Below are 72,089 nucleotides of genomic sequence, written 5' to 3'. Positions count from 1 at the left end.
TTAGAAACGATAAAAAGCATGTAACTACTTCCTAATTACCAGCCTTTGAAGCATTTATAACTAAATTAAAATAATTAATGAAGTGTGTTTGCTTTGATTAGGTCCCTGGTTTATAAGATTTTAGGCAGGAGTAAACTTTATAGTATTGATAACAGTGAATTTTATTTTAAATTGAGATCTTTTTTGATGTTTGATACATAAATAGGGCTTCAAGTTTGTCTCATATTTAGTGACTTTTAGGAAAATGAATAAGAAATCATATGATCTTTAAAGCAGTTCCAGACACAATGAGCTTACAATCTAAACAGACAAAATGAAGGAGAAAGAAAATTGAAAATACTATTGTTTCCATTCCATTGGCTGCAATCCAGCAAAGAATGGTAGAGCTCTCTGAACTGCAAATGGAGATAATATAAAACTCCTCCTTTGCTTACTCTCCAAGCCACTTGGTCTTTCTATTGATTTCATGCAGCCAGGAATTCACCCATACAATGTTTGGGGGGGGGGGGGGGGAGGTTTCTTTAAAAAAAAACCATGTGAGTCAGAATGTGAATGATTCCCATGGCTTCTTTGAGGGTATATCCACACTGTAATTCCAGTATCCCGAAATAGCTATTATGCATCTTTTAAATAAGCCTATTATTTCAAAATAGATTTAGAAATATACCTCCCTCCATGAGGATTAAGGGACGGTTCAGAATCGTGCTTTATTTTGAAATTAAATTTCAAAACAAGCTATTTTAAAATACACTCAAAATAAGCTATGCAATTTGCATAGCTCAAATTGTGTATCTTATTTTGAGCTATGGATGCAGTATAGACGCACCTTGAGAAATGTCATCTGTAGTGATGATAAAGTGATCCTATGAATTAGAGAAAGATCCAGTGCATGCCCCAAGATTCAGACAGCCCTAGATCCTTAATGACTTCAGGATCTGAGTCTGTATTTTACTCTGAAGCTCATCTTTACAATGAATGAGATGTTGCCTCTCAGTGGACCTTACCTTACCGGGTCATATAAAATAATAATGATTAAAATTACGTGATAATGAATTACAATAGACACCACTTACATGTTAATTATTTCATACCTCTGAGTAATTACACTGGTTTATGTACTATATTGTAACTTCAGCTCCAGGTGGAAATTACATTCCACTTTCTAGATGCATCTTTGTTTGCAGAAATGCACATGTACTGTATGTAGTCAGTTGATACTGCATTGATTCCAGTATTAGAATTTCCTTACTCCCTTTTGTCATATAAAAACCTGGCTATCATGAAAAACCTACTAGGTAATCTGCAAGTATTAGATTAATAAAGTCTTGGTCCAGGAACTTTTATTTCAAATTAGTGTCAGTATCAAGGATCCGTAATTCTTCTTTTAAATTAGAATTCCCTTACAGAATTTACTGCAATAAAACTACAGTAGCTTTTCGGCATATGTTTATAGGATAAAGTCATAATGCAAAATCTTTTTTTCTGTGAGACAATAATCTAATTTCAACAGACCTCATCCTGATCGACCTTCTTACCTGTTCTCCGCCCACCTCTTCTAGCAACATGCAGTATTCCTAGTTCATTTGTGACTATATATATTTCCATTGATTAGTTACATGCTTGCTGATGTGAATTTACAAAAATTCAAAATGCTTTAGGGTGATATCAGAAGAGGTTAAACTAATTCCATTGACTAAGATCTTGACACTCAAAAGTAGCAGAAAATATGATGGGAGAAACTTCTCCATCCATTGTTTTGTGTAAGAAACTCATTTAGCTACCTTATAATTCTGTTCTGAGTTCTACTGATTTTTGTTTTATGGGGCAGGGTGACATGTTTATGCGATTCAGTGAAAGGGACAGTTTAATACTGATGGCTGATCCCTCTCTTGCACAGAACGGAATAGCTGATGTCATTCTGAGAACGTGAAAAACCATTCTGTAGGGATGTATCAGAACAAAACATTTCAATAGCTACCAATAACTATCAATATAAATACATTCAATAACTATCCTTCACTAAATAATAGAGAAAAACAAGATATCAAATTTTAACACTTCCTAATTCACAAGGTTCCTTGGAACCTCGTCTCAGAGTTGAGAAAAAAAATGGTCCAGGGGCTAGAGTATTAGTCTACAATGCTAATAGCCACGCTAAGGTCTCTATTTTATTCCAAATTTCCTGGGTGACATTGGACAAGTCACTCAGGGCTGCATTTTCAAAGGTATTTGGGCACTGACAGATACAGCTAGGCAGCTAGTGGGGCTTGAGGAAGTGTCGGAGCTGGTTAGGTGCTACTGAAAATCCTACTGGGTGCTGAGGTGCATCTTCAGGCAGATGAATAAATTTGAAAATGTAGCTTGTAGACAGTGTCTACATAGCCTGCAGCAATGACCCTCCTAGCCTGCGTCAAAAGACTAGGAGTTGTGAGGCTTAGGCTAGTCCTTTAAAAATAAGGGTGTAAACATCACTTCTAAGTTGTGACTTGGACTGCAGTTAGGGGGTTGGAGTCCATCCCTCTTTCTACCTCCACTGGCTGTCAGGAAGGTAAATGCATTAAAGATTATGAGGTGGTCTCAGGCACTATGGAAATGAGATGCATAAAACTACATAAAAGAGATATCATGTTATGTATCATCTGTGGGAAATTCCTTAAAGCAGGGTTCCTGCCTGTACATCAGTCACAACAAAATTGACCTGTTAAATTGCTCTGGGGCTGGACTTGTCTCTGTCTACACAACACATATAATTGTACTGCCTCCTTTCAGACTTCCTGTTTCTTGATAATCATGTTTCATCCTTTCCCTCTCAGCATGGCTCTGATCTGGTTGTGTTTCTTATCTCTTTGCAACTGCAGATTGGTTCTGCTTCTCTTAAGATCGATCTAGTTTAGATTGACTTCTCTCAGGGCAACTTTCATCTGCTGTAATTCATCACAGAACTGCTCTAGCTCCATTACCATTGCTACCGTTCTGACATGCTGGACCAATGTTAACCTAGCTTATGACAGATGTCAGTGTTCTGAAGGACTCTATTGACTTGCAGCTCATTGCTTGTTGCAGTGACTTGTCTAAGTAACCACAAATTGTCCATAGAAACAAATTACAAAGCACATAAAAAGGAAACATGTCACAAATATTTTAATGAGAATTAACAATATTGCCATCTAAGAAACCAGCAACTGCTTCCTCTTTTTGTGAGGGATATGGAGGGCAGGAGCAAAACCAAGGAATCTGAACCTTCTCACTACTCCCTCATACATACCGGGGGCACAGTAGCTGTGGAAGATATTTCAGCCTGTGTTTCTTATGGAGCTTCTCACTATCCCACTGTGACCTGAAATGAGGATTTCATTCCTCCCATACCCTAGTACCCATCCCATTTGTTCAGACTTGATGCAGTGACCAAGGTTTGGCTCTCTGTTGGGCTAGTACATTAGCTAATTTTGGTGTGGAAATCTGCAAAGATACTAAAATGCAAAATTTAAGATTGCATAAGGGTGTCGTTTTATCTGGATTGCTGTCTGGCTTTAACTATTCTTAGAATTAGCACCATAAGTTTCCATAAATAAGTACATGTAAGTGGTTTATGCAATAATCAAGGGCTAAATCTCTGAGTTCACTTTTTAAATCTTTGTATTGTGATATATAAGAGGAACTTTTCTTTCTCTTCTTCTGCATGAACAATATTACATCTTGCAACAGATCTTAACCTGCTTCTTTGTATTCTCTTGATTTATACACATGGCAAGGTTCCATTTTTGCTGAGACCTTTAAGTTTTATTAATTGCTCTAGCTCTCTCTTTTGGGATCAGGTTTTCCATCAGTCTAAACCTATCAGGCTATTTAGTCTATTAAAGACATTTATACAAAATAGAATTTTCAGTGAATGTTTGCTTGTCATATTAACTTTTTGATAAAATGAACTGTATCTATATGAGAAATAAACCTCAGTGAACAGTATAGGTCAAACAATATCAAAGTATTGGCTAGTTTTGATCTCACCACAAAAATAAAGGGAAGTACTTCTTCACACAATGCATAATTTATCTGTGGAACTCCTTGCCAGAGGATGTTAGTTCAAGTCTATAACAGCGTTAAAAAAAGAACTAGATAAATTCATAGAGGATAGGTCCATTAATGGCTATTAGCTAGGATGGGCAGAATGGTGTCCCTAGCTTCTGTTTCTCAGAAGCTGGGAATACATGACAAGGGATGGATCACTTGATTACTTGTTCTATTCATTCCTTCTCAGGCAGAGAAGCGGGATTCCAAGATAAACCCCTTAGTTCAAATTAACTGTTAAACCTCATTCCACGAGGAGTAACAGTTAATTCGAACTAAGGGGTTTATCTTGGAATCCCGTTTCTCTGCCGCGTGTAGACAGGGGCAGTTACTTCGGGCTAGTCAGTTTCCAAAATGGCGACCGGCTGGGAATATGCTAATCAAGCGCTGGATATTTAAATCCCACACTTCATTAGCAATTTCAGTTGCCCTCATTAGCCTCCCTAGTTCGAACTAAGGGCTAGTGTAGATGTACCCTCTGAAAGAGACCGCAGAGTTGTGCGGTTTTATTTCCATAACATATTTGGCAGAAAAAACACTCTGGGTATGTCTACACTAGCCCCCTAGTTTGAACTAGGGAGGCTAATGTAGGCATTTGAAATTGCAAATCAAGCCTGGGATTTAAATATCCCGCACTTGATTTTCATCTTCCCGGCCAGCTGCCATTTTTTGAAATTTACAAGTCCGGACTAACTGCCCGCATCTACACATGGCAGGGACCAGTATTTCGAATTAAAGCCCCTAAATCGAACTACCTGTTAAACCTCCTTGCAGGAGGAATAACAGCTAGTTCAATTTAGGGCTTTAATTAGAAATACCAGGTCCCTACCACGTGTAGAAGTGGGCTGTTAGTCCGGACTTGTAAATTCAAAAGTGGCGACCGGCCGGGAAGATGCAAATCAAGTGCGGGATATTTAAATCCCGGGCTTGATTTGCAACTTTGAATGCCTACATTAGCCTCCCTAGTTCGAACTAGGGGGCTAGTATAGACATACCCTCTGAGGTTAGCTGAGATCGGTAACAAATAGAAACTTTAGAAGAAACAGAGCAAAAGCATACTTACATACAGTTTTTTCCTCTCTGGTGCTCTAATGAAGAGGACATTTAGGTCCATTATTTTAGTTACTAAGATGAAATAGTTTAAGGGTTGAAGTCAGGTCATACTTATTTCATGTGAAAAGCATAAGAGTGTTTATGAAACCTTTAGCAGTTCTGAACACAGCTGATCTTTTACCAGGTCAAATAATTAAGGATCATTGTGAACAGGCTCCTCAACATCATTAAAGAGACAATTTACATTATAAAGTCTGTGTGCCAAGTGAAAGGGTTGCAAGAGGAAAGAGAGTATGGCCATCATTCTGTTTCATATCCCTACTGAAATGGCTTGAAAAAAGAAGATCTGAATGTTAAGCAAAATAATTGATTACAAAATTGCTTTGCAAAGTTTGTAAAGTAATATCTGCAAAAACTTCCCACTTACTGGAAGAGCAATCCTTCTATAAAAGTATCACTGATTCGTCTGATATCTTCTGCTAGTGCTAGTAGGGCTGCAGTTTGGCGTCTACTATAATAGGTGTCTAATGAATGCTTGGGAATCTCAGTCATTAAAAATACTGCGGTCAGGTAATACTTACCCACCTGCTCCCACTAATACATGGGCTATGATTTGGCCCATAGGTTGCAGGTGCTAAAAATTATATGTGTTGTCCCAGAAAGAGAGAGGACCCATTAATTCCCAGAATGATTTGTGGAAGGTTATTCTTCAAACATACCTTCTGCCCTATCTTAGGCCCCCATTGCAGTGGTCCACTGCAGGAGTTCATAATTTATAGGGTGGGTGCAGGACTGACCAGCTATGCTTCCTCCTTCCCCCTGTTTCCTCTGCCCTACCCCTGTCCCTGAATGCCATTTGTGCTAAGTGCTGTTCTGGAAGTTGGGCAGGGTTGGCTGCTCTTACCTGTTCCTAGTTGGCTACAATTCCAGGAGCAGTTCAGGCAGCCAGAAAGTGCTATAGTTTTCAGTTTTCTCAGTCCATACATCAGGAACTGTGAGGAATGGGTGGAAGAAAGCCAGAGGAATTCCCTCATTGCTGGATATGCCAGCTAATGGCCCATTTTCACTAGTGCAGTGGTGCAAAGATACTGTATAATCACAGCTAAGAATTGAGCTCTCTTTGCTTACCATTCTTGGAACATGTATAGTCATACTCTGCCAGCACACTGCATAAACAATCATGAAAAACACTTACAACATTAATATACAATATAGCCACCGAAACAAATGTTTACTCAAGTCATGCAATGCTACCAAAGGGGTGGGTGAATTTACTCTGCCCCACTATCCAGCAACAAGTTCCATGACAGACATCTCTTTATTTTTCTTTGTTGCTACACACAGTTTGAAATAAAAATAATCTAGACGTAGCAATACAAGTTTTCTCCTTTACTACACAATGATGGTGCAATAATTAATCAAGTTACACTACAGTTGCTATGCTACATTATAGCCTTTTTTGGGAGGTGGAGGGAGGATATGAATGTGTCACCTGAAAATTAAGAAATTAAAAGTTAGAATATACACAGAAAACAGAAAAAAAATCAGTGGCTAGTTTTAGGGTTTGGAATTTTTGTTTTGTTTTGATTTGTTCTGTTTTTTACATTACAAGAATTTGTACACTATATAATGGAAAGATCTGATCAAACCCTCAGTTTTCAGAATCATAAGAAGAAACAGGATCACGTGTAATTCTAAACCAGAGAGCTTCCTGTGGGATGAATCATTATTTTTTCTTCTGGTGGGTAAGAAAAGGGGGGAAAAAATCCAGTGATATTAAAAACAAAAGACAGTGTCTGGAAAAAAATGCCGGCCATTAGGGGAGGTATGCATGATTTTATAGAGGTTACTTGATGAGAAACAGAGAAAGTTTGTATAAAGTAGAGAGAGAAATTTGAGTTAGGAGCGCTGTAAACTAAATAAAGAAGCTATGTAAAATCTAAAGCAGAATGAGAGGCAGAAGGACCTGCAATGGTTTCCTGGAGCTCTTTCTCACTTTCACATGGCTTAATATCCTGCAGAATGTTATCCGAGTATATCCACATGAGAGCAAAAGAAATAATAATCAATGGGGGGAAATGGCAAGATAAAATGCATAAGACAGAAAATTGCTCTGGAAAGTCCACCAGAATGTAACGTGTTTAACATCAAATGATATTTTCTATGTATAGTTTAATTCAGTTTTCTTCTATATCTCAGGCAGTTGGGATGAAAATTTTTGAAGCTCGCACATACATTTTAAAAATCAACCAAATATTTGTTTGATATTGGTAAAATTAACCCAAGTTCAGAGGGTCATCAACAAGGATCTTTGTATCATTTGTGTCCATATCTGCCATTAATTTGGAGATAGTATGGGGCTTCTATTCTAGGATAAAATTTCACCATCGATGGGCATATACCGGGGAAAGGTCAGCAAAACTCCTGCCCAGGATTTCGAAAGTCCAAGCAACCTGATGGTTCCTGAGATCTGAATTACCTACAACTATATTTGGTCTCACACTTTCTATTACACATTGATTCCAGGTAATTGCAAGGTGTTATAGTAGTTGAACATGTGGCCTATAGCATTTAAAGTTCCTTCACAACATTACTTTATGCTTTTTTCAACCATGTTCCTAATGTGGTTGCAACTGATAGCAGCATTTGGACATCTAATCAATCTTCAAATTAAGATACAATTACTGCCTTGATGTATCAACACTGAGTGGCATAAGAGGCATCACATATGAATAATGCTTCCAGCTCCCATCCAGAACACACCATACGATCCATCATCTATAGCCAAGCTCTTCGATACAACCGCATCTGCTCTAATACCACTGATAGAGACCAGAAACTTCAGGATCTCTATCAAGCATTTATAAACCTCAACTACCCATCCAGAGAAATAAAAAAGCAAATTGAAAGAGCCAGAGGAATACCTAGAAACCATCTACTTCAAGACAGACCCAAGAAAACCAACAATAGAACACAACTTGTCATCACCTACAGCCCCCAACTTAAACCTGTCCAACACATTATCAATAAACTACAGCTAATACTGGAACAGGATACTAAACTCCAAGAGGCTCTGGGAGACAGACCCATAGTCTCCTATAGACAATCACCTAACCTCAAGATGATTCTTACCAACAACCACAGGACATACCACACTAATACCAACCCTGGTACCTTCCCTTGCAACAAACCTCATTGCCAGCTTTGTCCACATATTCACTCTGCTGATACCATTATTGGACCTAACCAAGTGAGTTATAAGATCAAGAACACATATTCCTGAGCATCCAGAAATATAATTTATGCTATCATGTGCCGAAAGTGTCCGTCTGCTATGTACATTGGACAAACGTCTCAGACACTCCGCCAAAGAATCAATGCCCACAAAACAGATATTAGACAGGATCACAAAGAAAAAACAGTTTCTTGCCATTTCAACCAGAAAGGGCATTGTCTCAACGACTTGATTACCTGCATCCTACTTCAAAGGCCTTTTAAGACTGCACTCGAAAGAGAATCCTCTGAACTGTCATTCATGCTTAAATTCAACACTTTACGCCTGAGTTTGAATAAAGAATCTAATTACCTTACCCATTACAAAGATAGCTTCCCCAATTATCACCTCTAATATCATTAGCTCACAGACATTTACCTTCCCCCCCCCATCCCTCTTCTGTTCTGAAATTTGATTTGTCCTTTTCATATGTGTTCATTTTTTTTAATTGTATCCTTTGGTATATATGGTTGTAACAATTTTCTTCCACTATTTGATCTGAGGAAGTGGGTCTGGCCCATGAAAGCTCATCACCTAATAAACCATCTTGTTAGTCTTTAAAGTGCTACATAGTCCTGTTTTTTGAATAAAAGAGGTGGTATCTTCAAATTAGGGACAGGCTGTAACTTTAATAAAATGATGAAACAGTCTCTTGAAACATGTAAAATTCATTATAAGTTCTTCTTACCTGATTGCAGCTTCACGGGTTTTTGTCACATACCCACCCATAAGCAAATGTATTCTGCATTTAGATAGTTGAAGATGCTCATCTAGGCTCAACAGATCAAAGTATCCCCAAGTGTACTGGCTGCCATTGTGGAGTGGAATTCTGTGGCTTTCTTGCTATTTGCATAGCACATTATCCGTTTGTCACAGTGGATCACCTTAGGTGAGCTGGACTAATGGGATGAAATCACTCCAATGCTACATCAGCATTTCAGAAACGCAGGACTCACTCTCTCACTGTATCAATAGTCTAGAGTGAAGAAGTCTCTTGCAAATTTATTTTATCATTTTGATGGAGGAAAATCTCCCCTTTTCACACTCCATATTTAGGCTTGGCAGAATTTGATTTTTTTTATATGTTTTGACTGATAATGTTTTTTATGTTTAAACATTTTTAAACTATCAACTTATATTTTCTCAGCTGTGGGAAATTATGGGATGAATATATAGTAGGGGAAGTCATACTTACTGACTGTGGACACTGAGGGTACGTCTACACTACAACACTATTTCAAAATAACTAGCACTATTCCAAAATAACTTAGTCCGTGTCTACACAGCAGGCAGTTATTTCAAAGTAGTGTCAAAATACTTTCAAGCTGGAGGACTTCTTAGGGCACGTCTACACAGCAGGGCTTAACTCGAAATAAGCTACACAAATTAAGTTACGTCAATTGAGTAGCTTATTTCAAAATTGCTTATTTGGAAATTGGAAGCATCTATACAGCACTTATTTAGAAATAGAGCACACTTCCTCTGATTTCCCATACTCTTCATACAATGAGGGTTACAGGAGTTGGAGTAAAAAGTCCTCCAGCTTGACAGTATTTTGACATTATTTCAAAATAACTGCCTGTTGTGTAGATGCGGGCTACATTATTTCAAAATAACGCTCGTTATTTTGAAATAACGTTGCTGTGTAGATGTACCCATCCTCCGTCAATAGCATAGCTTATTTCAAATTAAGCTCTGCAGCGTAGAGGCACTCTGAGATGCAAAATAAATAAATAAATATAAATAAAAATAAAAAATTGCTGCCACTAAAACACACATTGTCAAGATCACATGTCAAATGTGAAAAGTAAATATCCTTAAATCAGACTGTGAGTTCTCAAGCAGCACTGTTTCTTACTTTGCCTATTTCTAAATTTCTATTATCAAGGTAAATATTTTTCATTGATTTGTGTGTGTACAGTGAAACTAACATTTACCAATAAAAATGTAATTTTTCTCAGCCTACATATATTAAGTATATCTATAAAAACTTTTATACATTTCCAATTTGTACCTGAATTCTGAGAATGGGTGATCTTTTAAACACTGCTGGGGATTCTGGCTTATTCTGTATCTACATTTGAGAGCTGTAGTCCCATACTCTTCTAATGCCATTTCATGAGACACATAGCACAATGAAAGAGCTGTTCCAACTGTATTCTGAAACTGACAACCAGTGTTGGAAAAGGGAGGTTGAAAGAGAGTTAACTCATTTCCTTACAGCTAGATAATCCTTGGTATATCACCTATGCTTTATTCTATAGGCTCCAGATCCAATTTACAACACATACACTCACAAATGTACAGAACTTACAGAATTTCTCTGTATTTTCAATTAGCTCCTTGAAAGCAAGGTGCAAAACTCTAATTTTTTACTCTATGTTTAAGCTTCCTTCTGTTTATTCATATGTTAGTGAAGTTCTCCTTTGATTTGCAAAACCAGCTAAAGTCCTCTCCATTTAAAACCTGAAGGAGCACCCTTTCTGCAGCACCTTATACACCCTTACCCACTGCCGAAGGTGTCTCACCCCAGGTGGAAGTGGGCCATGGATCTACATTTATATGTGTAATCAATTGGAATTAGATGCAATTAATGATAATTTAAATTAATGGGACTTTAGGGTCCAACTGCAACAGAGAACTCTGAAAATCTCATCCATAATACCAATATATAAAAAACAGAAAGTAGAAAGATCCTTTCAGGTGCCAACCCAAAAATGTAACTGCTAATCCCAGTAAAATAATGGAACAAATGTCAAGGGAAATAAAAATCATGAAAAATTGAAAGGACATTAGAAACTCAATTAATATTAAATATACACCTTGCTAGATGTATGATTTTATTTTTGGAACAGAATCACAAAATGAGTGGACCAGTGGAATGGGGAGATATACTGTATATGTAGTTTAGCAAAGCATTTAATAGAGACTAAAAAATATTAAATGAAAATGTCATTTACATTGGTTAGGAGGAGAAAACTGTCATGAGGGCAGAAAAGTGGCTAATGGGCCATAAATAAAGAGCAATGTTAAATGGCAGTGTTTTGAGTTAGGGAAGGTCTAGTGGGGAACCACAGGGAATGGTGTTAGCCTGAGGTTATTTAACATCTTTGTCAATGACTGAGAACAAGCCACTCATGAAATTCACATATGAAAATTTAATTGTGAATAGTGTGAATACCTGTGAGTACAGAAAAACAGTACAAAAGGACCTAGCAAAAATAGAAGCATTGGTAGAAGGAGGCGGGGCGGGAGGGGACCACGTGAAATTAAATCGGGCAAAATACATGCTGATATATTTGGAGAGAATAATTCAAAGCATGTGTAATGGATGAAGGAAATAAATCTGGGAAGAAATGATGTTGAAATAAACCTATAGGGGTGCCCTGTGGATAGTAGAATATTCATGAATTTGCAATGTGAGACCAAAAATTAAAAAGAACAAAAGACCAGTGTGAGTTTGTGCTGCATGCACATAGGTATCATGTAGTAAAGAAAGGAGGTATCTACCTCTTTACAGTTGTTGTGTCATTCAACTTGGAATATTACACACCATTTTAGACAGATGTTGAGAAACTGGAGGGAATTTTACAGAATAGCAGCACAAATTATCAGTGGGTTGAGGATAGAATTACTTGTCAGGATTAATACATTTAAAGGACCATTGATATTTTGAATTCTCATCAGTTAAAAAAAAAAACAGAATTAAAAGTAGCTTCAGGTAGTACAATGCCTGTGCATTAGTCCTCTTTTCCAAAGAGAATGTTTTTCTCTAACATCTTACAGTCATAGTAACCAGAATTTATTTGGAGCAGTAGTAACAATAGAAAAAAAACTGACCGGTATTTTTTAACATTTGATGCTGTGTCTTTGTATATGTATAACTTGGCTAAGTCATACTTAAGACTGGAGATGAAGCTACAAAAATATGAACTGTAATCCTACCAAGTGTGGGGGGAGGAATTTTTTAATGACAAAAAGGCATAATCAAAAATAATGGCACTATGATCCATTAAGGTATGTTTCAGTCAGACAAGGGAAATGGTGGAAGCCCTACTACCCGGGATTCTAAATCTATACTTAAGGAAATACTAAAATATATACTTGTATTGGCAGGGAGGAGAACAGAATGATTTAGTCTTTTCTACTTATAACTGTTATGTTTTTTTAATCTCTGGTACTGTATGTACATCTGTAGTTTGAAACAGATCTTCACAGAACCCTAAAGCTCTCTGTTTCTCTGTGTGTCTGTCTCTCTCCCTCTACCTCTCTCTCTCTCTCTGACACACACACACTGTATATATGTACATATTCATTATATATAACAAAGATAAGATTTTCTACTCCATCTAGAGACTTTAGATATGTCTCTCCCAATAACAGTAGTGAATGTTATGTTCCAAATCCTCTAGGTTACTTCGAAAATCTCACACCATATGTACAGTCCCATAACAAAATACATAGCTAAATTTGAGTTAAGTTGCTAAACTGTATAAACTGTGAACAGTGAGGAAATAACTTGTGATTATTCAGTATCTCAGTTCCCCTGTTCAATTTCAACAGACTCTTCATTCCCCACGTACACAGAGAGCACCCCTATTCTGAACCCAGAATGACCACCTTTGAATAAAGTGCTACATAGTCCTGTGTTTTGTTTCAGCTACAACAGACTAACACGGCTACATTTCTATCACTTTTGAATAGTATTTGAGGATGTTCATCGCATGCAAATGTGTTTTATTATTCATATGTCCAGAGTGGCATTCATAAATTACTTTTTACATAGGTCTGTATGTATTTTTTTTGTATTCATGTCTGTAAGGGAGATGTGCATTTATGTTTTGAATGCTGACTTTGGGATATAGTTCTCTGAAATGTTTAGTATGAAATTCTGGGAATGAGTGTTGTTAATGGTTGTTTCAAATTTGGAATTGATTTTCATGTAGAATTCACTGAATTAAAATGTGCTGATATGTTTGCTTTCATGTGCTCTGGGATAATCAGAGTTAAGGGTGCTTAGCAAAGGGCTCCATGGCACTGCTTTCTCACTACATTGAAAGTCAAGGCAACACATTAAGTTATGTCTACAGTTCAAAAAGAAGGTGTTCTTAACTCTGATTAGCTAATGTGGTTACAATAACAGTGCAGACAGAGAAACTCAGCTCTTAATTTAGGTTAGCAGCTAGAGTTCAAGCCTACGGAGGACCCTGTAGTATAACTTGAGCAATTATCCCAAGTCAAAAGACAAGTTGTTGTACCTTCATTGCTATTTGAACCCGGATAAGTTAATCTGAATTAAGAATACACCTTTTTTGCAGTATAGACATACATTAAGGAAACCAGTCAAGTCCCCAGTGCCTTGGTGGAGGCACTATTCTCCCACCATACTCTTTCTTCCCAGGCCTCTTCTATCCCTGCTAAGCACTTAAAACTACTAACTCTCTTTCCCCCTTCCCTCCCTCACAGCCTACTTATTCTCCCTGCCCCTTTATATACCTGCTTTCCCACACGCATCCTCGTTCATGGACTCCTAGGGTCCATCTCTTCCCTGGCCTTCCAGCTTGCCTTCTTGGCTCACCAGCATCTCTGCTGAGCAGAGATGATGAGACAGGCTGGCACTGGAAAAAGTATTGGACAGTTCTGAACAGCTACATTGGCCAGTCTGATGAAATTGGTTAAGTTTTCCTTAAGAAGGGAAATCACTCTTTTTGTGTTCAATTGGTAGAGTTTAAAAGTGACCCATATCTCAGATGGTATGAGGGTATTTTTGTCAGATTTGCAGTTTGTGGGGACTGTGATTGGCTAGCTTAGAGAAACACAAAACAAAACATAATCAAATAAAAAGGTAGAGAGAAGTACAGGGGAAAAGCTAAAAAAGAGACAATTGCTAAATATTATCTCTTCAGACGTTACTAAAAAGAATCAAAATTGTATTGTCCTCTGCCAAATTTGGAAACTAAATTCTATTATTAAACTGTAAAATGGTGGGTTTTACTCTTGCTTTAGGAGCAAAACTCCATGAATCCTTCACTACAGAGTCTCTGCCTCTGCTTCTATAATATGTAGTATTCCAAGAACTTAAAAGAGAACATTATTTAGCATATTATTTAGTCTCTCTTATCATACAGATGCCACAAAGAATCATATTGCAAAAAACATCCACTTATGATGGAGAGTGTGTGTATGTATGTGAGTATTGGATAAAGATATTCATATATTATTGCCCAGGTTGTGATATACTTTGTTGTGTCTATAGAAGACTTTCTATAAATAATGCCTTCTTTAACATTCATTGGCTACTTCTCTGATGTGACACCTTTACATGTTTTTACAAAATTTAAACCATAAATGTGGTTTCTCTAACTATTTATCTAGTAGTCTTACAAAATATTTCCTATGGGCAGCTTGCTTTAAACATAGATCAGGTAAAAAGAGTTGGCTGTCCAGAGTCAAAGAACAAACTTTAAAGGGCTTTCTAAAAGTAATGCTAGAAAGGTATTCATTTGACCTTTGGTGACAAAGCTTATGCCTTGCAAATTGATTAATACAGATACAATATCAAATCATTTTTCATACAATTTTTTAATGTTTGTTAAATGCTGGAGCAGTATGTAAACAGAGTATTTGGCATTTTTATTAGGCTGCGGAACTCAGTCATTTCCTTTGCAACAGCATCTCATAAACTATTTTGACAGTCTAATAAACTATAAAAAGCTGTGGTAAAAACTGGCTCTGAATGTTATAACCGTACAAAATGGAAAGAGCAAGAGAAAACATCTATCACTGAGATTATTATCACTGTTGCTATGGCAACCTGGTTGCAATGGCAATATCTCCATGGTTCTGCTGTTTGTTATCATCTTTCTTGATTTTACATCATTGAAATTGTAGTAATTACACTCTGCCTGATGAAAAATGCATGCTGTCATGGCAACTAAGTCAAATATTCTTAATCATTTCACCTCTTCAATCTAAAATGTAATTGTTTGTCAGTAAAATAGGTTATACAGAAGGCTTCTATGGACTTATGATTGCCTTAAGTGTTTTGCAAAAATTGTGCTTTTAGGCTCAAGCCCCTAAGCTAAACTGATAGTCCACAATGGTAAACAATGACTCATTAGAGTAAGTAATCAGTACTTATTAATTGCAGAATAACTATTCTAGTGTGATAGAATTATGAAATATAAAACATATTACTTGAAATCAAATGTACAATATTGCTATAATCTTGAGGTAAATTGTGATTCAAAATTGTGTTTTCACTTTATTATAGCACATTCAATATGTTTTTTCAAGTGTGTTCACCTAAAACTTCTAGGATTTTTGTAATATTCATCAGCTGCCCCTCTTTCCTCACCACAAACATTTTTCGATGTCAGACAGAAGAAAGATTTAAAAATTTGAAAAAAATCTAACAAAGAAGGGTAACAAATATGTTACAATTGTGAACATTATGCAACAATTCAAATATTTTCTTTCCCTTAGGTAAACTAATATTGTGTACCATACAATTTCAAAACAAACTCTGAACCATATTTTCAAAGGTGCCTCAATCCAGCTTGCCTTTTTAGTTTTACAGTCAATTGTGGGTGCATTTTCATTGATGCAGGTGCAAATGATAGAATTCAGATGTCTATCTATGTGCTTTGTGAGCACAGATGACATTTCCTTCCACAAATCAGGTAGTTTGATGTCTTTATTCTATTGTTTGCAGCTGCAATTGGTTGCAACTTTCATATTCTATACATAATTGATTTCAGGGTCAAAATGAATTTTTGGCCCTATTTGTCTGTATACATAATAAATATGTTTCAATACAATTATTCTTTTCCATTTGAAACATAACCAGCAATATTGTTATTAATACACACACACATATTATCCACACAAAGTCCACATTATATTATTTTAAGCCCTTGCTACTGTCCGTGTATTAGCAGGTGATGCTAGTTAAAGTTTCTGCTGGAAGCACTGTTGCCTTTGCTATTGGTATTTCTTGTGTATTCAGATTTGCCACCATTTAGGGAACATAGGAGAATATTCCTTGACACTTTAAATCAATTAGTTGAATTTTGCACTGAGGAGACTAACTTGTCTATAGATGCCCAGTCTTGAATTCTTCTACCTACGTATCAATGTTTTCCTTCATAGTAGTAACACATCACCTCTGTGAGACAGATTTGTGTACATGGGTAATCGAGGCAGACAGAAATTAAGATCAGGTCTACAATTCAGATTTATATGGATATAACTGTGTCACTAAGGGATGTGAAAAGCCACATCTCTGAGTGATGTAATTATACTGACCTCATGCCTGATGTAGATAGTGTTATGTTGGCAGAAGACTTCTCCTGTTGCTGGAGCTGCTACTTCTCAGGGAGGTGAGCTAACTACCCCAATGGAAGAGGCTTTCCTGTCAGCTTAGGAGTGTCTTCTCTTAAGTGAAACAGCAGCATATTAAGTGTAAACCTGCCCTAAGCAATTTTCCCAGAGCCATTCAGGAAGTCTGTGGAAGAGAATTAAACTCAGCTCTCTTGATTCTCAGGCCAGAGCCTTACATAAAGACCCTCCTTCTCCTCATCCTTTCTAAAGGCCAAATTATACAGCACTTATGCTAACAAAATTCTCATAGAAGTTACTGGGAGCTTTGTCTAAGTAGGGATTCAGCAAATTTCATTTAAAATCTCATTCCCCATAGCACTTGGGAGCCACTAAAGTTCCAGCCTGCCACTCAGTGACATTAATAGTTGCCAGAGCTAAAAGCTCAACTTTGTCAGAGGACTCTAGTCCAGGGATCTGATTGGTGGAATCAAACAATCAAACAACTATCAGGAATCATCACCTTCTGCCCCTGAGTCCTGAGCTGATGGATCATGTGGGAACTGCCCATTTATTCACTGAATTATCTGTGTACATTTGCGTACATGTCTTGCATGAGAATCTTACTTTGCCATCAAGTTCAGAGTGGCCATGTTGTACAGAGAGCAATAATTAATCAGTCTTAGATGGTCAAGGATTTGTCACGGTCATTGAGAAAGAAAAATGTCTGTAAAGTCCATATACACTAGTAAAGAAAGTTCTCAAGAGTGGCATGTCCACATTTAGATGGTTCCATATAAATCTGCTTACTAAATAAACTTGCTTATTATTATAAATATTTAGGCAGATGTATTATTTAGCATCTTTAGTGTAATTCTTTCAATTAATGATGCTGACACTTGCTTTCTTAATTCCTTCCTCCTTTGTCATTTTCAGTGACTTTTAGTCTCCCAGCAATAAAGCAAAAAGGAAGGTTTTGCAAGCACGGTCAAATTTACTAAAACTAAGGAGCACCAGTTACTTCCTAGAGGTGCAAATTTTAATCCTGCTATAGAATGAATTTAAGAGTCAAGGTCGGTTGAGAAATTCTAGATCATGGCAAATACCTTCATGAACTGAGAAAGTTCTGCCAGGCTACGTCTACACTGGCCCCTTTTCCGGAAGGGGCATGTTAATTTCACGAGTCGCAATAGGGAAATGCGCGGGGGATTTAAATATCCCCCGCGGCATTTAAATAAAAATGTCCGCCGCTTTTTTTCCGGCTTTTAGAAAAGCCGGAAAAGAGCGTCTACACTGGCCCTGATCCTCCGGAAAAAAAGCCCTTTTCCGGAGGATCTTATTCCTACTTCAAAGTAGGAATAAGATCCTCCGGAAAAGGGCACTTTTTCCGGAGGATCGGGGCCAGTGTAGACGCTCTTTTCCGGCTTTTCTAAAAGCCGGAAAAAAGCGGCGGACATTTTTATTTAAATGCCGCGGGGGATATTTAAATCCCCCGCGGATTTCCCTATTGCGATAGCTGAAATTAACATGCCCCTTCCGGAAAAGGGGCCAGTGTAGACGTAGCCCCAGAGTCTAAGCTATGGATCCCAGAGATACTTGTAGTCATTGGAACTAATCTTGTGCTTAAATTGCAGAATGTAGCTAAACAAAAAAAGAGCAAATTAAAAATAATTAAGGAGGCAATCAGTCCTTGACTTTTACTACGGTAAATGGAAATGAGGTATATGTTTGTGTTATTCATATAACTGGATTGATTCTGTAAGATAGTACACTGGAATATATTCTTACAGGAAGGTGTGTTGCAGTGTTTTTCTCCAGCAATTTAATGATATTATTTCTGCTACTAGTTTTGGTGTTTTGTTATTGACTCATTGCTGCTGATTTTTTCTATTTATAATAGAAAAGTTAAACAGAAAAAAGTATACTTTAAAAGTATACTTTAAAAATGTAAAAGGGGTTAGACTCTGTTCCTTGGAATTACTTTATGGTGGACAATGAATTGCACAAGGTAACCTTACCCTAAATTAACTGTTTCTTTTCAGAGGGAGTGACAGGGCACCTGTCCCGCACTGGCCCTTTAAGGGTTAAAACGCAGCCCTGGGAGAGGGCTGGAGCAGTGGAACTGTGGGGCCAGCAGCTGTGGCAGGAATTAGCCAATTATAGTCCAGCTGAGGGCAATATAAATAAAGGCTTCCAGAGCTATAGAGACAGCTTACTCTTGCTGTGAAGCAGGGGATCTAGCTGCCAGGGAAGCTAGAGACTCCCTGATGCAGAGCAGAGCAGAGCAGAGCAGAGCAGAGCAGAGCAGGGGAAAGTCTGGCCAGGCAAATTCCCAGGCTGCAAGGCCTGAGGTTACTAGGTCTGCAGAGGCAGCCAAGGTAGGCAAAGGCAGCAGGTCCACACCCCTTTGCCAATGATGAGTTGCCATTTCAGACTGCAGTTTACCCTTGAGATAAGGGGCTAGATTAAGGCTGGCAGTAGGGTCACAGAGGCCAGGTGGGCATAAGGGGTTGGGTGTTCTCAGAGGGAAAGGACCCCAAAGTGTGGGGGCAGTGTGATAGGGCAATACCCAGGAGGGAAGGGTGCCATAGTCTAGGAGGAATGTGGTTCCTAGCACAGAGTGGTTAGAGTCAATAACAGCTAACAGCAGGTGTGACACCAGTCAAAAGGGGGCACTAAAGAGCTGAAAAGCTAAAACCCAGAGTATCTAGCAAGAGGTGCCCATGGCAGTGAGTCAGGCTGTTACACAGAGGTTCAAATACAGATTCTGAAAAGATCTATTCCATGTGACTTACTCAAGAAGTTGGTATCACATAGACAAGGAGGCAAGAGTGCTTTCTCTTTGTGCATTTAAAGTTCTATATTAAATATTTCCCAAACTCCCTGAGGTGGAAATACAGTAGTATGTGTAGAAACATGAGAAAGCTCTTACATGCAGTGGTAGGCCTTTTTCTTTATAATGAGACTTTGCAATGTGAATTTCTGTTCCTTGTTTAAAAACTTTCCCACGGATGCCCTAAGGCTGGGACTAATGAGTCTTTTAATAAAGTATGTGCATTGGTGATATGGACCCAGAACAAAAATGTAGTCAAAGGTGCCTGAAGAGAGACACTATTACTTACTTCTTCAGACGAGATTTAATATAATCTTATTTTAGTGACTGACAAACCAGTCTAATGTGCTGGTTTCATTACTTGGGTTCCAGTTAGGGTGGGCTGTGGGCTAATACTGGTGGAAAATGATCCTCAGTAGTGTTGGTTCAGGAAGGGAGGGTCCAAACCATATAGGATATGTGTTGATCCTATGGCTCTCCACTGGAATATAAAGCTTCCATTCCCAGACAGAATTTCTTGTGGGAGCTAATGGCAAATGCTTCCTATGCTGATCATGAATGAATACTACTCCAGAAAATTTGTCCTTTTGCAGGAATGAATGTAGACCATCATCATAATTTTCACTGTAGAATTAGGCAAGATTTGATTCTGTGTTCAGTGGGCCCTCTGAATGATTTCTTAAGTGCGCCAGTTTTACTGGAACTGGTCCTATGAAGTAATATTTTTAGCTGGGTTGTAAACCCTCAAGGATTGGGGCATAAACTCATTTCTAAATAATGAGACCCAAGAGGAAGCCTTCCTTGGGACAGATTACTCCATAAGTGCCAACTGCAGGGAACTTCCTTTGACAAACCTAGCACTGACCATTGTCAGAAATGGAATACTGGCCTAGAAAGAGAAAAGGTCTGATCTAGTGTGGAGATTCCTTTGTGTTGTCTCCGGCAGCAGAAGTAAACTGTAGTGGGCCCCACTGAATGGGAATGCTTTGGTTTACTCTGGCAAGGCAGTCTGGGGCATATTTCAGTCGTTACTTCCGGGAAAGTTGTTGTGGGGATAGAAAGTAGACTTCAGTCTCTTGTGCTGTCTGACTCTCCCTTTCACAAGGATTAAGTTGGGTTTTTTTCTAGAAATATAGGCCAAGATGTTCAAAAATTAGGAGCCCAAAGTAGGTTCTTCTGTCTAAATAAGCAACCTGATTTTCAAAAGTACTTAATCTCACAGCAGCTTCCATGAAGGTGAGATGGAGGGCTGAATGTTTTGAGCTTTTTTTCAGATAAATTATCTATTTAGTTACTTAGAATCTTGGCCAGAATCTCTTGTCCTCATGCAAATTCCCTGCTTTATTTCCAGGGTTTGAGTGACACCAGGGGAATGTAATTTTATCCCCTGGACCCACTGGGACAGCAACAACCAAAGAGAAATCCACCTGAGAGAGTTCAAATGGAAACACTTTGGCTGCGTCTAGACTGGCATGATTTTGCAGAAATACTTTTAACGGAAAAGTTTTTGTACAAATATTTGCTTTTGCGCAAAAGCATCCATGCCAGTGTAGACGCTCTCTTGCACAAGAAAGCTCCGATGGCCATTTTAGCCATCGGGCTTTCTTGTGCAAGAAATTAACGTGGCTGTCTACACGGGCCCTCTTGCTCAAGAATACTTGCACAAGAGGGCTTATCCCTGAGCGGGAGCATCGGAGTATTTGCGCAGGAACCACTGATTTTGTACATTACAAAGTCAGTGTTCTTGCGCAAATACTCGCAGCCAGTGTAGACAGGCGGCAAGATTTTGCACAAAAGCAACTGCTTTTGCGCAAAATCATGCCAGTCTAGATGCACCCTTCTTCCATTCTCCCACAGGAGTTGCTGCATTCATTTACAGTCCACTGAGTAGACTCTACTGTCATGGTAAGCAGCATAAGTCAATTCCACAGGGAAAGTGAATTGGGATCTGTTTTTAATACTGTCTCCATTGGCTTTTTTGCAGCAATTAAGTAACATTTACAAGTATTGCTAATTGTCTGGAGTCAGGTTAGGAAAAACCTGTTATGGTTATATATTGTAGTCTCTATATTTATTAGAAGTATTTCATGTGGAGGGACTTCACATATTTTAGTCCCTCAGTTTCCACCACCCCACTTGGTGTGTCTTCACTTTTAATACTGAAAATTATATATACATTGAAAATAAGGAATTGTGACACTGAGCTGATAGGCAAAATCTTCAGCATTTCAAGTTTCCTGCACATTTTATGTCTCTCTTAGTTTGGATCTTTTGGGCCTTGCATGGTGTTTCTGTGTCTGAGATATGGTTCTTGTCTACATAGTATATCAGCGTGCACCAGAGGGGTGTAAATTGAAACTTCTACTAAGGTGTTGCACACTAACTGGCCTGCATGGACCCTGTTGGTGTGCACTCAAGGTTTTCTAGTTCATGTTACTGTAGTCCCATTTCAAACTGAACCATGTTAATGCACAGTTCTCTGCAACTGTGGGGCCTACTTCTGTTCCTCCCTGGTCTCACATATCCAAGCAGAGTTCCTCTGGGCGGTGTCCACTAGCTCCCTGGACAGCTTTGAGGAGCAGTGGGCGCTGTCCGGTGTTCTCTGCTTGGTGTCCCTTGTTTTAAACCTTTCATCCACACGCTTAGACCCTGTTTTGTCATTATTTGTCCCCCAGAATTAGTTGGACCCTGGGTTTAGTCGTCCCTCCCACAGGGTTGGGAGAAGGCCTGTGTTCAAATACTGCCCCATTACAGATACTCAATTAGCTTAGCTCAAATTGTGTATCTTATTTCAACCTACCGTGCAGTGCAGATGCACCTCAGATAGCATTGGTTAGAAACCTGTGGAATTGCCCCATCACCTTCAAACTTGGGAAGTAATGGTATCTTCTGTTCAGTTACTAGTTAGGCTATTCCATGTATTAAATTACAGCTCTCTTCTAAAGAAAAAAGGAACTCTTAAGGAGAGCCAACAGAGTCCATAGAGGTTAGTTGGCATATAATGCACTGGTGCACACTAGAATTTATACACCAGCTGGTGTGTACATTGTGTAGACAAGCCCTTATTTTAACAAAACAGGACAAAGTAACAGACTTAGCATAATGGGACCAGAACATGGAGCGATACCATATTTAATGATCTCCTTCAACATGTAGGCTTCTCATAGGTAGTAATAATAACAGAATAACACAGGATAGTTTTTCAATAACTTTTTCTCTGTAATTGGCAATTACTGTAGGTGTAAGTAAATTTAGTTAATAGTCAATTATTTATTTTAACAAATGGAACCCCAATAAGTTCACGTCTGTTAAAGCCACTTGGTTTGCATCTTCCACATATTTCTATATCTGCATAATAAATATACCTTCAGACTGAAGGAAAATTATGTATCAGCTGGAATGAAAGTATGCATTTATCTAAAGTGGTGGAATCTCCATCCCTAGAGGTTTTTAAGTCTCAGCTTGACAAAGCCTTAACTGGGTTAATTTGGTTGGGACTGGTCCTGCTTTGGGCAGGGGTCTGGACTTTATTACCTCCTGAGGTCTCTTCCAGCTCTCTAATTCTAAATTGATATGAGTATAGAAAACTGACCAGTACTATGAAAAATAACATCAGTGTTTATTCTCAAAGGTTCTGGAACAAAACTCGTGTAGAGGTCAAACTGGAAGCTACAGCATATTGGGCTGCTTTTGACGTTAGCTGAATTCTTTCAATGAAATCATTTATATTTTTAATTTTTTGACACGAACAAATTTAAAAGGCCAAACCCTCAACTGATGTTAAACCATGTAGCTGTGTTGATTTACAACTGCTGAAGGCCTGGGCCTGGAAATATAAATTGTAAAATATATTTTCCACTTAAGGATCTTGGAACTTAATGGCAAAAAAGATTGAAGTATTCATAGGATCAGGAATTGGGCACAGCAGATTTGCATATGCCTTCAAGACATGAGCATACAAAGAAGCATACTTAAAGACAGGATCTTTCAAACACCTATTTCCGGTCATCTGAAGAAGTGGGTCGTACCCACAAAAGCTCATGATACCATCTACATATTTTGTTAATATTTAAAGTGCTACCAGGCAATTTTTTTTTTTTTTTTTTTAAGTTTTTCCTGTTACAGACTAACTAGGCTACCCTCTGAAGCTTTTTTTCTTTATACAGTCTAGCTGATAACAATGGAGCTACTTGCTTAGTAGGATCTAACTTGCATGAGTAAAGATTTGTAGGATCACATCATTGGGCACTCATTGCTCTTTATCTTTCCATATACTGTTCCTTATCTAGTAGTGCTAGACATTCATTCAGACATTTTTTTTGTTGCTTTTGTTGTTTTCCCCCTCTTTCTTTGCAGCTATATATGTCCGTCTGGGGCTTTCTTTCTCTTTTTTCCTATCTAATTTTTGAGTGTTTATGTTTGTGCAATCACTTAATAAATAGCATGAATGTGAGCCACCTGAGACTGTCCTATTTTAACACTGCTGATTAAGATAATTTTTCAAACCTGCTTTTGCACCTATGCAATATTAAATAAAATTGTGACCATTGTTCATCATATGCGGATTACGTGACATTAAGGCCTGCAGAATAATACCTCTGTATTTCAGGAGAAGTCATAAAGTGTAAACCACAAAATGTACTTCTCACTATGACTAATTTTTTTTTATTTCAAGGTCAGATTCCACTTCCCTTACAAGAAACCAATTTCAAAGCTTTGGGTGAAAAGAAACAAAAAAAGCCCAGTGCCTAGTTTTAATAATGTTCACAGTGGTGATAAGTTTTAAGTAAACTGCAAAATGTTTAAAAAACTACACAGAGCAGCTGGATGAAAATGGCAATGGTAATTACTTTTCATATAAATACTGTTCATTGTGATAGGGGTGTGGTTTTGGGTTTTTGTTTTTTTGTTTGGGGGATTTTTTTTGTCTCAAAAATGGAATTTCTGAGATTCAAACTTTTTCCATTACAGTTTTGCAGACCAGACTATTTTTCACTCTCAGACTGAACTCTCTTAGATTCTGTAGAAATGAGAAAGCTCTTCCCAATGAGCAAAGAAACCCCTGAAATACAAACACTGAATCTCTTGTTTCACTTTTATACACAGCACCTGGTTCTGTTCTCACTATAAATGTGTTACATTGGTGTGAGTACACTGACTTCAGTATAATTACTGTGCTTATGACTTACAACTGTGAGAGTGAGATGGGAAGGAAACCCAGTCAGTTTGCAGCTGTACCATTCTGTGATGTCATACTGTGATGTCAATTACACAAACTAAGCAAGGCTGGATTGGGATAGCTAGACCACATCTAAAGAGAAAAACAGGTGCTATGAGAAGGGATACTAGTAATCCAGTGTATGACACTCCACCTGCTGAGTTACTATTAGAATAAAACCTAAAGCCCTAGCATTATATTTAAGTCTCTGTGTTACACCAAGTAGTCTTTCAGATAAGTCTTAAAATCAAGGTCCTGACAATTTGTGGTCACTTAGAATATGACAGCACTATGAAAGTAAAGTTGTTAATCAGCCTGAGTGCCTGCTAAATTCCAGTTTTAGTAATATAATCTGCAAACCTTAAATATTAATGTTTAGCATTTATATAGCATTTTACAGTTTTTTAAAATTGCTGAGCAAACACTAATGATCTCTCAATGTACCCTGAATACTTAAGTAACTATGTAATTTACTCATGAGTTTCAATTTGGTATATTAATTTTTACTTCCTTTCACTGAACTGTTGTGCAGTGTTGCTTTACACTGCATCTCACCCCACTAGTGAAAGAAGTGATTAAGAGAGAAAATATGAAGAGAGTGGGTGGAAGTTTTAGTATAAATTGGAACCACCTGGGAGTTTTCTGATGAAATTATGTTTTAGTTGAAAAATGCCATTTTGTCAAAACTAAAACTGTTTGTGGAAAAGGGTTGACTTAGATTAATTTCCTGGCTTGAAATATTTTTATTAAAAAAATTCTAAATTGTTAAAAGAATGTTGGGGGGAGGTGTCTTCAAATTGACTTTGCTCTGCAATTTTTGTGTGTCAAAGTCAGAAAATATAAAAGATCAAAATGGGATATTAGAAAATTATCACAACAAAAGTTTTCAGTTGACTCTATCTTTAATTTTTTTCTGGTTGGTTGGTTTGCTAAAATTTCAAAGCTTATGACACATTAGCTAGGTTAAGAAATTAAATGTATCCATAGTTCTCATAGAACCAGAAAGCCATTTCCCACTCTCCTCTGTTATAAACAGTTCTTTTCAGTGTGGACTTTGATACACTTATCTATGCTTTTGTCACCTCAAGATTAGACTGCTGCCAGACACTTCATAAATGTTATAAAGTATCCTGAAACCACTCAGAAATTGAAGCTGGTGCAAAATGTGGCAGTCCATTTGCTGAATTGGCACATACTGTCTGGCCAGAGAATTTCTGTCTGCCATAACTGAGGCATATGCCATCAATGTTCTGGAAGCCTTATGGAATCTCTGTGACTTTCTGAATGGATTTCAAAGTATGAGTCTGAACCTTGAAAGTCTTAAAATAGACTGATAAAGTATTAAATTGATCTGAGGAAGTGGGTCTGGCCCACGAAAGCTCATCACCTAATAAACCATCTTGTTAGTCTTTAAAGTGCTATATAGTTCTGTCTTTTGTTTTAAATAGACTGAGACCTGGTTATCTGAAAGATCACACTTCTCCCTGAGCCATGGTCTGCAATCATGGTAATCAATGATCAATGAAAGCATTCAAGCTGGATCTTACTTACTAGCATATAAATATGAGGGAGGTGCTCTATGAAGGCTTCTCAACTCTGGACTTTGCTTCTCCCTTTCTTCTGCCAGAGTCAGTAATTATTAACATTGAGGTTACACTGAAGGACCTATCTCTTCTCCTATAAATTTCTGCAGGGGAAAGCTTGAGAGGAGAATTGCCATATTTCCTGTTAGGAGCCAGGGTAAGAAAATGGCTAGTTCTTTATTTAGCATGGAAAAAATGAAACAATAGTCTAGAGTTTGTTATATTGGTTAAGGATATGAGTTTTTTAGTTTCAGTTGTTAATTTGTCCAGAGCACAGCTTGCACATCAGGAAATAGAATGGTATTTTGGGTGCATTAAAAGAATATATAAAAGGATGTCAAATTTTATAAAATGGATACTCCAAGTCAGATTTCTGGACTGGGATTTTCAAAGTGACCAAGGGAATTAGGTGCCCAGTTCCCACTGAATGGGCAGTAAGGGCACCTGCATAAAAGTTCTGGTTCTGCAATGGTGTGAGCACTCGGCATCTCCCATGATTGTCAAGAGAGCTATTGAGTAATCAGCACTGTTTGCAATCAATCCACTTATTTAGGCCTTGAATAAAATTTGACCTTAAATGGGACTTGTGCTCCAGTGTCACTGAAGTATTTTGAAATTCCCAGTCTAGAAAGCTAATGTTAACTCCTATTTTGGGGATAATATAGTAATCAAGGCTACACCTTCTGAAGCAGAGCTATTTGCACTCTTATGTGGATCAGGTTAAATATTAATCTTTTGGGTAATGGGATGAGAGAAGGATAGGAGCTGTCTAGTGTGTTCCTCAGTGTGGCATCTGCACAAAGACTGCACCCTTACATAGCTAAGGCTATGTCTACACAGCAGCATTATTTCAGAATAACTGATGTTATTTAAAAATAACAAAGTGCGCATTTTCACTGCAAACTGTTGTTTCAAAATAAGTTCGAGATGGAGGACTCCTATAACCCTCATTTCAGGAGCAGTAAGGGAAGTCCAAGGAAAAGTGTTCTTCCTTCAACTTCCTGCTGTGTAGACAGCGCCAAAAGCCAAATGAAGCTATTTCTACTTCAGCTACACAACTGATGTAGCTAAAGTTGCGTATCTTAATTCGACATTTGCCCCACAGAATAAATGTGCCCTTTGAGAAGTTAAAGGAAATAACTTTCAAAATCTTATGGTCTTACTGTCAGTGATGTTTCTGTGTATTTAGGGGAGTTCTTCCTACATTAGTTGTGATAATGTGTATGTGTGTGCGTATTTCTAGGCCTTGCCAAAGCACAGGTGCAAATGCAAACACAGATATTAAAATTCCCACCTCTCTACAGACATAGCATTATTACTCTTAGAATTCAATCTAGTGCTACCCAAACAATCTCTGTGTCACTGATGTTGTTATATATGTGTTAGAAATCCCATTTGAAAGGTACAGATTACTTCAGTGCCTTTCATGTAGTGCTAATGCTTTGGAAACCATGTGAGGTAGAATTTTTTTTTTTTTAATCAGCATTGGCCTTAACTGTTTTCCCATTGAAATCAGTGAAGATTTTACCATTTATTTCAGTGGGACCAAATGTAAGCCAGCATTGAATGCTTTTGAAGATTGTATCCTTTATGTTTAAGAGCTTCAGGCTTATCTATAAAAATGAGGGCAGGGGGGCGATCCTAGATTCTTTTATTTCAGTGCATTTTGTGTGTGCAAGGAATTAATGATCAGGACCTTACTATGAATGACCAGTATGGTGACAGGCTTCCATGTGATCACTTGAACCCATACCTTTCCTCAGGATCTACTAAGCAAGGACCCTACCCCTATGTGAAATGCTATTGGGAATCTGCATTGGCACAGAAGAATGCATTCACATATCTTGATGCAGGCTCAAAACCAGAGACATTAAATACATTTGTCATATTCTGATTTGAACCTGGTGACATTCAATTATTCTCAATGCCCAGGTCTCCTATTTGACTTTACATAATAGATATGGTTGACATCCAAAAGCACTAAGGCAGATCTCACAGGTCAGGTATAGGCACACGCTTTCAGGCAACTGCTTGGCAAAGTCTGAGACAAATCATAGCAACCAAAGCCTTCCCTGAAGAGCCTCCAATTGACAATAAAATGTTTGTAATATACAATGAAAGGTAAACCTTGTGAAGACCAAGTAGTCTTGAATCTCAGAAATACATTCTTGAGTTTGCAGAATTTGCAAAACTAAGTCAAATTCACAGATTAATCTGAACTCATAGCCCTGATGCTCCATTGTCCTGTACCTATCTTCTACTTTAGTGCAAAGGAAATAATAAATACTATAGGATCACTCTCAGTTACACAAAAGTCCCTTTACTCTACTCTGGGGCTGTGTCTACACTGGCGTGATCTTGCGCAAAAGCGGCCGCTCTTGCGCAAAAAACTTGCTGCCTGTCTACACTGGCCGCGTGTTCTTGAGCAAGTAAACTGACATTCTAATGTATGAAATCAGTGCTTCTTGTGCCAGAACTCTGACTCTCCCGCTCAGGAATAAGCCCATTTGCTCAACTGTTCTTGCTCAAGAGGCCAGTTAGACAGGCAACATGAATTTCTTGCACAAGAAAGCCCTATGGTTAAAATGGCCATCAGAGCTTTCTTGCACAAGAGAGTATCTACACTGGTATGGATGCTCTTGCGCAAAAGCACATTTCTTGTGGAAAAGCACATGCCAGTGTAGACGCTCTCTTCTGGAAGAGTTTTTGCAGAAGAACTCTTCCACAAAAGAGTTTTTGCGTGAGAATGCGCCAATGTAGATGTAGCCTTGAAGTATAAAGGAATCCTAAAGCAGATTTAAACTACAATTACATTGACTTTCAGTCCCCAATTCATAGGCAAAGCTGCATGAAATGGCCTTTGTGTAAATGAGACTAGGGCCCTAACATTCTGGCTTTGTAGCACTTTACACTTTGCCGTTGTAACTGGTTACACAAGAATGAGGGCAACGGAGAATTATATCCATGATTTTTGAGGCATATTAATTTTTAAATATATATGTTTAAGAACAAACAGCCTCTGTTAATACATCAGGACTAATACATTCAACAAAATTAGACTAATCCTACTGGCATCCTGTGTGCAGTATATATACTGTATTTATTTTTACATAATTATTTTGTTCCCTCCCCATCACTGCATAATCTCTCTCTCGTCATTTTTCATGATGCTTCAGTTTTCATTCTACTTTTCCACAGGATTTCTCTCTCTTCTTTCTTCCTTCTTTGTTTCAGACCTTCCTGGAGTGAGTAGAATGTGAACCCAATAACATTGGATAGCAGATGAAACATTCTAGAATGCTCCACTTCAGCACCTTTTACAAATTATTGGTGAATTCAGACTGCCAAATACCGAGGACACTGGTAAATGCCTTCGTTTTATCCCTACCATGATATTTTGGGCGTAAGGCCTCCTGTATGTACTAGCATCTGGAATTAACCCACTGTTCACAAGAATAAAGAGCTCAATCAGTCCCGTCTTTCTATACTATGATTGGAACATTTCTTTTTAATAAGAATAACATATAATTTGTTGGGGGCAAAATGCTGTATAAAATATTTTATCTTCTTTTCTGACCTAACACACATGAATTTAGCCCCCAGCTTAGCCTTGGGCCAAACCAACCTAAATGATCTAACACAGAAAAACCTAGAAGTCACTATAACTCCATGCAAGCTTTCTGTGAAATATATGATGGCTGAATGTTTGGATGTGACCCTAAAACAGAAATCAGTGTTATGTTACTTGATTTACCTTGACAACAGAAAGCAAACAGCCTATCATTATTTCAGTATTGAATATTTTTATTTTTTAAATTATAAATATTATTTTTTCCTCTCCACCTTCAGTCTTAAAAATGTGGTTTCACATTTCATTTAATGCTAAATGGTTCATTACATAGAGTAGCAACTTAGTTCTCTTATTATGGTGTTATCTTTCACTTTGTCAAAATATGTCTACTTGATAAGAAATCTGACAGAAGTTGCTTATGATGGGATCACTAACAGCCATCAGTTTCTCTCTAGCAAATGAAACTGTAACCATGGAAACGGCCTTTTTTTGCCAGAATGAAAATGAGACAGCACTCTGCTGCAGCCATTAGTAGAATACACAAATGTCCCTCAAGGCAAACATCTAAAGCAAATGGACTGCAAAGTAAGGAGCACTAATTTCTATTTATTTAGGATTTGTAAACCTAGCAGAGCAAGATATTAACAAAGGAACAAACAAAGGAGGTTAAAAAAAGATGTTTGTGTTTTTCTTTGCTTTTACAAAACCTTCTTGTTTTAAATAAATACTTGATTCTGATTTTATATAAGTATAAGCTTGAATAATAACAACAACACTACACTCATGTAATACTGGGGTCTGAGTCCCTATTTACACACTGAGACTAAAAGGGTCTTTCAAATTATAAACAGTTTTTATATTCTGATTTTTGGAAAAGGCATTTTGCTACAAAACTATCAAAAATATAGAATGTCCATTTTCAGATTCCTTTTCATTCTGATAAGTATAGTCTGATAAGTCTATTCTAAAAGCTACCAACAACTGACCATAAGCTGTCAAAAACCTTTCAAGTGTCAGACTCTTGTTAATGTCCTCTTTATTCACTACTGCACCCATCTCACTACAAACTACTCACTGAATGCATAGATTCTTCTGACAGATGAGGATTAGGTGAAGGGCCTTAAACCATCTATGATAGCTTAACAAGATATATCTAAACTCGTTTCCCTTTTCCCTACAAGCCAAAAATCTTAGTTACATTGGGAACCACAGTGTGACATCTCTTTTTTTATTTTCACTTCACTGAATAAACTAAAGATACAATTTGCCAGTGAGGTAATTTGGTTGTTAACCAAAACTGCATAGATAATTAATTTGCAGCTAGAGAAAGATTGGAATCATCATGCCAATTACTTGTAGATATCTTGGGGCGCTTCAAATACTTGTGTGCCTATAAATATGGCAAAACAACATACTTTGACAGCCACTTTCAGGGAGCCGTTTCTTACAATGTTACAAATACCAACTGTTGTTCTGATATGCTCTGTATAGATTAGGGGTAAGACACACCTGTGGTTCTGTATAGGAAAAATTGCCTACTCCCTGCTCCCTACTTATTAAAAAAAATAAGGAATTAGTGAAGATCACCTTAAAATTTCTGTCGTCAGGTGGATTCTAAAGCAAAGTGCCCAGGCTTTTGTAAACCTGCAATATTTGGCGCATTTTTCTATGTACTTAAGTATGAATTAGATATGTTGCAGGTATGCCATAAAAGAAAAGAGTAATTCATGTAGCATAATGAAGACCATCACCTAACCATATGCAGATAAATTATTTGCATAACAGCCTTGCAGATTGTCTCAAAAATATTTGCACTCAACTCGGAGCACCTATTCAAATAAACATGGGTTTTCTTGATTTTTTTTTTTCACTTGACACTGCCTTCTTTTAGAAGTTCTAATCATATGTGCAGAACTAGTTCAAAATTGTAGGTTAACTTTGAGGCTAGGCTACGAGTCAAATAGGTATCTTCCTGGTTAGAAATATGGTAAAAACAAACACACATACAGTACAAACAAACTCTCCCCCCACTTGAATTATTGAAGAAATTAGAAAAAAATAGCAATTTTATTTTTTTCTTTTCTTGCTAATATAAAAGGCAAGCCTGCACTCAAGTACTCTCTACCTTGTCTCACTATAAAACTATGGCTATGTCTAGACTAGTCCAGGGAACACATCTTTTCTTCCTGAAGTCTCATCTTCCTCATGCCACAAGGAAGAAGGGCTCATCTGAAAGGAGGTTTTTCTGAAATTTGGCCCAGTGTAGCCGGGCCAAATTTCGAAAAACCCTCTTCTGACAAAACTATCGGAAAAATGCACGCAAATTGTGGAGTGCAATTTGCGTACCTTTTTCCAAAAAAAACCCCTGTAGTATAGACATAGCCAATGTGAATGAAATGCACACACACACACACACACACACACACACACACACACACACACACACACACACACACACACACACACACACACACACACAAAGTATTTTTAAAAATTTGGCAAGTGCTCCAGGAAACTCAGAATTCAGTGACTACAAAGAGTGAAGATACACTACAGTTAAAGCAGATTCCAATTTTGCAATGGGGATTCAACAGGGCATGTGTTAGCCCACCAGAACATTTGTCCTAGGACTTGATAGTTAAAGAACAAAGCCCTAGAAAGCTTGAGACTGCCTTGAGAATCTTGAGCAGCATATTATTTTCTGTTTTCTCTTATCTTGCAAATCACACAGTTCATCAAATTGGTGCTGTTGTCACTAGAGATTTTTTAATCTAATTGATTGTCATTAATTTGAGATAGTTATCACATTTGTACAAAACTAGTATAGACTAAACTTAAAAAACAACAAATAGTCTGGTAGCACTTTATAGACTAACAAAATATGTACAGGCAGTCCCCGGGTTACGTACAAGATAGGGACTGTAGGTTTGTTCTTAAGTTGAATTTGTATGTAAGTTGGAACTGGCGTCCAGATTCAGCCGCTGCTGAAACTGACCAGCGGCTGACTACAGGAAGCCCGAGGCAGAGTTGCTCTGCCCTGGGCTTCCTAGAATCAACCGCTGATCAGTTTCAACAGCGGCTGAATTTGGACGCCTAGGACAGAGCAGCTGGGGTGCTGCCGGGTTGGTCCCCGCAGCGCCGCACCTCAGCACTGCGGGGACCAACCCGGCAGCACCCCAGCTGCTCTACCCCAGGTGTCCCCAAGTCAGCCGCTGCTGAAACTGACCAGCGGCTGATTCCAGGAAGCCCGGGGCAGAGCAACTCTGCCTTGGGCTTCCTGTAGTCAGCCGCTGGTCAGTTTCAGCAGCGGCTGACTTGGGGACGCCTGGGGCAGAGCAGCTGGGGTGCTGCCGGGTTGCTCCAGTAGCACCGAGGAGCGGCGCTGCGGGACCAGCCTGGCAGCACCCCAGCTGCTCTACCCCAGGCGTCGTCGGCAAGAAAAGCCTGGTCTGCTGGGGGGGTCGCACTAGCTGTGCCCCCTCCCTCCAGAAGACCAGGGAGATGCAGGTGGCGGGACTGCCGAGACGCGCCGCGGTCCCGCCCGCATCCTCCACGGCTTTGCTCCACGTCTCCCTGGTCTGCTGGGGGGGCTCCCCCCAGCAGACCAGGGAGATGCGGAGCAAAGCCACGGAGCATGAGGGCAGCGGGACAGCCGCGGCGCATCTGGGGACCAACAGCAGACCAGGGAGACACAGAGCAGCTTTTCTTGCCCTAGAAGATGCGGGCGGCAGGACCGCGGTGCATCTGGGCGTCCCGCCACTTGCGTCCTCTGGGGCAAGAAAAGCCCTGTTCGTAACTGCGGATCTGACATAAGTCGGATCCGCATAACTCGGGGACTGCCTGTAGATGGTATCATGAGCTTTCGTGGGCACAGCCACGAAATGTCCAGAACCTTTGTTGTTTACCCTAGGCTGATCTCAAAAGTAAACCACAAACATTCAGGCAGAAAACAAATGCATGAAGAATGTCAAAACTAACCTTTACAAATAAGTCCCTTAAATCAGGGGTTCTCAACCAAGGGCCCAGGCCTCCCCAGGAGAGGGTATGTGAGCAGGGCCCAAGGCAAAAAGCTGAAGCTCTACCATTCAGGACTGCAGCCTAGGGCCCCAAGTCCCAACACCCAAGGCTGAAGCTGAAGCAACTTAGATTCACAGTTCCCCTTGGAGCCCCCAGAAATTGCCCTGCTGCTCATCCAAACAATAATATTGCCACAGTTCTAGGCCACTGCCTCTATGCCCACTCTCAGGCCTCCAGCTCCCTAGCATACTTATTGTTTCCATCCATGTCTCCCTCCCTCCTGAGCAGAATATTCCCAGGCTGAACTACCTATTTACTCTGTTCTATTCCCACCAAAGGACAGCTAGGCTTACTTCCTCTTCTGAGAGTTGTAACAGGCATTGGTTTTTGACAGGAACATCCACTTGAAAAGAGAACTTTGTGGATCGTGATCTGCACTACCGACCAATCCATTAAAAGTCCAGTCAGCAGAACTGTGAGGCTAAGGTAGGCTAGTCCCCACTTGTCCTGGCACTGTGTTGTAAGAAACCAGCAAGTCCAGCTCTTAGTCAGGAGGCCAGAGGGCTCTGTGTGATGCCTCTGTCCTGAGAACCACAGCCAGTGGGAACTGTAGGGGCAGTGTATGTGGGTGAGAACAGCACACAGAGCCTTTTGTTCCCCTTCTCTTGGAGTCAAAGCCACTGGCCACTTCTGGGGCACAGTATGGAACCAGGAAAAGCAGGGAAACTCTTTTAAGACCATTCTGCTGCTGACTGGTGGATGCCTGAGGTAAGCCGAGGCCCCAATCCTGAGCCCCAGCCCTAAGTTCCCCCAACTCACAGACCACTCCTGTACCCCAAACACTCACCCCTGACCCCACCTGAAAGCCTGCCCCACAACTCTGAGTTCATGCCCCTTCCCACACCCAAATTCCCACTTCAACCCACAGTCCCCTCCCATACTCAAAATCCCTTGATCTCACCCTCCAGGCTGGTGTCTCCTCCTGCAACCCAAACCTCCATCCCCAGTTTCACCTGGCACTCAAAAACAGATCCTTCACCCCTTCCATACCCAACCCCCCTGCTCCAGCCCAGTGAAAGTGAGTGAGGGTGGAGGGTAGTGAGCCTCCAAGGAAGAGGAAAATATGGTGATTGGGAATGGGGCTTTGGGGAAGGAGCAGGGAAGGAACATGGTATGGGGGAAAGGGGCGGGTGTAGGATGCTCAGTTTTGTACGATTAGAAAGTTGGCAACTCTAGTAACAGTAATTAAGCCACTACACAGCTCTCTGTATGCAAATTTGAACTACAGAGACCACATATTAAAACTAATAAAGCAATCTATATACATGCTAATAGGCTTACCAAAGATCACCTGAGCTCTAACAAGTTCATAACTGCCTTGGATGAGAACTATCCCCTTCATGAAAAGTTTAGTTCGCCCTTTATACAAGTCAGGGATCTCTGATTGGAGTTTCCAGAAGTAATTTATTAGTAGACAATAGGGTTTTTCCCTAGGGCATATCTTCAAGAGGCCTCCCAAATACATCTTAGAAGACTCACTTTACACATCGTGTCCCAAAGAGTTCTCTTGAAGTTCGTGACATTTACGTAAGTCAGTTCCTTAGAAGAAGTACATACAATCCTACAACATGAAAAATTGCATTTTCAACACAATGAACATAAGAATAGCCATACTGGGTCAGACCAAAGGTCCATCTAGCCCTGTATGGACCTGTCTGCTGACAGTGGCCAATGCAGATTCCCCAGAGGGAAGGGACACAACAGGTAATCATCACGTGATCCTTCTCCTGTCGTCCATTTCCTGACAAACAGAGGCTAGGGACAAGATTCCTGCTCATCCTGGCTACTTCCTTTGGTTTGTTTTAAAACTTCTGCCTATTAATTTAATTTGGTGATCCCTAGTTCTTATATTATGGGAACAATAACTTTTCCTTATTCACTTTTTCTACACCAGTCATGATTTTATAGACCTCTATCATATTTCCCCCCCACCCCTTAGTCTCCTCTTTTCTAAGCTGAAAAGTCCAAGTCTTTTTAATCTCTCTTTATATGGACCCATTCCAAACCCCTAATCATTTTTGTTGCTCTTCTCTGAACCTTTTCCAATGTCAGTATATATTTTTTAAGATGAGGTGACCATATCTGTATGCAGTATTCAAGATGTGGGTGTACCATGGTTTTGTATAGAGGCAATAAGATATTATCTGTCTTATTCTCTATCCCTTTTTTTAATTATTCCTAAGATTCTGCTTGCTTTTTTGACTGCCACTGCACACTGAATGGATGTTTTCAGAGAACTATCCACAATGACACCAAGATCTCTCTCTTAAGTAGTTGTAGCTAAATTAGTCCCCCAATGGATCCGTAACAGAGGGCCGGGTGCCTTAATGCATCCAGTTTGCAAGTCTCACACCTCTCTTTAGGAAGGATCTTTGGTTCCTAGCACTTGCATGTGACTTATTTTTGCCTTTGGGTTACTAGAAGAGGAGCTGGGACGGAAATGAGTGTTATACCCCTCTTGCAGTTGTCAGGGGAATCGGGGCCTTTCTGCTCCACAGGACTGAATCCCAGGGTCCCTAGTATCTCTTGAGCTGCCTTCCTGGGTCACTTCCTACCATCACTCTTCCACAATATCCCTACACCCAATATATAGCAAAAAAAAAAAAAAAAAAAGACAACTACTAATCCTTCAGCCCCAACTGGGCTCGGCAAGTAATCATCTTCCTCACAGGGGACCTTCTTCAGCACCCTATTTTGAGAGCCCTCAGCATTGCCTTCTTCCTTCTAGGCTGCATTCTCTTTTTAAGCTTGATCTACAGACCTGGTGAGACAGAGCTACCTGGATGCAGTATAGTCCTTTAACTCCTGAGAGCCCAGTGTGGACCCAATCACAGAACTTTGAAGGTATTAAGATTAATTTAATAAGATTTCACTTAAATCAATAAAGTTTATTCAGGATATTGTGGAAAATTGCCACCTGTTACAAATATGTAATTAGATTAGTCTCATAAGGGCTCTGATATTTTGATGTAATTCCTGTTGTTGTATTTGGTGTGGAAATGACTGAGTTTTGTTTAGTGCTTGGTGTTATGTAGGAGGCTAGGCAATTTTATCTTGTGGTCCCATCAGGTCTTATAATTTATGATTCTACTGGGCTGTATGCAGGACTGTGCTCGAATTGCAAGCCATCACTTTGAGAGTGGGGGTGTTTCCTGGTCTTGCTTGTAGACTAGGGGTTTCTCTGGGGAAGTGTGTGAACTGAATCTACCAGCAAGAGATTTGTCATCCTACAGCAGTGGTGGGCAACCTGCAGCCCAAGGGCCACATGCGCCCCATCAGGGTTCTGTGTGTGGCATGAAAGACATTGGCTACGTCTACACTGGCCCCTTTTGCAAAAAGGGGCATGTTAATTTCACAGGTCATAATAGGGAAATCCGCGGGGGATTTAAATATCCCCCGCGGCATTTAAATAAAAATATCCGCCGCTTTTTTCCGGCTTTTAGAAAAGCCGGAAAAGAACGTCTACACTGGCCCCGATCCTCCGGAAAAAAGCCCTTATTCGAAGTAGGAATAAGAGATCCTCCGGAAAAGGGCTTTTTTCCGGAGGATCGGGGCCAGTGTAGACGCTCTTTTCCGGCTTTTCTAAAAGCCAGAAAAAAGTGGCGGACATTTTTATTTAAATGCCGCGGGGGATATTTAAATCCCCCGTGGATTTCCCTATTACGACCTGTGAAATTAACATTCCCCTTTCGGAAAAGGGGCCAGTGTAGACGAGCCCATTGAGTTTACTATTGGCTGTGTCCCGGGTTGCCAGATTCTGTGGGTTTCCATCCACATAGTTTTATTTTTCCCCCTATCGGTATTACTAAAGTGATACACAGATAAAGTAAGGGCACGTGAAATGAGGTGCATCCTGATTGCATACAATGTTGACTATGAGAGCCACATGCTATCTCTGCATCCAGTCAGAGTGCTGCTATGGTTCAATCAGCACACCTCATAAATTCTAGGTACACAAGCGCAGTTAACAAAACACCCTTGTCTTGGGAGACCATTTTGATTGTGACCATCCTGAAACCTGCTGAGTTGAAGGAGGGCCACTGATGAGGTCTACTCACTAGTCTACGTTGCCCATTGCTGGCTTAGAATAAGGTGAGAAGTTGTTCCTATGTGTTTTAGGGAGCAGCCTACTTTTGTCTATTTCTATTTACACGGTTTGAATGCAAAGAAATGAAGTTGTGTTACACAGCATCCTTCCAGCAAGACTATTAGATGGCTTCATCTAACTTCTCTATGTACAGACCATGCAACATAACATCTCTGATTGTAACTTGCCTCAGAGGGGTTTTGTGAGGCAAAGATCTTATCTTCACATAAAAGCATAGAAGCATATTTAAACAGTACTACTTCCCTAATTTTGGTACCATTACAAAAACATTTATGCTGGTACAGCTACTCCTTCAGTACCAAAAAAGGGGGAAAATTAGATAAAATCAAGTTAATGAGGGGAAGAAGAAAAAAAAATAAGGTTGTTTTTTATTGTGCAGTGGAGTGACTATCTTTCCAGTGAATCCAACTCTTAACCCACCTTGAATCAGTTAGAGTAGATTTTACTTTTCTCTGTGACTTGAGTATCAATGGCATATACACAATACATCTGTGGCTGTCTGGCACAAATATGTCACCTTGTATGTTGTAGCTACACATCCAGTGGCCAATGTCTTGGTTAGATAGAAAACAGCTTAACTATTGAATTTAAATTCATCTGTCCTCATTGATGCTATGGTCAGTTCTTATTCTTCACAGGGTAAATTACAGGAGTAGAAATATAATTTGTATGGTTTCTCGATCCATTTTTTGGAAAGTGATTCTCTGGAATGCACTGAGCAGAATGCTTTACAGAAAACAACTAAGTATCATGCATATTGTGTACTCTTCATTGTTCTGTCAAGTAAGATATTTTATACATACCTAATAGCCAGTGCTGACTTCAGTTCTTTGTGCAGTGAAGAGTTTGCTCTTTACGTATGTTAAAACATAAACATTCTTTGACTAATACTGAAATCCTACCTCCCATAGAAGACCTAAGAAAAAGAATAACTTACCCACTTATTTGTTAGCATTCAGAAATCATTTACATGTAAATGTTTTCATGTATCCTTCAGGTGATCCTTGTGATCTCAACAAGTCTGTCAGTATTTAGTTTTTCAATCCCATATTTTTTTAAAAAAATGTTTTGTTTCATGAGATGTAGCTGATATGGAAACGCAAGGAAAGAAGGGATGTGAAACGTGGTTTCTAGAAATGCAAATAATGCCATGGTTTCACTTTGTGTAAGAGACTCAGAGAGGAAGTCATGTTAGTCTATAACTTTAAAAAATGAGCACACCCGTGGCACTAACAAATATATTACAGCATGAAAGCTCATGATTTAATATATTTGTTTAAGAGAATATTCTTTTAGTGATCCTTGTCTGCATGATGTATACATTCAGTGCCCTGGATAAATGTATCAAACAGCTGAGAGATATATTGTAGACCCCTTTTGTCCATTCAAAATAGCTCTTTCTCTTTGGAGTGAAAGGGCACATTAGCAGCTAGATTTTGTATCACTCTGAGGTGTCTAGATGACTCCTTTCATTTCAATCTCACTTCAGTTTTTCCCAGTCAGAGTTACAGATACTAAACTGGGTAAATTGCAGCGCAGGGCAAATATCTACATCATATGGAACCTTGAAATAGGTGACATTTATTCATTAAACTAGCATAAAGAATTCCAGTTAATGAGAGTGAGGATAGCATCCTCTTCTCTAATCTTGCACTCAACAATATGGATTGGCAGATGCTGATGTTTTAAACACTTTAATGATCTCTTTAGATACCCCAATGGCCTTCACTAACATAGGATCTGAGCATTATAGAGTGCTAATAATTGGGAACCCACTATTCTAGTTAAAGTTTCTTCTGAAATTGGCTTTGAATTTCCAAAATTGATAAATGTGTATCACTGTTATAGGCCAGCCCTGACACGTTAATACCACAGTACTCATGCAAGAAGTCAATGATGAACAAGTATTCAGAGTCTGGTTATTCCAGAATTGAAAGACTGAAAGATAGCCTAATGTGACAGAGTGCAGGAGATGAACAAGGGAGCCTGTTGGAAAAGCTGACTGGGGCAATTCAACAATTGAGCTAGCTGAACAAATGGTATAAGGAGTTATTTACCCTATCCGTGCAAGAGGTATAAAGGAAGCCCCAAAGGCAGCAAGAGGGGTTTAAAGCTAGATAAGCTTAGTTACAGGGAGGTTTCAATAGAGGGAGATCTCTGTTCCCAACGGGTCCTGGGGAGAGGGCCAAAAAGCAACGTGGTATTGTAAATACCATGTTGCATGGGGTTTATTGTGGAAATGGTAGAGAAAACTTAAAATAATGGGTATAGTGAAAGCACACCATTGGAATCCATGCAGTGTCTGGGATGAAGGCAGGAGAGGACTAGTCTCCAATGATCGACATGTAATTCAGTCTTTGATTCATAGTTCATCTTTGGTGTTTTAATCACGATGACCTTCAGTTTGCATCAAATAAAGATCTGATCTTCTATGTACAGCTTCATATGCAGCTTCAGATTATTTATGAACATGTTGAACAGCACTAGAATGACCAATACCTTGAACAGTGTGTGCAATTGTGATTGCCATACCTTAAAATTAGATGGATTAGAAATGGGAAAAGTCCAGAGAAATGCAACCAGAATTATTCATACTATAGAACAGCTTCCATTTGAAGAGAGATTAAAAACATTAGGACTTTTCATCTTGGAAAAGAGACAACTAAGGGCAGATAAAGGTCTATAATATCATGAATGGTGTGGAGAAAGTGAATTGGGAAGTGTTATTTACTCCTTCACATAACACCCAAACTAGGGGTCACCTAGTGAAATAAATAGGCTGAATGTTTAAAACCAATATAAGGAAGTTCTTCACATAACATGCAATCAGTCTGTGAAACTTGTTGTTCTGCATTTTTCCTAAATGTCTGAATGTGAGAGGCTGGGACTGTGTGATAGAGGATGGATCACTCAATAAATTGCCGTGTTCTGTTTATTCCTTCTGAAGCCTCTGGTACTGGCCTCTGTCAGAGTGAAGATACTAGGCTAGATGAATCATTGGTCTAGCTTAGTGTGGCCATTCTTAGGGTACGTCTAGACTACATGCCTCTGGCGACAGAGGCATGTAGATTAGGCTACCCGACACAGTAAAATGAAGCGGCGATTTAAATAATCTCCGCTTCATTTAAATTTACATGGCTGCCGCGCTGAGCCGACAAACAGCTGATCAGCTGTTTGTCGGCTCAGCGCGATAGTCTGGACGCTCCCCTGCCGACATCAAAGGTATTTGTCGACCACCCAGGTATGCCTCATCCCAGGAGGATGCCGTTATTTTGAAATAAATTTGAAATAACAGATGGCTTATTCCGACTTCTGTAAACCTCATTCCATGAGGAATAATGCCTATTTCAAGATAGCCATAGTATGGATGCACCACTGAAGTTCATCTATACAGCAACATTATTTTAAAATAACTTAATCTGCGTCTACACAGCAGGCAATTATTTTGAAATAAAATCAAAATGCTGTCAAGCTGGAAGACTTCTTACTCCAACTCCTGTAACCCTCATTGTACAAAGAGTAAGGGAAGTCAGAGGAAGAGTGCTCTATTTTGAAATAAGTGCTGTGTTGTAGCTGCTCCTAATTTCAAAATAAGTTATTGCTAAATAAGCTATGCAATTGACATAGCTCGATTTGTGTAGCTTATTTCAAGTTAAGCTCTGCTATGTAGATATACCCTCCAAGTATTTCTTCCGGAATAGCTTATTTCGAAATAAGTGTGCAGTGTAGTCCATGAGTGACTGAGGATTCACATTCAAGTTTTCCATGATCCATGTCCTTCTCCATAATTCAGAGGGAGAATTGAGGTTTTAAGAACTGGATAGGCTAAAATATAGTGAGATATCCTTTCTTATCTAGAAAGAATCAAATGTATTTCTGCTTGTCACTGAAAATTGATACTTCTAAGACACTTTATTTGGAAATAATGGTGTCAGTGTCTTTGCATCATTATAACTGAGAGAAGAATATAGTTCATTAATGTGATAGCCAATTATGCCAGTTATGAATGTACCATATTTTCTTATCATATGTTTTGTTAGTCTTTAAAGTGCTACCAGACTATTTGTTGTTTTTTAAGTATTTCCTGTTACAGACTAAATCGGCTACCCCTCTGAAACATATTGTCTTAGTCCACATTAATACACAATATTTTTCTATGTAAATCCAAGTAGGTTTTTTTTCATTCCTAAGTTTCTGTAGCTATTTCTCCATTTATTTTATTGTGTATATTTGTTGTAATATGTTTTCTTTTAAGAGCATATTTTTTCTGTATATGCAGCTGTCAATATTTTAAATAAATGTAAAAAGGAATTTGAATGAATTCAGAAGATAATGGAGAGGACTCACAAAAGGCATAGTGCCATTCATTTTTAGGTTTTAAGTTGAAGTATGATAGAGATCAGCAGTTATAAAGGACATTACTAAGCTTAAACTGAGTGATACCTCATCCATATTTCTTATTTTTTTAATTTAATTACATTTTCTTTTTTGGATTTATTCCAAATTATCTAAAATACTTAATCCTTTAACATAATTTCATTTATAGGATGTTTTAAATGATTATTTTCTTTTAATCGTGCTTTTTCTGCTATTTTCAAACTTACACTTCATTTGGTTTCCATTTAGGACTAGTAACCAGCCAAGGTGTTTTTAAATTACACTGTAAATTTTCAACATTTATGGCTATATATTGCTTCAAAGTATACATCAAGTTGCTGTCAGTGCTCCTGGTAAGCTGAGCACTTGGGTGACCACCAAGGAGAGATTCCAATCCCACAGCCTCCCACAGCTGGTAGTATGTGTTTCTACTAGGGATTTAAACATACAATCATCTATATCAGTGGTCCCCAACCTTTTGAGGTTGTTGGGCGCCAGGGGGTGTGGCCGTTCGCCCGCCGGGCGCCAGGGGGCGGGGACACTTGCGCACCTGGGGGCGGCCCCCCCATAGCCGCGCGCCTGGGGGCGGCCCCCCCATAGCCGCATGCCCGGGGGCGGCCCCCCCATAGCCGCTTGCCCGGGGCCGGGGCCCCCCCATAGCCATGCGCCCGGGGCCGGGGCCCCCCCATAGCCAGGCGCCCGGGGGGCCGCCCCCCCCCGCAAGCACCGCGCGCCCGGGGCCGGCGCTCCCCCCCCGCAAGTGCCGCGCGCCCAGGGCCGGCACTCCCCCCCCCGCAAGCGCCGCACCATGTGCCCGGGGCCAGGCCAGCCCCGAGCACCTGGCGGGCGCATGCAAATGCCCCCGCGGGCGCCATGGTGCCCGCGGGCACCGTGTTGGGGACACGGATCTATATGATAAATCGATACGCCTAGGCTTATCAGTTAATCTTGTCAACAACACGCATTTCCCTCCCCCCTTTGCTGCTTCTATATCAGAAGCAGCAAGGGGGTGGGGGGAGCAGGAGCCGGTGCTGGGGGGAGACAGTTCTCCCTTCTCCTAGCATCAGCTCCTGGGTGCCGCCTGCCTCTATCAGAGGCATTAGCAGGGGTGCAGAGGGGAGGGGGAGAGGAAAGGCTGCAGTGAAGCAAGCAGCCTCTGCCTGCGGTGGGCTTGAGTGCCCCACAGACAGAGGCTGCTCCACATTCCAGGGAGCAGGCCTCTGTCCGTGGCGAGTCTGGGCCCGCTGTGGGTAGAGGCTGCTTCACAGTAGCATCCTGAAGAGCAGCCTCTGCCCATGGGGAGCTCAGAGCCCCAACAGACAGGGGCTGCTGCCACCCTGTGCTGCCCTCTCTGTATCAGAGTCAGCAGCATGGGGTAGCAGACAGCTGGGCTGCATGGGGAGCTGGTTTTTAGATTGGCTCCCCTCGTAGACCGGCTCCCCCTGCCTTTCACCTGTGCTGCTGCTTCTGATACAGAAACTGTAGCACAGGGAGGCAGCGGGCTCCCCAGAATTGCTGGGAGCACACTGGCTGCTGGCCCCACTCCTGGGGATTATTGAATAGTCGTGTAACCACTAAGATTTTATGCGGTTACACAATTATTCAATTACCCAATATCTAACATCCCTAGTTTCTACTAGTGGTACATATCCATATATGTTTGGTGCATGTAAAAAAAATTATTCCACACATGGATGGAAAAAACTAGAGGGAACATTGGTTGCTGGTGATATAAATGGGTTTTCTATGTTGGAACTGAGGGAAATATGAAGTTCTTAAGAGTTTAAGCATTTGTGGAAGCTATACATAAAACAAGTGTAACTGAAAATTTTCTCACTAGAGGGTTTTATTTCAAACTTTCTTAAATATGGCCCCTTTCTAAATATATATGACATATAATATGTCATTCAAATAACCAATATTCCTCAGTAGGAATAGGATTGGATTCTTTATAGTGATACCCAACCCCCTGCATTGTTAGACATATATTAGTAACGTGGTAGAAAATGAGAATCTTCTAATATTAAGGCTTAGGACTACATTCTCTGCTGTTATGAATTGCTACAGCACCGTTGACCTCAACATAGTTTTATTCACTTACACCAGCAAACAATTTGGCCCTTCAAATATATTCTCATATAGAACCCAACAGAACTGTACCTTTCAGAAAGATACCATAGTAAACGCTGTTGCCGACAGCTTTTAAAATATTTTCTTATGACAGAATGAGTCAGCAAAAGTTAAGTTTTACATCTAGCATGTTGATATGTTTGTATTAATTAACAATTTTCTGGCTTTCTTGAATAAGTGTGAGACAATTAAAATATTCTTAATTTCACTTTCTTATATTAGTTCTGTACGTTAGACAGTCTAATGGGATGCAATTGTTGGGATGCAACAAGTAGCATAATACTGGATTTTCTCGTGGTATAAATACTAAAAATAGGCTGTAACTAACTAGTACTTTCAGCTTTCAGAGCAAAATTTTGTTTGTCAGGAAATGGCGTGGGAGTAGTTTACATATGTAGTAGAGGTGCAAAGTACAGAACAAAAATAATTCAACAGAAGAATAACAGCCTTTCTTTGTTTAAACTATTTACAGACATGACCATCTGGATCTACAGGCACAGCCTCTGGAGAATTGTGAAGCCCTTCCTGAGCTGTTTATGGAAAAGAGGACATGAATCAACACAGGCTAGCGGCTATGTCTATACTGCAAGGCTGGCTACGTCTACATTATAGCTTTCTTCCACAAAAGTTTATGCAAATGAAGCGCAGAGTGGAATATCACCATGCTTCATGTGCATAATTAATCAGCAGCCACTTTTGTGCAAGAGGCTTTTGCACAAAAAGGAGCTGTGTAGACGGCTCCTTTTTGCGCAAAACCCCTCTCTTGTGCAAGAGTTGTTCTTCCTCATTTTTTCAGGAAAAATGGCTCTTGTGCAAAAGGGGGGATTGCGCAAAATGGAGCCATCTACACGGCTCCTTTTTGCGCAAAAACCTCTTGTGCAAAAGGGATCCGAGAAGTAAATACAAATGCTAGCACGACATATGCAAATGGACACTCCATTTGCATTTCCTCTTGCGGAAAAGCCTTTCAGTATAGACGTAGCCTTTAGTTTGGTATCTCAGAACCCTTCATCAGTTTTCATGAGTGTTTCAGTCATTCATACTGTTTTCAGGTTAGTCAAACTTTGAAGAACAATTAGGTTAGATAATAGATAAGAAATTATGTAGAAGGCTTTTACCATGATGGATCGATTTAGGCACTTGAAATATCTAAATTTACTTCTCTCCAAGATATCTCTATTTTCTTATGTAACATGTTGAAATTACTTCTGTTTGCCTTGATTGCATTTCCATTTGCTTTCACTTCAGGTTGTTTGGTTTTATTTTCCAGTAAATATTTCACAAACATGGAGACACTTCTGAATTATCCTCTGGTTCCATCAACAGAAATGCTAAATATAGTCTGCAACAACAGTTGTCTTCATTAATGTAATTTGAAAACAACAAACATGATGCTCAGTGCATACTTATTTCTGCTATAAGACATCACATTCCTAATTAAAATCAAATCCCAACTGAATAAAATACATGGCATTCATCAGGATTATTTATACTATAGTTTTAATTGTTGTTATTCCTCTTTTATCAGGCAGGGGAAATAATCACGGTACATAGCATGACATTTGAGAAGATGTGTGTCTCTCCATGAGAGGTTGTGTTGCCACAAACACTGTACATCAAGAAAAGGTGCTTTAGAAGACCTCTTTTTTTATCACAAGTTGTAATATGCTTCTGGAATTAGTAGCTCCACTCCTGAAATATAGGGACCCTTCATTGAAGGGCTTGTGGTACGTTCCACCGAAAAGTATCATTTTTTTATACCATGGAAAACTTCTTGGTGCTTAAAAAACAAAGGAGGGAAAAGAGCTTTTTTTCTTCTTTTTTTTTTAAAGAGCAGTAAAGAAGATGATGGATTAAAGCAGTTGCAGACTGTTTTCAGTTATATAAGACTATTAGGGACCTTGCTTGTACTGGCTTTTGTAATTTGTCCATGCCCTACTTTATATAACTCAATCCGTTGTGAACAAAAACATGAAAAAGAGAATAGCTCATATTTCACGTTGTCAGCAAATTAGAAAAAAGTATAAAAACAAACAGTAGTCATCATATTTGCTGAATATAGAACTGATTATTTTTCATATCAAAGGAGTCTGAGGAACAGAAGGTTAAGAAGATTTTTTTTTTTTTACAATGAGCAGATGTGCTTGTTACTGTTGATGGACAAGCTTATCCATTTACATCAATTAATATCAACAGCAAGCACATCAATATAGAAGCTTGTCCTGACGCCTTGATTTTTTTCCCAGCTGACAGGTAATAGTGGGGCTGGGAAAATGTCACAACAATTTAGTCATGCCTCACTGGCTTTAACTAGTTCAGTGACAATGGGAATGCATCATGCTAAGATTCCTTATGATTCATAATGGTACTGCATTAGTCGGCTATTGCAAAGGATTTAAACTAGTCTTTGTCAATTAAGGGTTTAAGGTCAAATCCTCTTTATGGTTTTTTCATTTGTGCATTAAGTAAAAGCAAGCTAAAATATTTATGAATGGCACTAAAATGTGGAAACTTTCCTTAGGAATCTGTCTTTTCATATTGAATCATAACTGAAACCAACTATGTTTGACAAAGAGAGGCTATTTCATCACATGGGCTGGCTTATCCCTCCCCCTTTTTTAACACTTTTAGCTATAGTCTACTAAATTTTAGCAGAGACGCTTCTGTACGTAGGAACTTGTCATCGTAACTGTTTTAGAGTCAGTGAAGAAGTCATGCCTCAAGCACAGTGGACAATGAATATCAAAATTTGACCATAATATTACTAAATTGCTAGAGTGTTCAGTGACCAAAGTAATGTTTAAAGCTAAAAAGTGGATAGGAAGAGCATGTACAGATCAGTCAAGGGGAAGTAGGAATGGGCTGGCTGTTACCCCATCTGCAGAAAAAAACAAATAAGATATGCCAGCCCAGTAGTAGGGCAATGGCTCTCCAGTCTGCCATTTATGAGGAACTCCATCTCTGGATTGCTAGGGGCCAGGTGCATTGTGGACTCAAAATATTTTGTCCACGGAATATGAAGCAGAGAGAGGGAATAAAAGGCTGGCAGCATCACTCCTACAGCATCCCCTACTATGCAACCAATGGAATGTGCTTGATGATGAGTTCTAGAAGACCCTTCCAATTTTCTTCATCTTACTAGGAGGAAAATAGCTTTTTAGACATGGAAATGTCAGATCTGCCCCTCTGCAAGAGTAAAGAATAAATACAGTAATAAAATAGATCACCTTTTGCTAAATCCCTGCAGGACAACCCCACTGACCTCAATAGGCCTGCACTTGGATAACTGAGAATATATTGGAAAAACTTAAAAAACAGCAAATAGTCTTGCAGCACCTTAAAGGCTAACAAAACATGTAGACGGTATCATGAGCTTTCATGGGCGCAACCCAGTTCTTCAGATGAATGGAGTTATTAAAGGTCCAGTTTCCAAATAAATAGGAAAGGGGGTTGGGGAGGAAAAAGAAGGGAAGAAATAGTCAATTAAAGTGTTCATGCTACATGAAACTGATAGAGAAGGTGCTAATTGTTTTAAGTACCTATTTTTTATTTTTGTCATTAGAATGTGGAATGTAGCAGGCCATCCAGACAATGTCTTTATTCATACCTCTGTGACAAGAATCAAATCTGTAAATGAAATTAAGTTCTACGGCTTCCCTGTGGAATTGGCTTGTGGAATTGGCCTGAAAAAAATATGGTGACTTTAAGATCCATTAATGACTACCTGGGCAAGTTAAAATGTTCCCCAATACGTTTCTATATGTTGCCTTTTCAGATATCTGATTTGTGTCCATTAATTCTTTCTCGTAGAGACTGTCCAGTTTGGCCATTATACATGGCAGGGGGCATGGCTGGCATTTGATGACATAGATCACATTAGTGGATGTGCAGTTAAATGAGCCTCTGATGTGTTGATTTATGTGGTTAGGTCCTGTGATGATATCACTTATAGAGATGCGTGGACAAAGTTGACTGGGGTTGATTACAGGGATGAGTATGATGAAGGTGTGCTGTGTGGTTACTGGAAAGAATTTGTTGGAGGTTAGGGGGTTGTCTGTAGGTGAGGACTGGCCTGTCTCCCAAGGCCTGTGAGAGTGAGGGGTTGTGTTCCAGGATAGATTGTTAATAATGTGTTCTAGGGGTTTAAGTTGTGGGTTCTAGGTAATGACAAGTCACACCATCAACTTCCTGAGGAAACCACAGAACATCAGTAATCTTCCTGAAAACATCATCCTGGCTACCATGGACATAGAAGCTCTTTACGTGAACATTCCACACGAAGATGGATTACAGGCTGTCAGGATTGTTTTACATATAGATATGGTTTTTGTTAATTTTGCAAATGAACCTATGCACCAATTCCTGTGGTTCGAGTCTTTTTTCAGTCTTTATTCAGGCAAACTTTCGCTGATGTAAGAAGTTCAGGATTCAGCTGTATGTCATTGATTAAACCTTTCTCTATGGAGAAAAGTATAATAATTGTGCTTTCAATATAGTCAAGTGTGAAAATTTTTAGTTATGTGTGTAAATAGATCCTTGGATAGAAAGGAAAATTACATTTTCTATAATCAATCCTCTGTGAAGGCTAGTTTATTTAAAGTGTCTCCTTTTTTGATTACCTCCAGGAAAGATAAATAGAAAAAATTGGAAAAGTACCAAATGTATTGATAATATGACAGAAGAGGGGCTATACTCTTCAATACAGATAATAATTTTTCAATTTCTATTAATGCCTTCAATACTAGTGTTATTTAACTATGATTACAATACTCACATGTACATTATCGGCCCCAAAGATATAAATGAAACTACAATAATTAAATTGTCTGGTTAGAGTATGCTAGAAAGATGAATAGGCATACATCTAAAAGCTATAAATTAGGGAGATATACAAACACAAATAACAATTCAGCTCTATAATATTTGAAATATGTCACTGTCTGAACTAGACATCATAGAGAGGGAGTGGGAAGGTTTGAGATGAAAGAAGTCTAGTTGATGGTACATATGTGGGCCAAAATTTTCAAAACAGGATACCTACAGTTGAACTGTAGCCCCATTTATAGCCATCTTATTTACATATATAAAAACAGATTTAAGAACCTGTTTTAGGAACCAAAGTCTGAAAATGTCTGCTTTACTTTCCAGTAGGTTCTTGGAACCAGAGCCAGAACTTCTAGGTAAGCCAACTGAGCAACTGCTAGGTTTTATGAGTCAAGTTCTAGGATTGTAGAGAATGGAGAATCTAATAGTATGAATTTGAGGAAAGGATACTATATTATTATTGTTATTTTTTTACTGGGGTAACACTGAGGAACTCCAGTTATGGTCTAGAAGCCCATTGTGCTAGGTACTGTATAAAACAGAACAAAAAGGGCACACAATCAAAGTAAGGGTAAAGGTGGGGATAAGTTTGAAGAAGGGATTGTCATTTTTTAACAAAATATAATTTTATTTTCTCCTGTTGGTGCATCTTTGAATGTGAATAGTGTATGGACAACCTGGACTGGATTTTTAAGGGGCTTTAGACAATATATTTGTCACTTGCTTCAAGAAATGAGAGTAGAGGCAGAGGAAAAAGAAAATGTTCTTATATGTTTTTTGTTTGCTGTCTGTTGTTGAATTTGCTGGTTGGAAATTTGTTCATTGTAGTACAGGTTGAACCTCTCTATTCCAGTACCCTCTAAATTTGAGCAGTGATGAACCAGAGAATTTGTCGAACCATGGGAAATCAATAATGTCTAGCAACATTGCCAACACTTCCACTGCTTATTAGATCTTAGAAGACATTTAGGGGTAAATTAGAGCTAAATATCAGGATAGAACACTGAGAACCAAGACTGCTGGCTGTAAACAAACTTTATGGGACAGTGGGAAACTTGGCCAAACCCATGATAAGTGGACATCTGATTAACTAAAATCATCTCAGACCACAAATGTTGCTGTATCAGAGAGTGCCAGACTAGAGGGCTGTGTCTACAATGGCCGCTTGAATTTCCGCAAAAGTACTGATGATCTCATGTAAGATTGTCAGTACTTTTGCGGAAATACTATGCTGCTCCCGTTTGGGCAAAAGTATTTTTCCGAAAAACTTTTGCGCAAAAGGGCCAGTGTAGACAGCAGAGATTTGTTTTCTGCAAAAAAGCCCTGATCGCGAAAATGGCGATCGGGGCTTTTTTGCGGAAAAGCGTGTCTAGATTGGCCACGGACGCTTTTCTTTTTCTTTTTTTGCAGAAAAGCATCCTGCCAATCTAGATGTGCTTTTCCGCAAATGCTTTTAACGGAAAACTTTTCCGTTAAAAGCATTTCCGGAAAATCATGCCAGTGTAGATGTAGCCAAGATGTTCAGCCTGTAGGTAAATGGAGGTGATATATTCCTCCAGCATATTAATAGTAACTAGGTTCCTTAGATTTTTTTCGGTAGTATTACATTTTATTTCAGGTTATAATAACTTATAGAGTGGAAGTAGAGAATACCTCATTAAGAGAAAATGAAATACCTTTTGGTAAACAGAAGGTAATTATCCAACCTGCGATTTGGTTAGGTTACACAGTCTTTTGAAAGTGCTGTGAGATCTTTACTTGTGAGGCTTTGGTTGCTGGGAAATCTGGGAGGGACCTTCACTGAACCAGTGACAGTTCATTTGGAAAGAAAGTGCCAGTACAGTTAGTCAGAAACCAAAATTTGCATCCTACACACTCTTAAAATAAGGGATAAAGGATCTTTCAGAAAAGGCTTTATTTTCCAAAAGATCTGCGTCTAGACTGGCGCTTTTTTCTGGCAAAGCTCCGTGCCGAAAAAAAGCAGCAGCCATTTTTATGCTAATGAAGCAGGAGAGATTTAAATCCCCGCTTCATTAGCAATTGCGATACGTCTAATTTGCATCCCTTTTACGAAAAAGGGATGCAATCTAGACGTAGCCTGTTAGTTTTGATATTTTTGGTTTTTTACTATCTTTGATTGAAAGTAAACATTGTATTTCTGAATTAAAATGTTTAATTGTTGATGTTAATTATGGTGTTCCCATGGTACCATGGCAATTCAGCCTCAGAGAGACTGGTGCATCAGAGAAAATGTTCTCCAGACAGCTATGAGAGGCCCAAAATATTACCCACATAAGGCACTTTGGTAGCTCAGGCAATGTCAAATAAAATGTTTTGATTCAGATCTAGAAACAGAAATGTATAGATTTAAATTAAACTGATCCAAAACTAAATATATTTTAATTTGCCTCACTGAAAAACTGAAAATTTTTGGCAAGATCAAAATGATCACGATGAAAATTTCAATTTAATTTTTCATTAAAAAAAAACACTTGTGGAAAACTTCTGACAAGTTCTAACTGCCATGTACATAAATAAAATAAGAATGGTAGGCTAAATTCAGCCCTGAAGTAAGCAGGAAGCAATTGTATTACTGTCAATGGAATTATACTTACAGGCAACAGGAATATATTTGGCCCATTTTCTCCCCAACTTCAATGGGGAAATAATAGTTTTTGAAAATCCTATTTATATGTCTAACTATAAGCATTTATTTTTTACTATCCTGTTCATAATATATTTAACATTTCAACTATTTCTGTACCCCAAATAAATAATTTGACACACTTTCCTTGATAAGTGAAATAGAAAAAGGAACAATAAATGCATTGTGTATATGAAATATATAGAATGGCTAATCAGAATTTTTAGAATACTTTAAAATGTTTACTCTGATTCCTACCTGTCCTCTTGTTATTTATATGATACTTTGCTTAGTATTTTTAGAGCACTGCACAGCAGCTAAACCAATATCAGTACCAGATAAAGGAGGGTTAGTGGACATTTCCTCTGCATTCCTGACTCTCCCAGGATCATCACTCATCTAGGTTCTCCTTGAGCTTTGTGGATAGTGCCACCAGTGTTTGTATTAGGTTACAGCTGAGAAAGCACCATCGCTGATCAACCTGCCCAAACTGAGCAGACACTCCCATACTAGTGGTATATTCTATAATTAGATTTAATCAAGTCAATAAAAATATGAGCTACTAGTTGACCAAGAAGCTGCTGGCTGTCCACTTAAGCATGCAAACCTATATTTTCATCCAAACAAATTGGACATCTTTGATGAAAGGTTATTAAAACCAAAAATCATCACACACTGGCTTCCTCTAATCCAGGGGTGGGCAAGAGGCTGCCAAAGGGCTGGCAACGGGCTGGATTTGGCCTGCCACCTCACTAGATCTAGCCCGTGGCCACTTCGCTGGAGCCCTTAAGTAGAGAGCAGCTCACACTTTTTAAAAAGCCAGCTGCTCTCCACTCTGGAGGGCTGGGAAGGGGGGATGGAGCCTTTGCACACTGCCCTCAGCCCCCAGCAAAATCTCTCATCTCCCATTGGTCAATTTCTGGCCAATAGGAGCTGAGAAATATTGCTGGGCGCAGTGGTAGTGTGGGAAGCCTTCTCCCTCCCCCTCCATGCCCAGAATGGAGCTACGTAGAGCAGCGAGCAGCCTGTAGCAGACAATCTGCCTAAAGTTTCTGCAGGGCTGCTGCCTACGAGCTGCCTAGGCAGGGGCGAATATAGGGCAGGGCGAACGGGGCGGCCGCCCCAGACCCCGCGCTTCAGAAAGCCCCGCGCATGTGCCGTGGTGCCGCTGCGCATGTGCATGGCGTCATTGCGCATGCGCCGTGGCAAAGGGGGGGCCCTGCTGCCCGGGGCCCCGCAAAACGGTCATCTGCCCTTGTGCCTAGGTAAGCACCTCCCAGCCAGAGACTGCCTCTGGAACCCCACCCCCGCTCTTCCTCTGATTACCTGCCCCAGGCCACCACTCAAACCTTCTGTACCCTTTTTCCCCCTTCTCCCAGGTCACAGCTCCCTCCATGATCCTGCACCCCCTCTTATACTGTTCCCACAGGCCAGAATCCTCTCCTGCAACCAGACCCCCTCCTGGATCATGCACCCCAAGCCTCTGCCCCAGATCACAGCCCTTTCCTTCGCCCAAACTGCCTCTCAGACCCCTCACCCTCCTCCTGCATCTTAGTCCCCTACCCCAAGCTCCTTACTACAACTAACCTCTGTCCAAGACACCCCCCCCCCCAGAAGTGCAGCCCTTGCCAAAATCTTGGAGTGCCCCCCCCTTAAAAATCATTGCCCATCCTTACTCTAATCCCAAAGTAGCAGTTGTTCACCCCAAGTCACCAGATGCTCACCAAAGGCAACACTGGCAGTCAATTACTTCAGTAACTAACTGAAGTTTATTAGCTAAGAACAGAAATGAGAGGAATTCAGAGGTTTAAGGAAGATGTTACATTATAAGTGAATTAAAACTGGTAAATCCAAAATGCTAGTAAGAATGTTATATTTGCTAGTTTTTCATAAATTTATCTGGTTTCCTAGAATGGTTCTGGGGACCTCAGTCCTTTGTTTCAATTTCCTTTGACAGAATTAATCAGTCCAGAGACCAGTAGAACAAAGAAAAGAGGTAAGGCGTGCCTTTTGTTCTTGTCTTTTATAACTTGAATCCTCTTTTGGAAAAATCCCATCTGTGTTATGGTTTTAAGCAGCTTCGTGCTTTGTCACCAGTTTTTCTTATGATTTTGTTTGCACCTTTTGTGTGCTACATGCTGCTTAGGGTGTCTCTAGAAATGGGATGCAGAGACTCACATTCACTGAAGGGCTAACCAGGCATTTTCCAGAGTCACAACAAGTTTGAGTTAAAAATACATGGCAAAGTTTCATAACTTCATACACAATGTTGATACATACATTATGACAAGATAATAATACATAGCAGATTATACCTTTTCCAGCAGATAATAATACACAGCAAATTATACCTTTTCCAATGATGCCTTACAAGCAGCATTCCTGTAAGTGGGTCATGGGTCCACCTTGGAAACGCTGCTAGTAGGCTGCTCCATTTTGTTTATCCAAAGGTTCCGGAGTCATGGAACCTCTTAGCTCCCATTGGCTCCAGTTTGTCATTTCCATCCAAGGGGAGGTGCAGGAAGTGATATGACCAGGCAGACACTTGTTGGCTGGAAATGGGAGCTACAAGGCTCTGTGGCTATGGAGCCATTAGATAAACGAAGCAGAATGGCCTGTTAACAGTTTTCCCAAAGCAGTCTCACAGCCCACTTTGAGAAACACTGCCTATAAGGCATACTTTGCACAAGATTTATCACAATTCTGTAAAAATGGTGAGCAAATTTGTGTAGCTAGTCACTTTCCCTTCTATACAGCATTTCGCAGATGGTGCCTAGAAATTTTGGGAAGAGGCCTGAGGAGATTAAGGCAGATAAGCCATTTTATCTGTGAGATTAGTCCAATTCTGAGGGAGAAAGACAGATTTCAGAAAAGTCCACTGAGATTGAAAGATACTGGTATAGAAAATTGATTAGGAGTCCAAGGGCTGTATATCCTCCATGTCACTTTAGTTTGCATAGAATTAAACATACATTGTTCGGACATATCCCTATTTGTGTGTATTGGATGATATTGTACATCTTTATTCTAAATAACATTCTCAGTCTGATACCAACAGATCTTCTATTTGAGAATAATAGAAATGTACACGTGGGAATCATCAAGCCCTTGTGCTGAGGCAAAATCCAGTAAGCTTAGCCCTAGACCATCCCTGACAGGAGTATATCCAAACTTTTTTTTAAATGTTCAATTATGAGGATTTCAAATCTCCTTTGCAAGCATAGTCCAGAGCTTAATTACCCTTATAGTTAGAAAGTATTTCTTGCTCATTCAGGCTGTGTCCAGACTCAGGGGTTTTTTCGGGAAAAGTAGCCTTTTTCCGAAAAAACTTCACCTGCGTCTAGACTGCAGCCGCGTTCTTTCGAAATTAAATCGAAAGAATGCGGCTTTTCTTTCGACGGCGGTAAACCTCATTTCACGAGGAAGAACGCCTTCTTTCAAAAGTGCTTCTTTCGAAAGAAGGCGTTCTTGAATGTAAATAGGGCTTCTTCGAAAGAGAGCATCCAGACTCACTGGGTGCTTTCTTTCGAAAAAGCGGCTTGCTCTTTCGAAAGTTCCGCGTGCAGTCTAGACGCTCTCTTTCGAAAGAGGCTCTTTCGAAAGAGGCTTGCAGTCTAGACATAGCCTCATTGACAAATTAAATTGAGTTCTGGGCTTCATGGCCAATCCAGGAAGGGTAGCAATCACCTCTGAACCTAGGAGAGAGAACCAGTGGCCATACCTTTATATTAAAGAGAACAGGATCACAGGCATGGAAAGCAATGACTTCACAAAGGAATCTTTTACATCAACTTCTGGACCCAAATTCTTACCTCGGTTGCATAGATGTCACATGACAACTTAGTCCACTTACCATTGGAGCTTCACATCACAAACTGTTATTGATAGGTAACAGAACAGTGTGCTTGTGGAAAAAAGTTGTGAGAAGGAACTCTGGTAACTAACTTTCTTCCATTTCATAAAAAGAAAATTGAGGCATTTGCCCTTTTGATGAGATTGTAGAATCATTCTGAAATTATTATTTGATCTGCTCTTCAATGAGTCAAAGAAGGTGTTTCAAGTCCTTTCTTTTCCCTGGTTGCTTGCTCAAACCCTCCCACATACATATGAGCACATAATACAGGACTATTTCTTATTATGTAGCCTAACCCTCCCACATACAAATTATAAAGGAAAGCACAGAACAGCTGCACAACACTTTTTTGCATGACTAGACTCTTTAAAATGAGCACTGAAATGGAAGTAATTAGTACTATTTATTGAATTATACAGCACCTTAGCATGCTCAACAATACAGTTTTTTCAATTGACTAAACATCCTTGTCACTTCTTTTTTGAGAGAGAAATGTCAAATTGCACAGTGGGACGTTCTGTTATGACTTTTGGTGAAAGCATTGCTCATAGATGCATAGATTATAAGACCAGAAAGGACCATTGTGGTCATCTAGTTTGACTTTCTGTAGAAGACAGGACATAGGAATTCCCTGTGTTAGTTCCAGTTTGAATGAAAGCATATCTTTTATAGAAACATTCAATCTTTACTTAATAAGTGCCAGTGACACCGAGTTCACCACAAGCTTTACCAAGTTCTTCCAAGGCTTATTTCAAAGGTTCTATATATTGAAAGCGCAGCAAGGACCATTGTGATCATTTAGTCTGGTCTCCTGTATAAGACAGGCCATAAAATTTCCACAAATTAATTTCTGGAGCAGATCTTTTAGAATTTTTAAAACATTGAATGTTGCTTTTAAAATTGTCAATAATGAAGACTTCACTGAGCACCTTGTTAGATTGTTCCAGTGGCTAATTACCCTCAGTGTATGCCCTTATTTCCAGGCTGAATTTGTCTAGCTTCAACTTTCAGTCATCCCAGATTGTGTTATATATATTTCTCTGCTAGACTGAAGAGCCCATGATCAAATCTTTGTTCCCCGTGTAGGTACAGGAGGCCCCCAACTTGTGACGTGATTGGTTCCAGCCAAAGCATCGCAAGTTGGGGGTGTCGTAACTCGAACCTGCATTTACGGTAGGTCCCGTGTGCTGTTGTAAATGTGGGCCAAGAATGTATGTCGGGAGTTTCCGGCCCCTTCCACACTTACAAAAATGGTTGTAAATGCGGGGAGTTGGAACTCAGGCGGTTGCATCTCGGGGGCCTCCTGTACTTATAAACTATGAAAAAGTCACTCCTTCTCCTCTTTCTTTAGCCAGATAGAATGATCTCCAGGAATTTATCACTATAAGGCAGTGGGTTATCAAACTAGGGATCATGACTCAGTACTGGGTTGTGGAATGTCAGTCACTGGGTCTTGTTGCTGCAGTATGATCAGTGGGATGCTCATGTAGGCTATCTGCTAGCACCACAAGTAGGGGCACCATTTCAGATTTTGGTAGAGGGAGCCAACCTGTGCATTCCATGATGGAGGGAGGAGAAGAAAGTGAGAGCATGAGGGCAGCAGACTGAGGACAGAGACTTCAGCAGTGTTTCTGGGCATGCTCAGTGCAAGACAAGCACCAAATGGAGGTAGGGAACCAACCCTATCTACCCTCCCCTCCACACACATCATCTCTATCTGGGGGCTATTAAGGCATTAAAAAAACAATTTAGCATATAGCTGACAAGAGCACTGTATCTAATTCCTATATAAACTAACTAAATAAATAAATATTAGACCTACTCAGCTCTAAGACTAGCATATTCTGACATCTTGTGGCAAGTCATTTAAGGGACACTGGTTAGCCTTAAATTTTTAATATATATTCTTACTTTGTTACTAACTCTGTGGAGAGAGAGATCTCGTCAGGACTCCTGATCTCTATCTCAGCTCTAGAAGGGGAATGGGGCTTAGTGAGTTACAGCAGGGGGAAGATACATTTCAGCTCTATATAACATTGGAATGAACACTAGTTAAACACTGGAATAAGTTGCCTAGGGAGGTTGTGGAATCTCCATCTCTGGAGATATTTAAGAGCAGGTTAGATAGACATCTATCAGGGATGGTCTAGATGGTACTGGGTCCTGCCATGAGGGCAAGGGATTGGACTCAATAACCTCTCGAGGTCCCTTCCAATTCTAGTATTCTGTGATTCTATGAAAAACATCAAAATGGCCATGCTGGGTCAGACCAACGGTTCTTCAAAACCCGTAACCTGTCTTCTAACAGTGGCCATACCAGGTGTTTCAGTAGGAATAAACAGAAGAGGCTGTCATCATGATCCATTCTGTCACCTATTTTGTTTGTTTTAAATCTTCTGCCTATACATTTGATTGGGTCAGCTTCTTGTGTTATGGTAGTGAAGGACTAAATAACATTTCCTCATTCTATTTTTCCACACAATTCAAGATTTTCTAAATTTCTAACATATCCCCCCACACATTAGTCATTTCTTTTCCAAGCTGAAAAGTCCCAGTCTTGTTAATCCTCATATGCAAGCTTTTCCTTACCTCCTAATCATTCCTGTTGCCTCTTCTGTACCTTTTCCAAATACCATTGATCTTATTTTTAAATGGGGTGACCAGATCTGCATACAATATTCAAGATGTTGGCATACAATGACTTTATATAAAGGCAATATGGTATTTTGTCTTATTATCCATTCCTCTCTTAATGATTCCCAATATTCTGTTAGCTTTTTAGTTTTTAGACAGCCACTGAACATTGGGCAGATGTTTTCAGGGAACTATCCACAAGGATTCCAAGATCTCTTTCTTGAGTGGTAACAGCTATTTTAGACCCCATCATTTTTGTATCTATATTTAGGATTATATTTTCCCATGTGCATTACTTTGCACTTATCAACACTGAATTCCATCTGCCCTTGTATTGCCGAATCACCCAGTTTTGTGAGATCCCTTTGTAACTCTTTGCAGTCAGCTTTGGATTAGTCACTGTTTACCCCTTTTTCAAGAATGTTTATGAAAAGTTTAACAGCAGTGGCCCAAATGTAGGTCCCAGCAGCACAACACTCATCCTACCCTTTTTTTATCCCTATTATTCTTAATCACCTGTGTCCATCTTTTTATAACAAATTCCCTGCCCCAAAGGCAAAGCTGCAAGCAGGTCAAACTCTGTTGCATTTAAGAACTGCCTCTGGAGTCAAGGTATAGGCTTTAAGCAGACCTCAACTATGAAATCCAGAAGTTCACACTCAGGAGGGAGGCTACTGCCTCCCAGCTGCCCATAAATGGTGCCCTTGCACCACAGACTGTGCTGTACCCCAGAAGTGGCCAGCAGCAGGCCTGGCTCCTTGGGGGAAGGGAAGGAAGAATGCATAGGGTTCTGCACACTTCCCCAGCCCTGAGCCCTAGCACTAGCTCCACACTCCCACTGGCTGGGAACCTGTTGCTGCCTGCGTCTGGGGTGCAGCATGGTCTGCGGTGCCAGGATGAACCTGCCTTAGCACCCCCACTGAACAACTGACCAGGAGCTGCTCAAGAGCCACAACCCTGATACCCCCAAAACTGGAGCCCCCTCCTACAGTCTAAAACTCTCATCCTCAGCCAGAGCCCACACTCTAGTCAAATTAATTGGGTCACAGGCATCAACAATTTTCTTCAACTGGGTTATGAGAAAAAAAGTTTGAAAATCACTGCTATAAGGAATGTTTTTAAATCTCTCAATCATTCTTGTGGCTCTTCTCTGAACCTTCTCCAGATTATCAACATCTTTCTCAAATGCGGGTGCCAGAACTAAACTAAACACAATATTTCTGTCATGTTCACACCAAGGGCAAATCCAGAGGTAATATAATATCTTTACTCCTATTTGAGATTTGCCAGTTTATACTGCCAAGGATCATATTAGCCCTTTTGGCAATAGCAGCACAATGGAAGAAGACCTCTTCAGTTGATTATCCACCATGACCCCATGTCTTTTGCAGAGTCACTGCTTCCCAGAATGGAGACCCTTATCCTATAAATGTGGCCTAAATTTTTGATTCCGATAGTATAACTTTACGTTTAGCTGTATCAAAATACATATTATTTACTACTGTACAATTTACCAACCAATCCAGATCACTCTGCATCAGTAACCTGCCTATTATTTTACCACTTCCTCAATCTTTATGTCATCTGCAAAATTTAACAGTGATGGCTTTGTTTTCTCCCAGGTTATTGATAAAAATACTAAATAGCAAAGAGTCAAAAAACAATGCCTGCAGGACCCCACATCCACCTCATGATGATTCCACATTTACAGTTACATTTAGAGGCATATCTTTTAGCCGGCTTTAAATCCATTTAATGCATGCCAAGTTGATTTTGTGTTCTGAGTTTCTTGATCTGAGGCTTTGTCTACACTACAAGGTTTTTGTGGCAGAGAGTATGCTAACGACAGACTCATTAGCATGAGTTGTGATTTCATTAGCATATTTTCTGCTGATGCTTTTTGTGTAAAAAACCCCTTTTGCACAAGATTCTTATGCTTCTCCCGGAGGGGTTTATTGCGCAAAATGGAAGCAGCTACACTGCTTCTTTTTGTGCAAAAACCCCTTTCGCAAAAAGCATTGACATCATGACTCATGCTAATGAGTTGGTCATTAGCATACTCTCTGCCAGAAAAACTTGTAGTGTAGACATAGCCAAAATGTCTTGTGCTACCAAGAAAAATGCCTTTACAGAAGCCTGTTTGTATCACATACATACTATTAACATTATAAAAAAAAGTACCTCATCAAAAAATATATCAAGATCGTTTGTTAAGCTCTGCTTTCCATAAATCCATGTTGATTGGCATTAATTATATCACCCTTCTTTGAGTCTTCATTGAGTCCCGTATGAGCTGTTCCATTATTTTGCCCAGGATCGATGTCGGACTGACAGACCTATAATTAAGCAGGTTGACCATGTTATCCTTTTCAAATATTGGCACAGTATTACTTTCTTCCAATCTTCTGGAATGTTGCCAATATTCTAAGAGTCTCTCAAAATCAACATCATTGGTCCGGTTGTTTGAAAACCCTTGGATGCAACTTATTCAGAACTGTGGATTTTAAAATCTCACCTTAGTGGATGCTGTTTAACATCCTCTGAGTTTCACTAATAATGGAAAGTGTTTCTTCATCCTCCTATGGTATGACTACATCCTCTGTTTTTCCATAGCTCCTGAATATAAATATTTATAGAATACCTATTCTTTTTCTGCATTTTATTTATAATTTTGCTATTTTGCTTTTAATACCATTGCTTGCATTATTTTTGTTCTAAAATAGTTTTTAAAACCTTCTTCTGATTGTCCTTAACTCTGCTGGTCAAAAATTCTCTTATATACTTTGGCTTCCCTTATGTTGTTTCTTCCGATTTTTGTTCATTGCTATCAGCTCTCTCTCTCTTTCTCTCTCTCTCTCTCTCAATGTTTATATTTTATAGCTGCCTGTACTGTCCCTTTAAGTCAGTTATTTTTAACCAGCATGACCTTCTTTTTCAATTGTAAAACACCCTGAATCAATTCCCAAGCATGGTAGGGTGTACCAGCCTTGCACAAGGAAAGATAGGCCTAACCAGGTTCACCTGGCTCAAAGCACCCTGCCACTGCAGCTCTGCTCAGCATACTAAGACTGCAGCGCAGGTATAAAGGTCTGGAGAGATGCTCAGTCTGGGCTGGCCTCCAAGGAAGAAGGAGGCACTACCAGAGCTCCTGCAGGGGAACTGCCAGAGGGTCCAGACCTAGAAACCAGCCAGCGAGACACCCACACTACATAAGGGTATCTGGAGAAAGGAGGCACTGCCAGAATTCCTGCAAGTGAACCACCAGAGGAACCAGTCCTGGACACCAGCCAGTGAGATATTTGCACCACAGAAAATCTGGAGGAAGGACCTTGGAAGAAGTCCAGTGGAGTATGGTAGGAAGTACCCCAGGGTGAGAGATTGCATCTTGAGGAGCTCAATGTGTTGCAGTGGGCGTCCCCACTAAGGCTGTGTCCAGACTCAGGGGGGTTTTCGGGAAAAGTAGCCTTTTTCCAAAAAACTTCACCTGCGTCTAGACTGCACCCGCGTTCTTTTGAAATTAAATTGAAAGAACGCGGCTTTTCTTTTGACGGAGGTAAACCTCATTTCACGAGGAAGAACGCCTTCTTTCGAAAGTGCTTCTTTCGAAAGAAGGCGTTCTTGAATGTAAATAGGGCTTCTTCAAAAGAGAGCATCCAGACTCACTGGGTGCTTTCTTTCGAAAAAGCGGCTTGCTCTTTCGAAAGTTCCGCGTGCAGTCTAGACGCTCTCTTTCAAAAGAGGCTCTTTCGAAAGTATCTTTCGAAAGAGCCTCTTTCGAAAGAGGCTTGCAGTCTAGACATAGCCCAAGCGAGCAGTGGAACTTGCCACTGCTAATTGGACTTTGGGCTGAGACCTGGTGGAGTAAGGAGGCCCGGGTCCTCCACCACTTCCTCAATCCAAGAGGCCTGCACCTGCTTATTACTGGCTTTGGATGCTAGGCCATACTGCCCCAGGAAGAGGGGTGTGTTAGAGTAGAACTGCACTTGAATTTTGGGACATGCAGGGTTGGGCATGATTCCAAGAACCCACAAGATGAAACACTTCCCCCTGCCTCAGGGAGAGAGACGAGTGTGTCACCCCATGACACCAAGTATCATTTACAATTTTCTGTTAAAATTCTCTTGCCACATTGATATAATAGTTAGGTTCAATCTAATGAAATTGACTGTCAAACCTCCTCTCTGATTTCTTCTCTGTCTGATCCCTTAGTAATCAATTCCTTTCTTCCTTTAATCTCAAGTAGTGGTGTGCCCTGAATCAGGATGTCCAAAAACTCCTCAGTCTCCGTAGGGTCCAATTTAAGAATCTGTTTTTCCAGCACAGCCACAGTCCTGTGTTTCTTCCACAAGAAATGGTGAGTCCAGGGGTCTGGTTGCCTCTTTGGAGCTTAAGTTATAAGACTCTTGTTGGAGGACTCACAGAGGAAGGCTGCGAGTGGATGAGGGGACCACACACCCACTTTGAGGAGACATGGCAGCAGGCTGCCCAAGTGGGGTTGTAGAAGGGGAGAGTCTAGAGAGTAGAGCCCTTTCTGTATGGAAGAGGGCTGTGTGTGTTGAGTGAGGGCCTCTGAGGATTCTCAAGGACCCCCTTTTGACCTCTTTCTTCCTCCAAACCTGTAGTCCATTCCCTTCTGGCCCCAGGATGCCTCATTTTACTTCCCCATTTGGGTCTCTCCTATGCCTCTCTCCATTCCTGGAACAGGCACCCAATGTAGCTCCTCCCTTGGCCTCCAATATAGGCAGGTGTGCAGCATCGTGTCTTCTGATACTTCCTGGCCTACTTCTGCCCCCCTATTGATTGGACCCAACCCCACGGGATCCAGGCTGTGGAGCTGTCAGTCCCCTGAGTGCATGGATCCCTGCCCTGAAAATGAGGAAATGCTTGAATCAGCCAGTGATTAGGAGATGAAACTCCCTAATTGGATGTAGTAGATAGCTTCTTGAACCCCTTTCTCACCCTACTCATCTGTGATTCTGGCATCAGGCAGGCAAGAAAACATGGCAGATATCTGTTGCAGGTCACAACCACTGGTCCATTGCTGGCTATCATGATATTATTTTTCTCCATTTAAATCAATGTTCTGGGTGGGATTAAGGGGAGTAATAGCTCGGTGATTTGAGCATTGGCCTACTAAACCCACAATTGTGAGTTCAATCCTCAAGGGGGGGGGGCATTTAGAGATCTGGGGCAAATCTGTCAGGGATGGTACCTGGACCTGACATGAGGGCAGGGGACTGGACTTGATGACCTCTCAAGGTCCCTTCTAGTTCTATAAAAAAAATGCAGGCTACCCTGCAGAGAGAGAACAACTCAGCCCTCTCTTACTGCAGCAGCTTGGGGCCAGGTGAGATGGGACAATTGCAGGAGGGGTGCATGACCCCAAGCTGGGGGACACAGAGACAAACTCTATGAAATATATAGCAGATAGCTGTCCCTTTCCCCACCCATATCCCTGCTGACCCAATGGGATTATTTCTGCCCCAATCCCCATCTCTGGCACCTTGGTACCCCCCTGTAGTTATTCTACAGTATAATGACCTTCCTACCAAACTCCTCCCCTTCTATTTTAGGAGAAATAATCAAATTCCAGGCACATTCCATTGTCCTGGCACAAACAAATCTTTATGTTGCTTTATGTTATGATAAGAAGAAACTCATACCAAATTTGGTGGTCCTAGCTCTTTTCGTTTAGCAGGAGTTCTTGAACAAATGGATTCACTGATGGACAGACAGTAAGGGTGTGTCTAGACTACATGGCTCCATTTCACGAGGCATACCGGAGCAATCGACAAAGGCTTTTCTTGTCGACTGCGCCACATCTAGACTGCCACTCTGTGCCGGATCAGCTGATCGTTGGCATAGCGCAGCGGCAATTTTTATTTTAATGAAGCAGGGATTATTTAAATCCCCACTTCTTTGACTATGCCAAGTAAACTACTTTACATGGCTCCGTTGACGGAGCCATGTAGTCTAGATGCACCCTAAGATATATGTAAGATACTATATATAGCCAATAATATTATTTGTCCGATTTGAAAGGTATAAAATAAACTATTTAATACTGTGTGCTAAAATACCATTTAAGAGTTTTTTACAATGTGCAGGAAAAGTCCATTGATACAAGTAACAGTATTTGAATATGGGAGTTATTTTCCAAATATGGTATGGAGTCTCCTCAGCATGCATGTACTGACAAAAGACTGCTTCTTTGCACTGTTGGAGAATGAGGCTGTTGCAACCTGCATAATGCACTACTGTGTGGTTAAAGCCATTAGAACAATTATCCTCTAGAAAAACTGATATAATGTAAGTACTCAAATAACCCCTACATAACAGATTACAGAGGATGAAGTTGTTACCAGTATGCCCTGGTCATTATTTGTTCAATCAGAATTTCTTTTGAAGGTATAGAGCAGAATTAGGCATCCTGCATAACATTTTATGAACACAATCAAGCCAATGTGTGCACAACAGAGTGGAAGCAAAGACACTTAAAGACAATATCTTTTTCAGCTAGCAAATACTCTATATATCTGTCAAAACTGTACACTCCATGTCCAAGCACTCAGTGGGAGCCATTTATGCCTCACAATAATTGAAATTTACTGAAATATTTACCACCCTAAGCATGGGGGAGACTGTGATATAGCTTACAGGACTTATTGCTATGAGCAGCTCATCTCAAAGAAGTGATGATAAATTCTTTAGCTCTCACCACAAAATCAGTGTAAGTTACATATTGTTTTGAAAATACCACTAAAACTGTTCGAGGGTTTTTACATTTGTATGGATATTATATTTTCTAACCCAGCTACAGTATTATTATTAATCATGTTTATTATGACAGTGTCTAAGGGACAACTAAGAATGGGGACGCAGTGTGCTAGGCACTGTACAAACACAGACTAATGTAGTCCCTGGTTGAAAAAACTGACCATTTAAATAGAATCATAGAATCATAGAATACTAGGACTGGAAGGGACCTCGAGAGGTCATCGAGTCCAGTCCCCTACCCCCATGGCAGGACCAAATACTGTCTAGACCATCCCTGATAGACATTTATCTAACCTACTCTTAAATATCTCCAGAGATGGGGATTCCACAAACTCCCTGGGCAATTTATTCCAGTGTTTGACTACCCTGACAGTTAGGAACTTTTTCCTAATGTCCAACCTAATCCTCCCTTGCTGCAGTTTAAGCCCATTGCTTCTTGTTCTATCCTCAGAGGCCAAGATGAACAAGTTTTCTCCCTCTTCCTTAGGACACCCTTTTAGATACCTGAAAACTGCTATCATGTCCACCCTCAGTCTTCTCTTTTCTAAACTAAACAAACCCAATTCTTTCAGCCTTCCTTCATAGTTCATGTTCTCTAGACCTTTAATCATTCTTGTTACTCTTCTCTGGACCCTCTCCAATTTCTCCACATCTTTCTTGAAATGCGGTGCCCAGAACTTGACACAATACTCCAATTGAGGCCTAACTGGCACAGAGTAGAGCGGAAGAATGACTTCTCGTGTCTTGCTCACAATACACCTGTTAATGCATCCCAGAATCATGTTTGCTTTTTTTGCAACAGCATCACACTGCTGACTCATATTCAGCTTGTGGTCCACTATAACCCCTAGATCCTTTTCTGCCATACTCTTTCCTTGACAGTCACTTCCCATTCTGTATGTGTGAAACTGATTGTTCCTTCCTAAGTGGAGCACTTTGCATTTGTCTTTATTAAACTTCATCCTGTTTACCTCAGACCATTTCTCCAATTTTCCCAGATCATTTTGAATTATGACCTTATCCTCTAGAGTAGTTGCAACCCCTCCCAGCTTGGTATCATCTGCAAATTTAATAAGTGTACTTTCTATGCCAATATCTAAATCGTTGATGAAGATATTGAACAAAGCCGGACCCAAACCAGACCCTTGCGGAACCCCACTTGTTATACCTTTACAGAAGGATTGTGAACCATTAATAATTACTCTCTGAGTATGATTATCCAGCCAGTTATGCACCCACCTTATAGTAGCCTCATCTAAGTTGTATTTGCCTCGTTTATTGATAAGAATATCATGTGAGACCGTATCAAACACCTTACTAAAGTCTAGGTATACCACATCCACCGCTTCTCCCTTATCCAGAAGACTCGTTATCCTATCAAAGAAAGCTATCGGATTGGTTTGACATGATTTGTTCTTTACCAATCCATGCTGGCTGTTCCCTATCACCTTGCCACCTTCCATGTGTTTACAGAAGATTTCCTTAATTACTTGCTCAATTATCTTTCCTGGCACGGAAGTTAAACTAACTGGTCTGTAGCTTCCTGGGTTGTTCTTATTTCCCTTTTTAGAAATGGGCACTATATTTGCCCTTTTCCAGTCTTCTGGAATCTCTCCTATCTCCCCTGATTTTCCAAAGATGATAGCTAGAGGCTCAGATACCTCCTCTATCAGCTCCTTGAGTATTCTAGGATGCATTTCATCAGGCCCTGGTGACTTGCAGGCATCTAACTTTTCTAGGTGATTTTTAACTTGTTCTTTTTGTATTTTATCTTCTAAAATTACCCCCTTTCCACTAGCATTTGCTATGTTAGGCATTCCTACAGACTTCTTGGTAAAGACCGAAACAAAGAAGTCATTAAGTATCTCTGCCATTTCCAAATTTCCTGTTACTGTTTCTCCCTCCTCACTGAGCAGTTGGCCTACCCTGTCCTTAGTCTTCCTCTTGCTTCTAACGTATTTATAAAAAGTCTTCTTGTTTCCCTTTATTCCCGTAGATAAGACAGACGGAAGGGGGTAAGGGGGAGGGGAGGATTATAACACACAGCGCATAGGGAGCAATATGATAGTGGCAAATGACATATTAGTTCCTTGATTTGGGGGAAGGCAGTGGAGGGTGGTTGCTTAGGAGAGGTTAATCTACATAGAAAAGAAAGGAAGTGAGAGTGAGGGGAAAAGGAAAGAAAAGGATAAGAGGGGCAGTTGTGGAGGCGAAGGGGCAGTGAGGCAGGAAGAGGGAGTCAAGGAGGTAGAGGATTGAAGCAAACAGCCAGTCAACCCCAGGCAGCAAAAAGTCTAGTCAAAATTGTAAGAAATTCTGACAGTGCCAAGAGGTCTCTGCTTTGGATGTTCCTGCTCCTACCAGCTGAAGTTTCTGGAAATTGTATGATTTCTGGTTTGCTATGGCTCCTGACTACAACTTGTCTTTTGATCTCTAGTCACTGACTACAACCTGGTTCTTGTTTATTGAAGCAGCGTTAGTGATTCCTTCACCCCCTGCTCATGCACTTCTGTCTTGTGACTGTCCTTGATGTGTGGACACCAGCCTAGCAGTGACCACTAGGGAAGACTACCTATGCCCGACTCCCTTTGTTCTGACGTTGGCAAGTGTTTGTGAGGTTGGGCTCCTAAATCATTGTACTGATCACAGATATTTCATATCACTCATGTGATTCCCCAACCTGCAAATTCCCATACACTGCTCTGAGATTTCTTTTCTGCCTATCAGGAAAAAAAAGTATTGGAATTAGGCAGAATGCCCTGCTTAACTTACTTGTCTCAGTTGATGAGATGAGAGCTAGTATTGCCAACATTCTCGACCCTATGCCATTGCCACAAATTGTGTCCCGTCCATCCAGTTGAGAAAGTTGGCAATCCCTAGCAGGTGGTCACCAAAATGCATGCTCATATGTTTGCGTAGGCATGGCACTCTATGATTATAGGAGTCTCAATTGCTGTCAGATTACTTAGTAGCTATTTACGACAGATCAGAATTTACAGTACCGATGAGAAATAGAGGGAACATTGTTGCACTATTTATGCTGATATCACATTTCACTGACTGCCCTGTATTGTACCACAGGTACGGTGGTTTTCACTTCCAGAAACTGGGAATATTTCCAGAGGAATGCATCTGGATCACATTTGCCTCATACCCTCCCCGGAAAAGAGTTAGTCACCAAGGGCGCTATTCATAAAAACTAAATCAGGCAGTTTCCACATGAATATCACATATTTATGTGGAAAAAGTGTGGAGCATGATTTTCTCTACATAAATAATAATGCTGTTCTGTGATTAATGGAACTATGTTCCCGTGCGTGTAAGTAGACACCTCCCTGTTACGTGCTGAAGGGAAGGAGACAGAAATTCAAAGTGTGTGTGGGGGGAGGGAGGACAAATAAGGGGCTCCTTGCTCTGACTTGTGTATATGAACAGTGTTTGAAAATGGATGCATGAATGTTAGTTAGCTGCCAGGCCAAATGAATGTTTAAAAATTGCTGCATAAATGAGAACACCTTTTCGAACATATTTTTTTATGTACTGGGCTGAAGTTTTAAAAGTTTATAGTTTCCTATTAACCTCTTGGAGTTGGCTGATCCAAAGCTATCACTTCTTGCTGTTACACTTCACAAAGTCCTAATTCCCAGCACCAATGAGTTAATCTTAATGGTGTAATATAGTTTTAATCAGCCCATAAAGTTGATAAATTGGCTTGATTGGAATCACATCGTTAGCATGTGAATTTTGGTGGAATTTTAATAGCCACCAAGGGTGCACAAGATTTATGGCAGAGTCAGTTTATGATTTTCTTTTGGTTGAATGCTCATTTTAATGTCCTGTAACATACACTAGACCTTGCCTACTGTTCAATTTGTGCTGTAAAAAAGGTTCTTAACATACTGTAAGTTCAGATCATTACATTTCATGTGAGATACAATATATGACTAAAATGTTATGTTTTACTTCAGTCACTTCACAGAGAAGTAGGAATTTTATTGAAGACATTTAATGCAGTTACAACTACAGCTGCAGAACATGGCTTGAACTCAAACTCAGATGGCAGTGAATCCCACTGGTTCGGTGGATGCAGTCCCATTTGTGGTTTTATCAAAGAACTATTTAGAAGCGCTTTGAGTTCTCTGGATATTTATGATATGGGGACAATATCTTATCAGTGAAATTCAATGTATTACATGCATTAATACAAAAGAGAAAATTACAACAAAAATCAAATTCAGTTAAATGATTCACATTGTGTGAACTTATTGACAGAAATTCACATGTAAAGTTGACAGACCATAACTTGATCCATACAAAACAAAGGACAGGACTATTCAGCACTTTAAAGACTAACAAGATAGTTTATTAGGTGATGAGCATTCGTTGTCCAGACCCACTTCCTCAGATCAAATTGCGGAAGAAAATTGGCATGACCATATATACCAAAAGGATAACCAAAAATCTCTTATTACACCAGATAGAAACGATTAAATAATATATCCATCTGAAATCCGAGAAAGGGATCCTTTCATGTAAGACATGTTGTATAACATTGAAGGATGGTTACCTAGAAATTAGTAAATGTATCTTTCATCACTGTAGGGATCCAAAACCTCAAGATCTTCCATATGTTATAGTAAAGCCTTAATTTGAAAAAATATATACAATAAAAAGAGATACTAGTATACACATGGTAATATGTCTTCTTTAAAATCAATTTACTGGAGAGTCTACAGTCTTTCCTTGGTTAAATAGACAAAGGTACCTAATATTAATACATTCCAATCCAAAGTCAGTATTCATCTTTATCTTATTACTCCCAAAACTAAAGATTATTTGGTAACAAAGCCAAGACTGAATCTAAATATTGTATGGTGTATTTTAAGTCTAAATCTCTTATTGCCAGAACTCAGAAGATAAAGGACTCTTCTGAAACGTTACCAAAGAACAAACATTTGATATAATATTATCTAGTTTACTGAAAAATAGTAGTCGTTTTTGCATGTGGTGTGCATCAAAGACTCTCCTATTTACCATCAGATGACTATTGAGTATCTCTCTTTCATTCCCGATTGGGAGTTTCAGTGAAAGATTAATACTTTCAAAACTATATTCCTCTGCACTTGTATTTCTGAGAGCATGGACTCTTCTCACTGGAGGGCATGTTTAGTGATCATTTTCTAATGGTATAAAGACATCAGAAATCCAGAAATAAATGGAGCATTCTTGGTCCAATTAGATTAGCTTGAGCTCTTTCCACATATGATTGGAGATGATCTAATTGGCCTGTGGCAATAAGTAAGTTACACTGAATGTTTGAATATAATGCATGTATGTTTACAATAATAACTACATTAGAAGCATTTTATTGGTTCATCTTTCCCTTAACATATTTCCTATGAGCATGAAGCTTACACAGTACTAGCTGTGACAAAATGGAATATTGTCTCATGCGAACATAACCCTTTATAATGATTTTTCTCTGAATGAAGCATCAATTCTTATTGGGCTCTATCTCTGTTCAAATGGAAGTAGAGCTTTCTTGGTCTGTGTTATAGTAGCTGCACTGTTTTACGCCATTGTTATGAAGAGGTATGTTTACTGTTAACAAATTCTGAGCATAAAAATGTCTGCTAAATACCATTGTGATGAACAGCTTACTGCTGTTTTCTCTCTTGTGACTGAATCACTGTGTTTATGCTTCCTGCAGATGAAAGCACCGATCCAGCAAACACTTACATTTGTCTGTGCCTATATACATCACGGGTCCTATTGAGTCACATGATGGCAGGATCAGGGCCTAGCAGCAAGCAAACCACTCACTTTCCTATAATATTCTTACTGCTCTGTGAATCGGGCAGCAAAGTGAGCCTCAAGGAGCTACAAATATACAGGCCTGCTGACAGGGTGGGACAAAGGAGGCAGCTGGGGTCCAGGGCTCCTACTGTGGCATCAGCAGAGTGTCCGGAGCCCTGGGTCCTTTAAATCACCACCTAAGTGCTGTGCTGCACGCTCCATGTGGCTTTGAGGGCTGGGAGGGTGGTGTGGCATGCTCCCAGCTGTGTGGAGAGCTGGCGGCCCTGGCACCACCCTTTTTACTGAGGCTCCGCCCTTTCCAGGAGCATAGGGCTGCCCCCCATGGCCAAGGGGCTTGTACAGGCAGGCCTGGCCCTAGAGCAAGGCAAGTTAGGCAAAAGCCTTGTGTCCCATGCTTTCAGGGCCCTGCACAGCTGAGTATTCACCATCCAACAGCCGGGCCCCCGTTCCCAGCGTCCTGCCTTGGGCCCTGCAAACTCTTTGACCAGGCCTGTGCACAGGCTACCAGCTCCCCTGCAAATATAGAATCATAGTGTCTTAAAATAGACTACAGGGCTTTAATGTAGCAGCCATGGATTTTTACATTGTTTTCAATAGGGCCAGGATTTCACACCATATCTTTAGATGTGTTTATAGATTACCAAACATAATGAGCCATGGAGATATATATATATATATAATCTTGATCACTTATATTTTCATGCATCTTCCTGTTAGGCCTTAGTACAATTTATTCACCACATTTCATCAATGTTTACAAAAATATGTAATAGTGACTAGACAGGAGTCTAGTAACAAACTTGGAAATAAACTGTTAGAGAGCTTTCCAATGCTTTCCTTTTGGTCATTAATTTTAATTTGGAAGAAAATCTAAATAACATTAGACATTACATAACATAATTTTTCAGAACATAATAATTCATTTTTCTTGA

At 39.9% G+C, this 72,089-nt stretch overlaps 1 long non-coding RNA gene across 2 annotated transcripts; it reads left to right on the top strand.

Moving 5' to 3' along the window:
- Positions 1 to 26,364: 26,364 nt before the first annotated feature.
- Positions 26,365 to 45,320, top strand: LOC112544223 (uncharacterized). 2 transcript variants are annotated; one of them, XR_003087550.2, is made up of 4 exons: positions 26,365 to 26,502; positions 29,580 to 29,708; positions 36,722 to 36,837; positions 45,081 to 45,320. It is a non-coding gene; the product is annotated as an uncharacterized LOC112544223 (long non-coding RNA). The 2 variants fall into 2 exon arrangements; XR_012900928.1 differs by having other exon boundaries at positions 26,376 to 26,502; positions 29,544 to 29,708.
- Positions 45,321 to 72,089: the final 26,769 nt, after the last annotated feature.

This window comes from Pelodiscus sinensis, chromosome 2, assembly GCF_049634645.1.
Source record: "Pelodiscus sinensis isolate JC-2024 chromosome 2, ASM4963464v1, whole genome shotgun sequence".
In the NCBI taxonomy this organism is placed as follows: domain Eukaryota; kingdom Metazoa; phylum Chordata; order Testudines; family Trionychidae; genus Pelodiscus; species Pelodiscus sinensis.
This window is presented reverse-complemented; position numbering and strand designations above follow the sequence as displayed.